This window comes from Anolis carolinensis, chromosome 5 (genome assembly GCF_035594765.1).
Source record: "Anolis carolinensis isolate JA03-04 chromosome 5, rAnoCar3.1.pri, whole genome shotgun sequence".
Taxonomy (NCBI): domain Eukaryota; kingdom Metazoa; phylum Chordata; class Lepidosauria; order Squamata; family Dactyloidae; genus Anolis; species Anolis carolinensis.
Genome location: NC_085845.1, coordinates 5053416 through 5108829, shown reverse-complemented (window position 1 = coordinate 5108829; position 55414 = coordinate 5053416). Strand labels below are relative to the sequence as shown.

Here is a 55414-nt window from a genome sequence, read left to right as displayed (position 1 = left end):
AGTCCAGGAAAACAATGTCCAATATGTGATATTAGAGTCCAAAGTTATAATCCAATAACCGAAACACACACTTTGCCAAGCAAAGTGTGGGGAAATGACAGGGCCCTTTAGTCCAATGGAGCTTGACAACAAGGCTGGAAGCAAACTCGATTCTTGGCAAACAAGGCTTGATACGTGGCAACAAGAGGCAAGAAGCAAGAACGAGGTCCGTGGCAAGATCCGGGGACAAGGCAGGCTTGGAACTAGAACAAGGTCCGTGGCAAGGTCCGGGGAACAGGGAACTGGAGTAGCGTAGTCCACACACGATCTCACTCCCGAAGCTGACGAATTGACTCCGCAAGGATTTCCTTGCGGGTAAACACCTATATAGGATCTTGTTTTCCCGCCAAGGAACACTTTCCCTGGGGAACAAGAAACGAAACCCATACTGTGTCCAGATGCATGACTCCTTAAGATTTCCCAAGGGAAACAGGCTTAATCAGCTAATTGTCTGGCAGCAATCCTGGCGCTTCTGCGATTCGCCTCCCTAGCGCCTCTATCTCGATTATAATTATCTCGGCGAGAAAATGGGGGAGATTTCTGCTCAAGGCTTGTTTGGCTGACTTCTTGTGGGCAAACATCTTGCAGGTGTAAGGGCTCCAATTCTGGCTGAAACGGTGGGAAACCCAAGTTTTCCTCTTCATCTGCCACAATAGTACCAGGAACGGGACTACATGGCCCATGAGTCATCACAGAAAGACAGTTGCATCTGTCAAGTAGGGAAATTTAGGTACGCTTTATGTGGGAGGCTAATTTAACTAATTTACAACATCATAAAACTGCCAGCAAAACATGAGGAATGGAATGAGGAAGTACAGCCACTACTGGACAGTGAAGCAACAGCTCCCCCTGTGGCCGGAATCGTGAAGCTGGAAAAAAATGTAAAATGCCTCTGTGTCTGTCTATATATGTTGTTTGTCTGTTGGCATTGAATGTTTGCCATATATGTGTTCATTGTAATCCGCCCTGAGTCCCCTTCAGGGTGAGAAAGAAGGGCGGAATATAAATACTGTAAATAAATAAATAAATAAATGCGATGGGATCCTGGGAGTTGTAGTTTGGCAAAGCACCAGTGCTCTGCCATGTAAAACTATAACTCCCAGGATTCCATAGCATTGAGCCATGGCAGCTAAAACAATCTCAGACTCTACAGTGTAGATGCACCCTCATTTTGCAATGCTAGACATTAAGAGAATTTCAATGGCAGGACTAACAACTTCACATTCTCTGGTTTGACTTTTGCAGATTTGGTTATTCAAGGATTGGAATAAAAAATCCTCTCTCCAGAACTGTCTAGGTCTGCATCTACACTGCCCTATAATCCAGTTTCAGAGTGCAGATTTGACTCCATAATATGAATCTACGGAGGCCCCTGGTAGTGCAGCGTGTTAAAGTGCTGAGCTCCTGAACTTACGGACCGAAAGGTTGGCAGTTCGAATCTAGGGAGCAGAGTGAGCTCCCACAGTTAGCCCCAGCTCCTGCCAACCTAGCAGTTTGAAATCATGTAAAGGTGAGTAGATCAATAGGTACTGCTCTGGCGGGAAGGTAACGGCACTCCATGCAGTCATGCCAATGGCCACATGACCTTGGAGGTGTCTAAGGACAACGCCGGCTCTTTGGCTTAGAAATGGAGGTGAGCACCAACCCCAGAGTCGGACACTAGACTTAACGTCAGGGGAAAGTCTTTACCTTTACCTTACATGAGTCTATACTGTCCTATAATCCAGTTTGATGGGAGTTTATTTGCATTCTGGAACTGGATTATATAGAAGGCAGATCCAGCTTTAAGTTTTCTATTATCACCAACGTATAAACAAGAGTCACAGGGAAGACCTAGAAATCCACGGAGAGTTGTTTGCTCAAGTTATAAATTATGACCTTTTAAAATGTTTCACTTTCATGGGGGTTCTGTGCCCATAACACCGATTTTGAGGCAATGGGTGTGTCTACACTGTAGAATTAATGCAGTTTGACACCAGTTTAGTTACCATGGCTCAATGTTATAAGATTCGGGAGTTGCAGTTGCTTGAAGAAGGATAAATATCTTGCCAAACAGCAACTCCAATAATCTCATTGCTTTTGAGCCAAGTGGTGCCGAACTGCATTCGTTCTGGTTTAGATGCACCCGAATTGCCATGGTTTTAGTGTCTCCCTTTGTGGTTTTATGAAAGAAATCTAGCGTTTCCTGCATTGAGTTTCAAAATATAATCGGACCTTAGTTAATTAATTACCAAAACAGCCATTTCATGTAGGCATCTATGTATTGGGACCATTTATTTCCAACCTTGAAGAAGACTCGTAGTGCAAAAACATCGCTTGTTAATACATTCATATAAAAAAGCCACAGGTAACAATGGTCAGAAAGAGGAACCTCAAAGGCACACCTTGAAAAATACAGCAGAAAATATTAATATTATTCCCTGGGACTCAAATCCCTTGCTGTTTCTCTTTTAATAATACTTAACTTGGGAGAGTTTTTTCGCCCAAGGAAAGGAAACAGACAGTAGTTTTTATTTTGGTAAATAGCTCTTCTCAGAAATGCCACCTGGTACAAAGAATTACAGAAAATAATCCTTGGCTAGAAAATCAAGGCACAACTATTGCTTTGAAGGCTTGCAGTAGAGTCTCGCTTATCCAACCTTCACTTATCCAACGTTCTGTATTATCCAACGCAGTTTGCCATTTAGTAGTCAATGTTTTTGTAGTCAGATTTTCAATACATTGCAAAGTTTGGGTGCTAAATTCGTAAATACAGTAATTATTACATAACGTTATCATATATAGAACCTCTTTTTCTGTTGTAAAACATATTTTGTTGCTTAATTTGCAAAATCATTATGTAATTTGACGTTTAATAAGCTTTTCCTTAATCCTTATTATCCAGCATTTTTGCTTATCCAACATTTTGCGGATCCGCTTATGTTGGATAAGCGAGACTCTACTGTACTTCATAACTGAAATTTTGCTCCTGTTATGAATGGTAATGTAAATATCTGATATGCAGAATGTATTTTTATTCACTGGGCCAAATTTGGCACAAATACCCAATACACCCAAATTTGAATACTGGTGAGGTTCAGCGGGGATTGATTTTGTCATTTGTGAGTTGTAGTTGATGGGATTTATAGTTCACCTGCAATCAATGAGCATTCTGAACTCCACCAATGATGAAATTGAACCAAATTTTGCACACAGAACTCCCATGACTGACAGAAAATACTGGAAGGGTTTGGTGGGCATTGACCTTGTGTTTGGGAGTTGTAGTTCACCTACATCCAGCCTTCTCTGCCAAACAGATTCCCAAGACCATCAGAAATATGTTTTTTAATGGTTTTTGGCAACCCCCATGTTGAGAAACACTGCCCTAGAAGATCTACTAGAGATTTAGGGCCCATCTACATCTACACTGCCTTATAAAATCCAGATTATCTGCTCTGAACTGGATTATATGACAGTGTAGACTCAGGTGCCTTCTACACTGCCATATAATCCAGATTATCAAAGCAGATAACCCACATTAAACTGGATTATATGAGTCTACGCTGCTATATAATCCAGCTCAAAGCGGATAATCTGGATTTTATATTGCAATGTAGAAGGGCCCTCATGTAATCCAGTTCAAAGCAGATAATGTGGATGATCTAATTTCATAATCTGGATTTTATATGGCAGTGTAGAAAGACCCTCATATAATTCAGTTCAAAGCAGATAATGTAGATGATCTACTTTGATAATCTGGATTTTATATGGCAGTGTAGAAAGACCCTCATATAATTCAGTTCAAAGCAGATAATGTAGATGATCTACTTTGATAATCTGGATTTTATATGGCAGTGTAGAAAGACCCTCATATAATTAAGTTCAAAGCAGATAATGTGGATGATCTGCTTTGATAATCTGGATTATATGGCAGTGTAGAAAGCATCTGAGTCTACATTGCATATAATTCAGTTCAAAGCAGATTATGTGGATTGTCTGCTTTGATAATTTGGATTATATGGCAGTGTATAGGCATCTGTTTTATAGGGAATTTGTTAGGTCCCCCAGGGCAATTTATGTGGGAAATGTAACAGAATTTATGGAGAACTGAGCAAAGTCCTAAAAAGGCCATTTTCCACCAAACTGTGGATTCAAAAAACCATGGATATGGGTTTTGCAGTCGTGGGAATCTTACATAAATTATTTGCAACAGGATCTGACCATGAGTTGGAGCATTCTCCTAAAATCTGGGATTATAGGAGACCTTTTTGCCCCAAATATTATTTTTCAAAAAGGAGTTTTTGTAGGAAACCAGATGGGAGTCCCTTCCTTGGTTCCTAAACCCGGGAAACATAAGGACCCCCAAAGAGTTGGGCTCCAAACCCAAAGCGTGGTCCCATCAACAACGGCACGTCCTGCAAATCCAGCTGCAGGTCAAGGTTCGTGTTCAGGGTTTTTCTCCCCGATATTCAGGGGTGTAAACATTGAAAGCCATCAAAGTCACGGCTAATGAGAAGTGGGGAATTCTCCATTAAGATTTTCTTGAACCTCGGGTCTTTCTGGAGCCTTTCCGGTGCTTCTTGTTGGGGACGTTCTTCTGGGACGGTTGGCAATTAACAAGGAACCGTTTCCGGGGTTCCCGGGGAGACCCGTATGGTGACAAAAAAGGTCCAGGAGGAGGAAGAGGAGGAGGAGGAGGAAGGAAGCTTTGATGCATTTCTGTGGGGAAGCAAGAGAGAAAAGGGTCAGAAATGCAAGAAAATCTATAGGTTAAGATCTGTGTGGAAGCTGGAGTCAGATGATGTGCTTATGGTGGAACATCCCTATCATATAGAACCAGGCATGGGCCAACTTGGGCCCTCCAGGTGTTTTGGACTTCAACTCCCACCATTCCTAACAGCCGGTAGGCTGTTAGGAATGGTGGGAGTTGGAGTCCAAAACACCTGGAGGGCCCAAGTTGGCCCATGCCTGGTACAAACCCATTTATGTATGTATGTATAGCCTGGAGTTACACTTAAAAATGTACCTGTTTCAACTTACATACAAACTTACATACAAAAATGTACCTGTTTCAACTTTAGAACAAACCTACACAACCTTCCTTGGTCGTAACTTGGGAACCTGTGGACAACAAGTTAAACATGAGCCAACAATGTGATGCGGCAGCTAAAAAAACCAATGTGATTTTTTAAGAAGGCTGAGAGGAGACATGATGAAGACAACGTATCAAGAAGTGAGGGGAAGTCATAGGGAGGAGGGAGTAAGGATTTTATGACTGCCTGTATATAATAAACTCCATCCCATTTGAATCACAGTCAGGGCTCCCTATCCACTGGTTTTCCATCCACATATTTATCCATCCACGGCTTGAAATATTTTTTTAAAAATCCAAAAAGCAAACCTGGATGCTGCCATTTTATATAAGGAAGGCTATTTTACTACACCACTGAACACAATGGGATTTGAGCATCCATGGATTTTGGAATCCATGGGGTAGGGGATATAATAATAATAATAATAATAATAATAATAATAATAATAATAATAATAAAAAAATTCCCCACTGTCTTGTAACACTCTTTGAAAAATGTTTGGAAACTTTAACCAGTAGAAAGAGTTGCAGTCAGGCTGTTCATTTTAGCTGACTCCAGGGAACACACAACTCTCTCAAAGGAGCAGCCCAGCCGGCGGCTAGTTTGTTATTTCCGAGCACAATAATTCAAAATGCTATTTTCACCTATAAAGAGCTTTATCTGAACAGCCAAAGAGTCTCCTTTGGAAGATAAGAAGCAGGATAGAAATACAAATAAATAAATAAATAAATAAATAAATAAATATTATAAATAATAATAATAATAATAACAACAACATTGGGTGCCGTGCCAAAAGCTCTCAGCTGGCATTTGAAAACAACAGACATTGACAAAATTACGATCTGCCAACTGCAAAAGGCCACCCGACTGGGATCTGCATGCATCATCCAAAAATACATCACACGGTCCTAGACACTTGGGAAGTGTTCGACTTGTGATTTTGTGATACGAAATCCAGCATATCTATCTTGTTTGCTGTGTCATAATGAAATAAAATAATAATAATATGCTTGGGAAGTGTTCGACTTGTGATTTTGTGATACGAAATCCAGCATATCTATCTTGTTTGCTGTGTCATAATAAAATAAAATAATAATAATATGCTTGGGAAGTGTTCGACTTGTGATTTTGTGATACGAAATCCAGCATATCTATCTTGTTTGCTGTGTCATACAATGTCGTTGTGTCAATAATAAGAGTAATAATAATAATCAAACTCTATTATTATTATTATTATTATTATTATTATTATTATTATTATTATTATTATATTCCTGGGATCCCACAGCATCGAGCTTTCAAAGTGGCTTCAACCTGCATTATTATTTTTATTCCTGGAATTATTAATCCTGGGATAATGATGACGACGACGATGATTATTATACTGTACTCCCGCTTCCAAATCTGCTCATGTTTTGATATATTCAGAGGATGTGCTCTAATAGGAGAAGGCAATATTAACAATAACCACGTGATAGAATTTAATAAGGGTTGGAAGTGACCCTTATTAACCTAACCTAACCTCCTTCTGCTATGCAGGAACACACAATCTAAGCCCTCCTGACAGATGGCCATCCAGCCTCTATTGGAAAACTTTCCCAGAAGGTTTCACACCAGATGCCCAGGCAGCATATCACACTTTGTTTTTGCGGGACATCCTGCAGCACATTTTGCTATAGATTTTCAATGAATATCTCATCATAAAGTCTCAACCAATTCAACAGAGTTTGTGCTAGCTAAAAAAAAAAAACAAAGTTTCTGGAGTATAACAACTACAGTAGAGTCTCACTTATCCAACATTCTGGATTATCCAACGCAGTTTGCCTCCCTCTCTGATCCACAGCTTTTTCTCTAGGCAGCAAGGATCGAACTTTTTATAGATTTAATTTCCAACAATGTTACTACTGTAAATTCATTTTATGCAATTCTATCTTTATTTCTATTCAATTTGTTAGTAGCCAATGTTTTTAGTCAATGTTTTCACTACATTGCGATGTTTTGGTGCTTAATTCATAAATACAGTAATTACTACATAACGTCACCGTGTACTGAACTGCTTTTTCTGTCGATATGTTGTAAAACATGATGTTTTGGTGCTTAATTTTTTAAATCATAACCTAATTTGATGTTTAATAGGCTTTTCCTTAATCCCTTCTTATTATCCCTTCTTATTTTCGCTTATCCAAGGTTCTGCCAGCTCGTTTATGTTGGATAAGTGAGACTCTACTGTACTTTCAAAGTAAACACCGCACAATTAAACAGGAAACAAGACTTTCAAAACAGAAACTGTTTCATATGTCGTTACAGTGTTTTTCTCTATGCTTACTGGGTTGGTGTGTGTGTGTGTTTTTTTTATAGCACTTTTGACTTCCTTCATGTTTACAAGTCTCACTCAGTGCACGTTTGCCCAGTTCATTTCATGATTTTATCGCTTCGCTTTAACTTGTGTTTTACCAATGATTGTGACTTTATTTTATGTCTTTTTAATTTTCATTTGCTTGCTTTTCGGTATTTGATATTATTGTATGTTCATTTTGTATTTGTAAGCCGCCCCGAGTCCCCCTTGGGGAGATGGAGGTGGGGTATAAAAATAAAATTATTATTATTATTTTACTATGGCACAGCAAACAAGATAGATATGCTGGATTTCGTATCACAAAATCACAAGTCGAACATTTCCCAAGTGTCTAGAACTGTGTGATATATTATTATTATTATTATTATTATTACAGTAGAGTCTCACTTATCCAACACTCGCTTATCCAACGTTCTGGATTATCCAACGCATTTTTGTAGTCAATGTTTTAAAAAAATCTTGATATTTTGGTGCTAAATTCGTAAATACAGTAATTACTACATAGCATTACTGCGTATTGAACTACTTTTTCTGTCAAATTTGTTGTATAACATGATGTTTTGGTGCTTAATTTGTAAAATCATAATGTAATTTGATGTTTAATAGGCTTTTCCTTAATGTCTCCTTATTATCCAACATATTCGCTTATCCAACATTCTGCCGGCCCGTTTATGTTGGATAAGTGAGACTCTACTGTATTATTATTATTATTATTATTGTATGACACAGCAAACAAGATAGATATGCTGGGTTTCGTATCACAAAATCACAAGTCGAACACTTCCCAAGTGTCTAGGACTGTGTGATGTATTATTATTATTATTATTTTATTATTATGACACAACAAACAAGATAGATATGCTGGGTTTCGTATCACAAAATCACAAGTCGAACACTTCCCAAGTGTCTAGGACTGTGTGATGTATTATTATTATTATTATTATTATTATTATGACACAGCAAACAAGATAGATATGCTGGGTTTCGTATCACAAAATCACAAGTCGAACACTTCCCAAGTGTCCAGGACTGTGTGATGTATTATTATTATTATTATTATTATTATTATTATTATTATTATTATTATGACACAGCAAACAACATAGATATGCTGGGTTTCGTATCACAAAATCACAAGTCGAACACTTCCCAAGTGTCTAGGACTGTGTGATGTATTATTATTATTATTATTATTATTATGACACAGCAAATAACATAGATATGCTGGGTTTCGTATCATAAAATCACAAGTCGAACACTTCCCAAGTGTCTAGGACTGTGTGATGTATTATTATTGTTATTATTATTATTATTATTATTATTATTATTATTATTATTATTATGACACAGCAAACAACATAGATATGCTGGGTTTCGTATCACAAAATCAAAAGTCGAACACTTCCCAAGTGTCTAGGACTGTGTGATGTATTATTATTATTATTATTATTATTATTATTACACAGCAAACAAGATAGATATGCTGGATTTCGTATCACAAAATCACAAGTCGAACACTTCCCAAGTGTCTAGGACTGTGTGATGTATTATTATTATTATTTTATTATGACATAGCAAACAAGATAGACATGCTGGATTTCGTTTCACAAAATCACAAATCAAATACTTCCCAAGTGTCTAGGACTGTGTGATTTATTATTATTATTATTATTATTATTATTATTATTATTTTATTATGACACAGCAAACAAGATAGATATGCTGGATTTCGTTTCACAAAATCAGAAGTCGAACACTTCCCAAGTGTCTAGGACTGTGTGATGTATTTTCGGATGATGCGTGCAGATCCCAGTAGTTGTTATAATAATTATTATTATTATTATTTTCACTGCCTTATGCTTCTCACATTTCCTGCTAAACCTTTCTCCGACACCTTCCCTAGATCACGTAACCTTTTGCAAAACATGCTTTACCCTTTTCAGCAAGAACCCACCTGCCATGTTGGGTGGTCCTCTCTGTGGGTCTCCATAGCCTTCTGGGCACCAACCATTTGGCGGGATGTAATTCTCTAATTGGGGCAGAGGTCTGCGATGGGGCAAGTGATCGCGTTCATAATCCCCCAGGTTCTCTTCGTGGAAGCCAACATCCTCCTGGAAGCTGGGGTCATTGCCGGGTCTGAGTTGTCCGGGGTGTTGCAAGAGGTGTCCGTTCCGGCACGGAGGCTCGCTCAGGAATCTGTAAAAGAAGTTCCCGTTGAGCGGGAAGCCGGAGTCATTGCCGGGACTGGGCCAACTGCAACGGGGTTGTGGATCATAATGCTGCTCTCCCGTGAAGGCATAGCTGTTATTGTGGTGGAAACCATCATGAGGATGACGTTGATGACCCTGAAGATAAGGACGATCTCCATCAAACCCATGACCGTAGCTGTCGTTGTGTCCTAAACTGGAGCCGTTGCCAGAACTGTGCCACTCAGGATGCCGTTGAGGACCCGGCCCTTCTGCAAATTGATGGCCGTAGCTTCCATTGAGGCTGGAACCGGAGCCATTGCCAAAATTGGTCCAATTGGGATGGCGTTGAGGACCCTGCGGGCATGGATGCTCTTCCAAAAACTCATGGCCGTAGCTGTCGTTGTGTCCTAAACTGGAGCCGTTGCCAGAACTGTGCCACTCAGGATGCCGTTGAAGACCCGGCCCTTCTGCAAATTGATGGCCGTAGCTTCCATTGAGGCTGGAACCGGAGCCATTGCCAAAATTGGTCCAATTGGGATGGCGTTGAGGACCCTGCGGGCATGGATGCTCTTCCAAAAACTCATGGCCGTAGCTGCTGTTGTGGCCGAAACCAGAGTCATCGCCAAGACTGTTCCAGTTGGGGTGGGCCTGATTTCCTTGCCAACCTGCTACAAGCCCATTATTGTAGTTGCCATTCCGTTGGAAATTGGGATTGTTGCCAGGGTTGGGCCAGTCAAATTGACTCTGCGGCTCCTGTCGGTATCCAGTGTTTGCATATTGGTCTTCCTGACCGGGACACCACTGTCCATAGCCATTCACAGACCCATTACTGTAGTTCATAGTATCCGGGTGGAAGTGGCCACGGTTGCCACGATGGACCGGAGCAGGAGGATAGCCCTTGGGCGTAGAGGTCAAGATCTTCTGCCTGGGAGCGTTCACGCTGTCCATATTCCTCTCCGGCCCTGTTCAATGTCAGGACAAGAAAAAAAGAAAATTGGAAATGCAGCCAAATAAGTGGGACTTTTTCAACCATTTGTGGCTGACCTGTCCAAAGGCAAAGGAATGTTTTATTCTTGTTTTACATTGTATTACTGTTTTTATCTTTTATATTGGGAACTGTATTTACATTGTTGTTTATTTCGTCAAATGTTGTGCGGGCCTTTGCCCCATGTAAGCCGCCCCGAGTCTCCATGGGAAGATGGTGGCGGGGTATAAATAAAGCTTTATTTATTTATTTATTTATTTATTTATTTATTTATTTATTTATTTATTCTGGATAAAAATATATAGAGACATGGAAGAGTAAAATCCCACAGAAACCAGAATTTTTCTTATTGGGACTGATTAGACATACAAATCATTAAACTGTAATAATCTGGCCTGCATAAATAGGAATCTAGTGCCTAGATCCAGGGAAGTCAAGTGACCATATCATATTCCGCCTTGGTCAGACCACACCTGAAATTACATTGTGTGCAATTCTAAACACACAGTGTTGCTTTGATATTATTACTGTTGTGTAAACCTTTGTTTTAACTTCTGTTTTATCATCTTCTTGTGTTTTAAACTGTGTATATTGTTAATGTATTTGCACTGTTACTTTTGCACTGTTAATGTATTTGCACTGTTACAGTACATTGTGAGCCACCCCGAGTCCCCAAGGGGAGATGGTGGTGGGGTATAAATAAATAAATTATTATTATTATTATTATTATTATTATTATTATTATTATTATTATTATTATTGTTGTTGCGATTGAAGGGAGATGTTGACTCTGAGCTGGAATGTGTCCAGAGGAGGGTGATTAAAAGGATCAAGGGTCTGGAGAACAAGCCCTATGAGGAGCAGCTGAAAGAGCTGGGCATGTTTAGCCTGCAGAAGAGAAGGCTGAGAGGAGACATGATGGCCATGTACAAATATGTGAGGGGAAGTCATAGGGAGGAGGGAACAAGCTTGTTTTCTGCTGCCCTGGAGACTAGGACGCGGAATAATAGCTTCAAACTACAGGAAAGGAGATTCCACCTGAACATTAAGAAGAACTTCCTCACTGTGAGAGCTGTTCAGCAGTGGAACTCTCTGCCTTGGAGTGTGGTGGAGGCTCCTTATTTGGAGGCCGGATGGCCATCTGTCAGGGATGCTTTGAATACGCTTTTCCTGCTTCTTGCCAGGGGGTTGGACTGGATGGTCCATAAGGTCTCTTCCAACTCTAGGAGTCTGTGATTCTGGACTATAAGCAGAGCTGTTCAACAGTGGAACTCCCTGCCTTGGAAATGTTTAAACAGAGGCTGGTTGTATTGCACCAAATTGCTATGTGTGTGTGTGTAAAGAAATCCTTGCAAAGTTGCCTGCAAAAAGATCTCTGCAAAAGGGAGCTCTTTTGCAGAGGCAAGCCATACCTCAAACAATGTATCGGTTTGATGGCAGATGGCTGGGTTTGTCAGTTGGGAATCTGGGCTTGCAGGGAGAGCACAGAAAAGACAGGCTCTCTAGCTACAGTCAAGTAGCTGTTTTGAATATGCTATGCTGGGTATATAGAATGCTTATTGATTAGTTATTGATCCTATGCAACTACAAGGACATTGTACGATTGCTGAACTTTTTTTATCTAACTTCAACTCAACAAGTTAAGTTTCTTTGTTCTTTCAATTCCTCTGCCTGGTCTGAGTCTTTTGCACATGGTGTTAACTGGACACTGCTGGTTCCGCTATACACAGCTGCTAACAGGATGGCCATCTGTCAAGGATGCTTTGATAGTGCTCTTCCTGAATGGCCCATGTGGTCTCCTCCAACTCTATTATTCTATGATTTTATGATGCGGAGAATCTTTTATCGTTGCTCTTTCCACCCATTTGCCCGTCACCCTCCATCCACTCACCGGGTTGAGGTCTCCGCCTCTCCAGTTGGACCCCCCAGGCTCCGGCCATGTGGGTCAGCAGCAATTTTGTCACGCAACGGTGGACCCAGCTGCTCCAATGGACCCCGTCGCTGTGGTGGTGGTCCTCAAGGAACCGGACAGCGTAGTGAAGGTCCAGGACGTCAAAGCGGTAGCAAAGGGCCAGGCTGGCGCTGTAGAAGTTGGCCTCAATCACATCCCTCGGCGTCGATTGTTTTGAATCCTATGGATAAGGAAACAGAAGTGATAAGAGCTTCAGGTTCTACAATTCCCTAGAGTTGGAGGAGACTCCAAAGGCCATCTAGTCCAACCCCATTCTGCCAGCTAGCAAGGCACAATCAAAGCACTCCTGACAGATGACCATCCAGCCACCGCTTAAAAAAGACACCAGAGAAGGAGATTCCAAGGCAGTAGCATATTTCACTGCTGAATGGCTCTTATAACACTATGCAGCATGACTTCCCACCAAAACATAAAAGCTTCATCCTGCACATTATTATTATTATAATATTGATAATTAAATTAATGATAATAATATTGATATTAATAATATTCAACATGACTTCCCACTACAAGAAAAAAGCTTCATCCTATATATTATTATTATATCAATAATTAAATTAATAATAATATTGATATTACAGTAGAGTCTCACTTATCCAACATTCTGGATTAGCCAACGCATTTTTGTAGTCAATGTTTTTAAAAAAATCTTGATATTTTGGTGCTAAATTCGTAAATACAGTAATTACTACATAGCATTACTGCGTATTGAACTACTTTTTCTGCCAAATTTGTTGTCTAACATGATGTTTTGGTGCTTAATTTGTAAAATCATAATGTAATTTGATGTTTAATAGGCTTTTCCTTAATGTCTCCTTATTATCCAACATATTCGCTTATCCAACATTCTGCCGGCCCGTTTATGTTGGATAAGTGATACTCTACTGTATTGATATTAATATGCAACATAACTTCCCACTACAAGATAAAAGCTTCATCCTGCACATTATTATTATATTGATAATTAAATTAATAATAATAATATTAATAATATGCAACAAGACTTCCCACTACAACATAAAAGCTTCATCCTGCACATTATTATAATATTAATAATTAAATTAATGATAATATTGATATTAATAATATGTAACATGACTTCCCACTATAAGAAAAAAGCTTCATCCTATATATTATTATTATATCGATAATTAAATTAATAATAATATTGATATTAATAATATGCAACATGACTTCCCACTACAAGATAAAAGCTTCATCCTACATATTATTATTATTATTATATTGATAATTAAATTAATGATCATAATATTGATATTAATATGCAACATGACTTCCCACTACAAGATAAGTTTCATCCTGCACATTATTATTATATCAATAATTAAATTAATGATAATAATATTGATGTTAATAATATGCAGCATGACTTCCCACTACAAGATAAAAGCTTCATCCTACATATTATTATTATTATTATTATTATCGATAATTAAATTAATGATAATAATATTGATATTAATATGCAACATGACTTCCCACTACAAGATAAAAGCTTCATCCTGCACATTATTATTATTATATCAATAATTAAATTAATGATAATAATATTGATATTAATAATATGCAACATGACTTCCCACTACAAGATAAAAGCTTCATCCTGCACATTATTATTATTATATTGAGAATTAAATTAATGATGATAATATTGATATTAATAACAATACTGATGATTCACTATGTAATACTATTTTTGTTCCTGGGTTATAAATGTCATTGGATGACAATAATATGCAAAGCCCTCCTGCAAAAAGCAAATAATATGGATGAAAATAGTTATTAATAGGAGCAATAACAATAATGATAATATTAATGATAACAGGAATATTGATTATTACACTATGTAACACATGTTTTGTTCCTGGGTTATAAAGGTAATTTCCTAATTGATTCTATCATTAAAACATGGGAAAAGTTGATTAAACTGCAAAATCTTTGTTTTTGCAGGAGGGACATCCTGCTATAGCATATTATAAATTGGGTTATTTTTATATTTGTGTATGATGTTTAGTTGAGTAAGTATTGTATTTGTATTGGTTTCAAACTTTGTATGCTGCTTTGAGTCCCACCCATGGAAGAAAAGCGGGATAGAAATGAATGAATAAATAAATAAATAAATAATTTAGAGTCTCAACCAATTCAACCTAATTTGTAGCAGTCATAAAAACAACAAATTTTCTGGAGTATAACAACTATTTTTTAAAGTAATGGCCACATATTTAAAAGTTTCAAACCAGGGTCAGGAAAAAAATTCAGAATTTTGTTGTTTTTCTGAATGTTTAGGTAGAAATCTCTTCTGCATTTCGAATCATTTTCTCCATTATGTTCCAGTTGTGGTGACAGCAGAAAACAAGCTTGCCCCTTTCCTCAATGTGAAATCTTTGTTGGGGGTTTAATTTCAAAAAGGAAAAAAAATAATCCAAAATAGTAAAGCAGCAACAACAGCCATTGAAGCAGATCGGCTGACCAGGAGCTTCTAAGGCCAGCAGTAGAGCAGCTCAGCTTCAACAATTCAGGAGCAGAGTCAAGTTTAAAAAGTATAAAGAACTACATATTTAGATAGGAAAGTTAACTGGTCCTAGCTATCTAACTAGGTAACTCACAGCAGACATCTTGTCTCTCCATGCTCACAGGAACAAAATGTAGGACTCAGTGCTTGCCATGTGCTCAGAAAAAGATATGTGACAGGAGGAGGGAACAGCGTGATAATCAGACAGAGAGGCCAATGGGAGGAGGGCTTTCCCTGCCAACTAACCCATCCGTCTCTCTAAGTCCTTGATGAGGACTACAACCTTGTGCAGGATGTGGCTGAGTTTGAACAATCTTTCCAAATGTTAAAATGTGGCTCTCATGCCCCATCTCAGCCTCTATTCTCTACATCATACACAAACTCCAAGCAGCTCCCAAAGCACCTCCGCACAGGTTTAGCTTCCACACCTTGGACCACGTGGGTCCCTTATCTCTGGGCATCTTTCCATCTTGTCCACCTCCTTCTTGAATTTTGGTGCCCAGGGAAAAAGATCTGACAAAAGCAGAAGAGCGTGGGCTCCTTTATATGCACAGAACCTGAACATTGATGATGAAAGGGGATTTGGGTTTATGCAGGCTGACCAAAGCAATGCTGAAGAGCGAAATCTCGAAGGCTCTGATGCTGGAAATGTTGAAGGTTCTGACTCTGAATTGTCTGAGAGGCCGCAGGGTAGCAAGGAAACAGAAACTAATGATAAGGGTGACCTTTCACAGGATTTAGAACATTAACAAGTTCCAGGTGTTTCTGGCAGCGAGTCAAAGGAATCTTCCTTAGATAGAGATACAAGGTTAAAGTTAAAGGTTCATTGCCCCAGACGTTCCCTTAGAATAGCTGACAAACGTGTGGGAATTCAAGGGCAGAGAAATGCTTTCTTGGCTTGTAAACATGGGTAAATACAGGAGAAACAGAGAGAGATTTCAAATGAAGCAACGTTGATTTTTGGAAGCACATCTCCTGCCTTGTCTAAGCTTATGGAAAAGGATTCTCGTTCATGCCTAGAAACTGTTTTGGATTTTACTCTGAAGTACATGGTGCCTTATTTTTCAGGATTAATTTCCTATATCAGAGACTTGGATTTATACTCTGCCAATTGCTTTTATCTCTGGTTTATAGCCGTTTTTGACTGACTGCCTTTGCATTTGAAATATTGCTTTTTATTGACTGCCATTGCATTTGGATGTTTGCTTTCTTTACTGCTTTTTATTCAGACTTTACGATTTTTTATCAATAAACTGTTTAAACCTAGTCTGCTGTGGTGGAGTGTGTGTAAAGAGCAAGGTGAACCAACGCTGAGGTGCAACAAACATCCTCAAGACTTTTGCTCATAAAACAAAAGTCTGTGCACATCGAATCATCAGGAACCCAAAGGCTGTAAAGCTCAGGGTTGTTGTGTGTTTTCGGGGCTGTATGGCTATATTCCAGAAGTATTCTGTCGTGATGTTTCACCCACATCTACGACAGGCATACTTAGAGGGCGAAACGTCAGGAGAGAATGCTTCTGGAACATGGCCATACAGCCCCGAAAACACACAACAACCCTGTGATTCCGGCCATGAAAGCCTTCGACAACACAATGTATGCTCAACTTGTCCTCCTGAATTCAGAAAGCTCTCCATCCCCAACTGAGCTCCCAAGAGGAAGAAAGGAGGAAAAGCAATGCATGGAAAGAAAACACCCATAAATCTTGTACTAAAAGAGTTTGCCTCCCCCAATTCTTCTAATATTTGAGATCTTTAGTACCCAGGAATCAAAGATTTGTCTCTTTTGTAATAAGTCTACAATACTTAAGAGAGTCGCCGACCAGCCAGCAAAGCTCGGACCCTTTCTTACTTGGAAGATGGGCCCGTGGGCGTTCCTAATGGGCATCGCTGTGTTCCAGATGATGAGGCAGCCGGGAGGCAAGATGTCACTCAGCCGCTCAAAGAGCTTTCCCAGGTTCTGCCGGTATTCTAGGAGGGCCTTCCGGATAGGATCAGCAGCAGCACGGTCATGGTATCTGTAGGGAAAGAAGAAGGTGGAAAAGGTTAGATAGAAATGGCTGTTGCACCTCTTGGCTACGTAGGCACCTCAAAACCACACTGGAGCCCCAGAATATAAGCAAACAAGTTGTTTATTGAAGGTTATATGCAAGCAAAAGCAAAATAAAGTTCAGAGTCAATAAAACAGCTTCAAATCCACAAAAGCAAGGTACATACTTGAAATTCAGGAAGCAAGTCTATAAAAGTCACTCAAAGAGCACAGTCCAAAACTGGATATCAAAGTAAGTCCCAAGACATATCAAGAATAGTCCAAACAGGATTATTTCCAAGGCATGAATCAAGGATAACCACAAGAAAACAAGACTAGAGTGCAGGATTAGCTCCAAGATAGGTATAAAATCAATGATGAAACACAAGGCAAGGGTCTTGACAGGAATAAAAACCAAACAGCAAAATCACAGGAATGTCCAACTGGATTCACAGGCCAAAGCAAGGCTGTAACTTGCAACAAGATACATGGCTGCAGGAATGCACGGGAACACAGAGCAAAGATCCTTCTTTCTTGAATAAGCAAAGTTACCTCCACTGGTTGTGGGAAAAAAAGCAAAGCATTTTAAGGGAAATCCAAGGTCTTTCTTCCATGAGAAAATTGCTCATTAGATTGCTTCAAAAGCAAACTCCTGCTTCTTTGCAAACATTCTTGTTCCCTCCTTTGGTGAGTTATTGCTGCCTTCCTGTCAAACCCATTATCCTCCTCCAAACTAGAATGTCCAACTGACACCTGGAGATCTGACTTTGACTGCAGGGAGGAACGTGGTTCACAATGCCTGCTTGCAACCATTCGGACTCTAGACCCAGAATCCACTGGGACAAACTCTGGCTGCTTCTCAGGCCCAAACCCAGAATCCTCTGACAAAGTAGGTGCAGGAACAATCACTGGCTGAATGGGCCCAATCCCAGGTTCCCGATGGGCTACAACAATGGCAAAGCATAGAAAAAAATGCTGTTTGATGAACATGTGGAATATTGATAGCACCTGGGTAATGACTGTGAATGTTATGGTGCAATATCTAAGAGAAAGTACAGTAGAGTCTCACTTATCCAACACTTGCTTATCCAACGTTCTGGATTATCCAACGCATTTTTGTAGTCACATGTTTTCAATATATTGTGATATTTTGGTGCTAAATTCATAAATACAGTAATTACTACATAGCATTACTGCGTATTGAACTACTTTTTCTGCCAAATTTGTTGTCTAACATGATGTTTTGGTGCTTCATTTGTAAAATCATAACCTAATTTGATGTTTAACAGGCTTTTCCTTAATTCCTCCTTATTATCCAACATATTCGCTTATCCAACGTTCTGCCGGCCCGTTTATGTTGGATAAGTGAGACTCTACTGTAGTAATGGCTTAGTTGCAACCATATGAGGTGTATTGCAAAGGGGTTGCACCAGAGTCCCTTACTGATGAACTATCAGCAGGTGGCTATAAAAGGGGGATGAAAAAAATCCATCTTTTTCTCTCCTGTATAACTCAGTGTGAGTATCTGCCTATGCTGTATATGACTATATGATGATTCTGATTGTTTGCAAGTACAAGGATAGTATATATAACAACTGAGAAGATGCAAGCCAGATATTTTGGATGAAAACCTGAATCTGTGAGTTTACTAGGCAATGTGTAAATAAAGTCAGATGCTGGCAGTTGAAGCATGTTTTTGCTGTGAAAGGGTTCTGCTGAATTTTGCTTGCTTCTGGGACACTTGGTATCCATCTTGCAACCATTCAGGGAGGTTGTGCTTTATTTATTTATTTATTTACAGTATGTATATTCCGCCCTTCTCACCCCGAAGGGGACTCAGGGCGGATTACAATGAACACATATATGGCAAACATTCAGTGCCAACAGACAAACAACATTCAGTTTTAGACAGACACAGAGGCATTTTTAACATCTTTCCAGCTTCACGATTCCGGCCACAGGGGGAGCTGTTGCTTCACCGTCCATTGGTGGCTGTTCTTCCTCATTCTTTTCCTCGTGAGCAGTTTTATGGTGTGTAGATTAGTTAAATTAACCTCCCGCATAAAGCGTACCTAAATTTTCCCTACTTGACAGATGCAACTGTCTTTCGGGGCTGCTAGGTCAACAGCAAGCCGGGGCTATTTTTGGAAACAATAAATCATTTCACGTACCATTCTGGAGTTTGTGTTTCTCACAAAGAAGCTGGCAAAATGTGGGCTAGACAATGCTCCTGTGAGATGGATTGCTAAATGGTTTAGTGGCCGAACCCAAAGGGTGCTTCTCTCCAATGGGTCCTCTTCTTCATCCTGGAAAGAAGTGACCATTCCTGGGCCTTTCGGGGCTATTCGACCTCTTTATCCCTCATTTGGATGATGGAATAGATGCTAATCTGGTCAATTTTGCAGATGGGACCAAACTGGGAGGGATGGCTAATGCCTCAGAGGACAGATGGATTTCTATGGGTAGAATTGTATGGCAATTAAAGTGATGTCAAGATGCATGAGCTCCCTCTGTCAGCTTCAGCTCCCCATGTGGATGGTAAAACATCAAAACATCCAGGCAACGTCCCCCGGGCAACATCCTTGCAGATGGCCAATTCTCTCACACCAGAAATAACTTGCAGTTTCTCAAGTCTCTCCTGACACAAAAAAATTCATTCTATAGCATAGATTCACCCAAGGATGCCAAATGGAAATGCGCATTACATTTAATGGCACACTAAATTAGAGTAAATATGGCATATCCCTCTCGCTCAGTATCCCGCTATCCTTACTTGTTGAGGTCCCAGAGGCAGGAATTCATGATGAGGACGTCCGGAACCAGCCCCACCTTGAAGTCATTCAAGATGCTCTCCATGTAATTCGAAAAGACCCGAGTGATGAAGTAGAAGCGCACCAGGTGGTGCTCGGTCCGATACTGGCGCACCTCGCAGAAAGTGTCCTTGTTGTGCAGCCCTTTAAATTCCACCCGCCGGTCGTTGGCAAAGGACTCCTCGCCCTGCAAGGAGAGTCAGCGTCACTCACAAACGGAATGAACCTGAGACGTCTGCCAGAAACAACACAGACATGAGACTTTCTCAGAGAGACCCCCAAAGGCCATCCAATCCAACCCCCTTCTGCCAGGCAGGAAAAGTACAATCAAAGCACCTCTGACAGATGGCCATCCAGCCTCTGCTTAAAAGCCTCCAAAAAAGGAGCTTCCACTGGTCTCCCACATAAATCTTTCCCACTCTTCTGTCCTGTTTTGTCTTTCAAGAACAGCCTTAAAACATTGTGGTAAGTAAATGAAAACTGCTTTACTTCAGCAAAACATAAAGTACAGCAGACTCAGTGGAATAATGCAGAAGGAAGCAAGGAAGTCTTAGGGTAAACACAGTTCTTAGTCTCTGTTGAATTCCCAAATCAAATAGTAGTCTTACTTCAGACAAAGAAACAGCAATAAATCCTTAGGAGCAGTTTCCCAGATGCAGACTCGAAGCAGGTACAAGGGGAGTGAAGAGTCAGTTTGTTACCAGCAAGAGCTGGCTGCACCTGCTTCTGCTTTATAGCCCTGAGTCCCCTCACAGCTACTAGGGCAGTTCCTAATTACTCAGCTGCATTTCTGGAAGCTATTCTAGCTGAATGACATCTCTGCTCTGTTTCCTTTCGCCTTTCCTGAAATGTGGGTGCTTGCAAAATCTCCTCCTCAGATTCCAACTCACCCTCAGATTCATGAACACTTTCCTGCTCCCCTTCCTCTTCTGAAGAAGAGGAATCCCTAACATCTTCTTTCTTTGCTTTCTCTTCCTTCCCTTCTTTTTCTTTCTTCCCTCTCTTGTGCCTTCCTTCTTCCCTTCCTTCCTTCCTTTTCTTCCTCTCCTCATACCTTTTCCCCTTTCCTTTCCTCCTGCTTCTCATTCCCTCCCTACTCTCTTCTTTCCTTTCACTCATTTTAAATCTTTCCTTCCTTCCTTTCTTCCCCTTGTACATATGAGTGTGTGAGCTGGAAGGCTGGAGAAAGAAGAAAAGCAAATGGAAAAACTGAAGACATGATGGCATGGAGACTTTTTGGCAATCGAAGCGGGGAACAGTTGATTCTTAAAATTAACTCTGCAACATGATGGATTGGAGACAGCAGAAGATACCTCCTTACTGGTACAAACAAAATGATGGATTAAGTTGGGAACAACAACTGATACCTCACAATAGGTGCAATACGGCGTACCTAGTGCCAAGGTAGGGGAGGAACTGTCTGCTACTGTTACGGACTAAGAACCGAAAGGAATGTGGAAAAAATCGGACAGAAACCATGGACTGAGATACACCTGAAAATGATATAATTTTTTTTTCATGTCAGGAGCAACCAGAGTTGCTTCTGGAGTGAGAGAATTGGCCATCTACAAGGACATTGCCCAGGGGACGCCCGGATGTTTTTGATGTTTTTACCATCCTTGTGGGAGGCTTCTCTCATGTCCCCGCATGGACCTGGAGCTGATAGAGGGAGCTCATCCACGCTCTCCCCAGGTGGGATTCGAACCTGGCAGCCTTCAGGTCAGCAACCCAACCTTCAAGTCACAAGGCTTTTATCCCCTAGGCCACTAGAGGCTCCAATGATATAAATAGGGGGACCTTTCAGGGACAATTTCACCCTAGATGTTCTTTTTTTCCTCCAGAATGAACATCCCATCTATGATCCCAGGGTTCCCTAATTTGCATGACCCCGCCCACTGCCTCTCCCTTAACCCTTTCCTATGGCACACAGTTAACAGAGGAATTGATCAGCAACTGAACAAGAGGTTTGGGGAGAATTCATCATGATTTACAGGAGTTGTACTTGACCTACACACAGAGACCACTGTGAACCCAACCAACAATGGACTGGGACCAAACTTGCCATGGATAATGGGACTTGCAGTACCTTCACTGATACTGTGAACCCCACCAACAATGGACTGGGACCAAACTTGCCATGGACAATGGCACTTGCAGTACTTTCACTGATACTGTGAACCCCACCAACAATGGACTGGGACCAAACTTGCCATGGATAATGGCACTTGCAGTACTTTCACTGATACTGTGAACCCCACCAACAATGGACTGGGACCAAACTTGCCATGGATAATGGCACTTGCAGTACTTTCACTGATACTGTGAACCCCACCAACAATGGACTGGGACCAAACTTGCCATGGATAATGGCACTTGCAGTACTTTCACTGATACTGTGAACCCCACCAACAATGGACTGGGACCAAACTTGCCATGGATAATGGCACTTGCAGTACTTTCACTGATACTGTGAACCCCACCAACAATGGACTGGGACCAAACTTGCCATGGATAATGGCACTTGCAGTACTTTCACTGATACTGTGAACCCCACCAACAATGGACTGGGACCAAACTTGCCATGGATAATGGCACTTGCAGTACTTTCACTGATACTGTGAACCCCACCAACAATGGATCTGGACCAAACTTGCCATGGATAATGGGACTTGCAGTACTTTCACTGATACTGTGAACCCCACCAACAATGGATCTGGACCAAACTTGCCATGGATAATGGGACTTGCAGTACTTTCACTGATACTGTGAACCCAACCAACAATGGATCTGGACCAAACTTGCCATGGATAATAGGACTTGCAGTACTTTCACTGATACTGTGAACCCCACCAACAATGGACTGGGACCAAACTTGCCATGGATAATGGGACTTGCAGTACTTTCACTGATACTGTGAACCCCACCAACAATGGACTGGGACCAAACTTGGCGCAGAGAAGCTGCATGATCCACTGAACATACTACAGGGGTTGGTGGGAATGGACTTTGATTTTGAGAGTTGTAGTTCATCTGCATCCACAAAGCACTGTACCTAGCTGACGTCAGATCTGGACCAAACTTGGCACACAGACCCAGCATGGTCAACTGTGCATATGAAGGGGTCACTGAACCAGAGTGACTCCATTTTAGAATGTATGAAATCTGCTTGAAACCAGAGATCAGTCTCTCTTCTAGGAATAAAGATAAAAATTGCAACTTGCTGTCTTGTGACAAGATAGCATGTGTCCTGTATGTTTAGCAAGAATGTGGTTAGCCGCTTCTGAGAAATGTATGAAATACATGTACCTTTGCCTAACCTGTTGAAATGTTCTACAGTTCGTGGTGAGCTACATCCTGAAGTTGTGTACAGGTCAGGATGTGCCTGCCCACCACCACAAACTGGGCTGGTGGTTTTTCCAGTAAACCCAGTCCAGAATGAGGAACTAGAAATGTGATAAACAAGTAGGGTATATAAGACCCCAAGCAGATTCGTTCGGGGCAGACAATTTTTGCCAGCTTCACCGCCGTGTCGCTGCTGTCTGTCGGTAGCTACCTAAAATAAAGGTGTTTGTCCTCAACTTTATTGGTCTCCGAGTGGTGCTCATAGCGGCTTGGCAAACCCGGGGTTTCATGTGATTGGGGTACTCCCAAATCACCCCTTTCACATACAGGCCTGCTTTGGGGGTGATTGATTTCAGGTCTGGGAGTTGTAGTTCACCCTTATCCACAGAGCCCTGGACCCAGCTGACGACGGTTCTGTACCAAACTTGGCACACAGACCCAACATGGCCAACTACGAATACTGGCAGGGTTTGTGGACGATTGCCCTGGGAATCTGGGAGTTGTAGTTCACCCTTATCCAGACAGCACTGAACCCAGCCAACGACAGATCTGGACCAGACTTCAGTGATATGACCTAACATCCCAAAACAAACAATGCCTTCTTCTCATAACCCAGGCACCACCAGGTCCCCAAGCTAGTGCTTGCTTAGGATGTACAACATTGACTACAAAAATGCGTTGGATAATCCAGAACGTTGGATAAGCGAGACTCTACTGTACTTGATTTCCAACACTGCTTTCACCAATTCAAGGGAGGAAAACAAAGCCAGCCCACCTTCCCCTGCAGCTGTGGAAGCATGAGCGTCTCTTCTGTCTGCAAGAACTTGATGAAATCCTTATAAATCGTTCGGTAATCTAGAAAAGAGAAGAAAGAAAGAAAGAAAGAAAGAAGAATAAGGACAAGTAGGAATGCAGTAAGAGACACCCCTGCTAATAGGGAAAGCAACAAGAGAACCATCACATTGATTGTTTCTGTGGCTTGGAAAAAAAATGTCCTGTATTAAGGACTACAAATCTCAGAATCCCCCACCCAAGGCAGTCAATGGCAATACTGGGGGATTCTGGGCATTATAGTGTCTATCTTCTGGTTAAATCAGGGGCTGTTGGGAACCAAGCGTGAGGAACAATGGGATCTGCAATCAGCCACATTGGCAGAACACCAAATTGGCAAGAGCTGTATTTTTTAATACTGTTAGTATTTAATTCGATTTTAACCTTTATATGTTTTGGGGGTTTTTTCCATTGTATATAGGTTTTACTGTAAGACACTATGAGTTTTTTTTTGGAGTGAAAAAGCGGAGTAATAATAATAACAATAGCAATAGGACCAGAACCATTGTGAGTAGTCAACCTAGGGAACTCACTGTAATGAGATGATTTCATGATGATGATGATGATGATGATGATGATAATAATAATAATAGGAGGACTAAGCCATTGTGAATAGTCAACCTAGGGAACTCACTGCAATGCAATGATTTCATGATGACGATGATAATAATAGAAGGACTGAGCCATTGTGAGTAGTCAACTTTGAGAACTCACTGCTACATGATTTCATAATAATGATAATGATAATAATAGGATTGAGCCACTGTGAGTAGTCAACTTTGAGAACTCACTGCTACAAGGTGATTTCATGACAATGATAATGATAATAATAATAATAATAGGACTGAGCCATTGTGAGTAGTTAACCTAGGGAACTCACTGCTGCAAGATGATTTCATAGTAATAATAATAATAAGAATAATAATAGGATTGAGCCATTGTGAGTAGTTAACCTAGGGAACTCACTGCCACAAGATTTCGTAGTAGTAGTAGTAGTAATAATAGTAGTTGTAATGACAATAATAACAACAACAACAACAACAATAGGACTGGGCTATTGTGAGTAGTTTACTTATGGAACTACTGCTACAAAATGATTTAATAATAATAATAGGATTGAGCCATTGTGAGTAGTTAACGTAAGGAACTCACTGCTGCAAGATGATTTCATAGTAATAATAATAGGATTGAGCCAATGTGGGTAGTTAACCTTGGGAACTCACTGCCACAAAATTTCCTAGTAGTAGTAGTAGTAGTAATAATAATAATAATAATAATAATAATAGGACTGGGCTATTGTGAATAGTTTATTTATGGAACTACTGCTAGAAAATGATTTCATAATAATAATGATAACAATAATAATAGGATTGAGCCATGGTTAGAAATTAACCTATGGAACCCACTGCTAAAAGATGATGATGTCACCATCATAATCATCACCACTATAACAGGAGTAGTTAACCCATGGAACTCACTGCCACAAGATGATATAATAATAATAATAATAATAATAGGACTGAGTCACTGTGAGTAGTTAACCCATGGAACTCACTGCCACAAGATGATATAATAATAATAATAATAATAATAATAATAATAATAATAATAATAATAGGACTGAGTCATTGTGAGTAGTTAACAGAGGGAACTTTCTGCTATAATATGATTTATTCATAATAATAATAATAATAATAATAATAATCTCCTCAGCTGCTGTTAAGAAAATTGCACAGACAGACTACAAACAGAGGCAGAACTATGTGGCCCAAATGATTCATTGGAACTTATGCCTCAAGTACCACCTCCCAGCAGCAAAGAACTGGTGGGATCACAAACCTGCAAAAGTATTGGAAAATGAGCACGCAAAGATACTGTGGGACTTCCGAATCCAGACTGAAAAAGTTCTGGAACACAACACACCAGACATCACAGTTGTGGAAAAGAAAAGGGGTTGGATCATTGATGTCGCCATCCCAGGTGACAGTCGCATTGACGAAAAACAACAGGAAAAACTCAGCCGCTCTCAGGACCTCAAGATTGAACTGCAAAGACTCTGGCAGAAACCAGTGTAGGTGGTCCCGGTGGTGATGGGCACATTGGGTGCCGTGTCAAAAGATCTCAGCCGGCATTTGGAAACAATAGACATCGACAAAATTACGATCTGCCAACTGCAAAAGGCCACCCGACTGGGATCTGCGTGCATCATCCAAAAATACATCACACAGTCCTAGACACTTGGGAAGTGTTCGACTTGTGATTTTGTGAAACGAAATCCAGCATGTCTATCTTGTTTGCTGTGTCATACAATAAAATAATAGGACAATTAAATTATATTGGAAGTGTGAAACACACCAAATTTTAGGGTAGGGCTTATACTGCTAGGGCTCACTTTCCAGTCAGGTCTTATTTCCAGGGAAATGTGGGAAAAAGGAAATGTCGGTAACGGAGCTACTCACTGGAGTCCCCCAAAATCACCACGAACTTGTTGGAAAGCAGCTGCTGGGCTTCCTCCGAAGAGAAGTCGTGGATGTCTCCCAAAGGGAGAGTTGCGGCACCGGAGCTCATGGTGCTGCCAGCCAAGTCCAACTAGAGCTCTCCTCCTCCTCCTCCTCCTGCAAAAAAGAAAGAAAGAAAGAAAGAAAGAAAGAAAGAAAGAAAGAAAGAAAGAAAGAAAGAAAGAGGAAGAAAAGGGGGACAGGTGAGCCCTTTAGTTTTCTATTTGCACCCAAAAAAAGCTTGAAGGCCATATGGAGGTTTCTAAGCAAAGACTGGATGGCCATCTGTTGAGAAGGCTTTGATTGTGCCTTCCTTCCTGGCAGAAGGGGGTTGGATTAGATGACCCTTGGGGGTCCCTTCCAACTCTATTCTGTAAACTTACTACAGTTGACTCTATTGATCAATCAAGATTGGTAGATACCAGATAAATGTACCGTATATGCTTGAGTATAAGCCGACCCGAATATAAACCGAGGCACCTAAATTTTCCACAAAAAAACTGGGAAAACATTTACTCCAGTATAAGCCGAGGGTGGTAAATTTCAGAAATAAAAATAGATAACAGTAGAGTCTCACTTATCCAAGCCTCGCTTATCCAAGCTTCTGGATTATCCAAGCCATTTTTGTAGTCAATGTTTTCAATACATCGTGATATTTTGGTGCTAAATTCGTAAATACAGTAATTACAACATAACATTACTGCGTATTGAACTACTTTTTCTGTCAAATTTGTTGTATAACATGATGTTTTGGTGCTTAATTTGTAAAATCGTAACCTAATTTGATGTTTAATAGGCTTTTCCTTAATCCCTCCTTATTATCCAAGATATTCATTTATCCAAGCTTCTTCCGGCCTGTTTAGATTGAATAAGTGAGACTCTACTGTACCAATAAAATTACCTTAATTGAGGCATCACTAGGTTAATTTTTTTTGAATATTTACATAAAGATCAAATTCAAGATAAGACTGTCCAACTGATTAAATCATTATTCTCATCTTCTTCAATGTACATGTGCTTATGTATCCTTTTAATAATAATAGAGTAAAATAATACATGTAATAATAATAATAATAATTACAGAAAAGAATACATGTAGTAATAAATAGAGTAAAATAATAGATATAATAATAATAAGATCAGAGTGAAATAATAAATGTATTAATAATAATAAAAATAGAGTAAGATAAATGTAATAGTAGCAACAATAATAGAGAAAAATAATAAATGTACCATATATTCTCGAGTATAAGCTGACCCAAATATAAGCCAACCAGGACCCTCACCCGAGTATAAGCCGAGGGGGGCTTTTTCAGTCTTAAAAAAAGGGCTGAAAAACTAGGCTTATACTCGAGTATATACAGTAGTTTCCGATTGTTGAGTGTTTTCCGGCTTGTGTGGCCACAATCCAGAAGCATTCTGTCCTGATGTTTCGCCCGCATCTATGGCAGGCTGTTAGGAATTGTGGGAGTTGGAGTCCAAAACACCTGGAGGGCCAAAGTTGGCCCATGCCTGATCTACACTGTAGAGTTAATGCAGTTTGACGATACTTTTAACTGTCAGAGTATTTGCAGCGCAGCAGTAGTTGGATGGAAGCAGTGAAGCGCAGAACGAAGAGACACTCGGAAAGTTGGTAAAATTATTTACAAAGTTTTACTGTATGTAGCAATAATCAACACAAACAGACTTGCAGACGACAGATGAACACAGGACTGTTCTGTTCTCCAACAGAACTTGACTCGAACTCTAGGCAGACAGAACTCAACTGAACAGAACTCAACTGATACAATCGTTATGCACAAACACTTGTGTCTGGATGCTCCTTAGTTCCAGCCACACATAGAGGTCATCATAGCTTCTTGGCAATTAACTCTTTCCATACTATGACACATTCTGGATGATGCAATCAGTTGCAATATAAGCATGGCACAAACTGAATTTAAACACTGTCAATATACAAATCCCACATTAACATTAACGTCTAGGGTTCAATATTATGGAATCTTAGGAGCTGTAGTTTTGCATGCTCTTTGCATTCTCTGTCCAAGGATGCGGACTACAGCTCCCAGGGTTCCACAGCATTGCACCATAGAAGTTAAAGCAGTGCCAAACTGCATCAACTCTACAGTGTAGATCAGGGGTCCCCAAACTAAGGCCCGGGGGCCGGATGCGGCCCTCCAAGGTCATTTACCTGGCCCCTGCCCTCAGTTTTATAATATAATATTTTTATATCGTTTTAATAATATAATATATTGTATATACATATAATATTGATAATAATACCATATAATAATATTAATTATATGTTATATATTACATATAATATTACAGTATAGTGGTACAGTTCAATATAGTAATATATAATGCTAATATTGTGCTATGCTAATAATATAATATATTGTACTAGCTGTGCCCGGCCACACGTTGCTGTGGCGAAGTATGGTGGTATGGGAAATAAAGTCTTGAGGAATTGGTGGTAATTAAGGTAAAGGTTTTACCTTACATTAAGTCCATTATAAATGGTTTATTTAGCTGTGTGGACGGGCCTTGAGTCTACACTGCCATATAATCCAGTTCAAATCAGATAATCTGTATTTTATAGGCAGTGTGGAAGAGGCCTAAGTGAGGCCTAACTCTGCCTGTCCCCTGGGCTGAGTGGGTTGCTAGGAGACCAAGTGGGCGGAGCTTAGCATTCTAACTGGCAGCAATTGGATAAAAACAATTCTTCCCCTCCCTCTAATTAGGACTTTATTTTTGTTTTCTTTTTGCTGTATGAACGTAGCGGCATGGATGAGGGGTTGTGCTGCCAAGTTTAGTGTTTCTGGGATGTGTAGTTTTGTTGTTTTGTCCTAGGACGAAATTTCATTACCCTTTTATATATATAGATGTACATACAGCTGCTCCGAGTCCCCTTCAGGGTGAGAAGGGCGGGATATAAATGTAATAAATAAATGTAGTAAATGAATAAATAAATAATTTTAGACTTAGGCTCACCCAAAGTCTGAAATGACTTGAAGGCACACAACAACAACAATCCTAATTCACTTGACTATCTCATTGGCCAGAAGCAGGCCCACACTTCCCATTGAAATCCTGATAGGTTTATGCTGGTTACAATTGTTTTCATTTTTAAATATTGTATTGTTCTTTCATTGTTGTTGTTGTTTTGCACTACAAATAAGACATGTGCAGTGTGCATAGGAATTTGTTGTTTTTCTTTCCCCAAATGATAATTCGGCCCCTCCACAGCCTGAAGGATTGTGGACCGGCCCTCTGCTTTAAAAGTTTGAGGACCCCTGGTGTAGATGCACCCGATGAAAACTTTGGGGTGCTTTGAATGCGATTTCCTGCTTCTTGGCAGAATGGGGTCGGACTGGATGGCCCATGGAGTCTTCCAACTCTACGATTCTATGATTCTACCCTGTTTCCCCTAAAATAAAACATCCCCAGAAAATGAGACCTAGTAGAGGTTTTGCTGAATTGCTAAATATAAGGCCTCCCCCGAAAGTAAGACCTAGCAAAGTTTTTGTTTGGAAGCATGTCCAATAAACAGAACACCAAAGCATGCAGGACTGGTAAATGTACATAGAAGTAGAGTCTCACTTATCCAAGCCTCGCTTATCCAAGGTTCTGGATTATCCAAGCCATTTTTGTAGTCAATGTTTTCAATTTACTGTGATATTTTGGTGCTAAATTCATGATTACAGTAATTAGAACATAACCTCATTGCGTATTGAACTACTTTTTCTGTCAAATTTGTTGTATAACATGATGTTTTGGTGCTTAATTTGTAAAATCATTACCTAATTTGATGTTTAATAGGCTTTTCCTTAATCCCTCCTTATTATCCAAGATATTTGCTTATCCAAGCTTCAACCGGCCCGTTTAGCTTGGATAAGTGAGACTCTACTGTACCATAGATTGTTGAACATGGAAATAATGGTAGTAACAAGAAATTTTTGATAGGATTCAGTTTGTCTGGTTATGCTGGTTTGTGATGACAACTACTGCACAGTATATAATAAATGTTAAAAAAAATTTGTTCAACAATAAATGTGAATTCTTCTTCATGGAAAAATAAGACATCCCCTGAAAATAAGACCTAGCGCATCTTTGGAAGCAAAAATTAATATAAGACACTGTCTTATTTTCAGGGAAACACGGTATGAAAACGTACCTCTGAGTTGATCCGGTTTTGCACCATAAAAGTGGATTTCTCAGGAGGATGCCTTGCCAAAGGGAGCCTTAAAAGTCTTTGGAGTAGAAAACCTAGGTACCTCCGCATCCGGCTGTTTTCTTTGATTGTTTTACGGCTTCTTCTCGGGGCATTTTGGCTGACCGACTGACCGTTCAGGTCAAAGGCTGGGAGGGAGATTTATTGGGAGGTGGGAGGATGCGCTTCCCCGTTCCAAGGCACCAAGGAGGAATGCGGCTTTTCTTTGATAAGAAAAGGCTCAGAAGGAAAGTCTGCAATTCAGACAGAGAGAAGGGAGGAGAGGGGAGGATGAGAAGAAGAAAGAGAGACAGACGGAGAGAAAGAAAGAAGGAGAAAGAAAACAAGAAAGAGAGAGAGATGTGGTCAAGGTTTTGTTCACGACATCAGTTCATACGAAGCCAATTTTAATTGGAGTGATCATTCTGGCTTACAAAAACTAACGGTGCAAATTTTCTTTTGATCTATACAGGCTGAGTATCCCATATTCATAACGCTTGCGATTTTGGAATAAAGTAGAGTCTCATTTATACAACATTCACTTATCCAACGTTCTGGATTATCCAATGCAGTCCGCCTTTTAGTAGTCAGTGTTTTTCTAGTCAATGTTTTCAATACATTGTGATATTTTGGTGCTAAATTCGTAAATACAGTACAGTAGAGTCTCACTTATCCAACATAAACGGGCCGGCAGAATGTTGGATAAGCAAATATGTTGGATAATAAGGAGGGATTAAGGAAAAGCCTATTAAATATTAAATTACATTATGATTTTACAAATTAAGCACCAAAACATCATGTTTTACAACAAATTAACAGAAAAAGCAGTTCGATACACAGTAATGTTATGTTGTAATTACTGTATTTACGAATTTAGCACCAAAATATCACAATGTAATGAAAACATTGACTACAAAAACACTGACTACTAAAAGGAAGACTGTGTTGGATAAGCAAAGGTTGGATAAGTGAGACAACTGTATTAGTACTATTATTATGTTTATTTATACCTTGCTTTTTCCCTCAAAGTGGCTTTTCAATAAAATTTATAATCAACAAATATACAAACATTGAATCAGGATTAAATATACTTGGTATTTTTAAAAAATTCAGTTTAAAATCCATAAAAACATATTCAGAACTAAAAACCACAACCAATATCTATGTCTTTGGGAATTTGGAACAGAGATGTCAAAGTTACTTTCAGCCCTGTCTAAATGGGTGTCCAAACCAGCCTGGGCAAATATGGTTTGATTTTGGCCCATGGAAAGAATAAGTCAATTCCCTGCAACTTTTCAGCCAATTTGCATCTTAGAGACAGAAACCTTTGAATCCTCCCCAATTATACCAATCAGGTGCTGAGATGCTGCAAAGAGGAAACAAATTAGATTATGCTTTTACAAATGAAGCACCAAAACATCATGTTAGACAACACATTTGACAGAAAAAGTAGTTCAATACGCAGTAATACTACGTAATAATTACTGTATTTACGAATTTAGCACCAAAATATCACGATGCATTGAAAACATTGACTACAAAAATGCATTGGATAATCCAGAACGTTGGATAAGCGAGTCTTTGATAAGTGAGACTCTACTGTAATTACTACATAGCATTACTGCGTATTGAATTAGAGTAGAGTCTCACTTATCTAAGACTCACTTATCCAAGCTTCTGGATTATCCAATGCATTTTTGTAGTCAATGTTGCCAATATATCATGATATTTTGGTGCTAAATTCGTAAATACAGTAATTACAGCATAACATTACTGCGTATTGAACTACTTTTTCTGTCAAATTTGTTGTCTAACACGATGTTTTGGTGATTAATTTGTAAAATCATAACCCAATTTGATGTTTAATAGGCTTTTCCTTAATCCGTCCTTATTATCCAAGCTATTTGCTTATCCAAGGTTCTGCCGGCCCGTTTAGCTTGGATAAGGGAGACTCTACTGTAGATTTAAATAGTAATAAAAAACAACAGCAAGGCTACATTCAATCCTGACATTGCTCCAAAAGTATTTGAGGCTGATACAGACTTGCAAATGCATTTAAATAGTAATAAACAATAACAACACCTCCCAAACAGAGGATGCCTCCAGGCAACAGAGGACAGGCTACCTCTATGCAGATACTCTCACTGATTGCAGCTTCATGGCGACACAATGCTATTCAAACTTGCTAATTACAACATTCACACTTGCAATCAGGGTTCTTCTCCCACCCTGGATATTATTCCACAGGTTTGTGTGTGTTTGTATGTACATATGTATGTATGTGTGTGTGTATGTGTGTGTGTGTGTGTGTGTATATATAAGGTAAAGGTATTCCCCTGATGTTAAGTCCAGTCGTGACCGACTCTGGGGGTTGGTGCTCATCTCCATTTGTAAGCTGAAGAGCCGGCGTTGTCCGTAGACACCTCCAAGGTCATGTGGCCGGCATGACTGCATGGAGCGCCATTACCTTCCCACCGGAGTGGTACCTATTGATTTACTCACATTTGCATATTTTCGAACTGCTAGGTTGGCAGAAGCTGGGGCTAACAGCGGGCACTCACTCTGCTCCCCAGATTCGAACCTTTCAACCTTTTGATCCACAGGTTCAGCAGCTCAGCGCTTTAACACACTGTGCCACCGGGGCCCCCATATATATATATATACACACACACACATACACACACACACACATACATACACACACACACTCCACTTGCTTGACTCACATCAGATCCTCTGAAGATGCCATTAGCCACAGATGCAGGCAAAACATCAGGAGATCATCATAGACATGAGCCATCCAGTCCAACCCCATTCTGCCCAGAAGCAGGAAAATCACCTTCAAAGCACCCCCGAAAGATGATCATCCAGGCTCTGCTTAAAAGCCTTCGAAGAAGGAGTCTCTACCACACCCTGTGGCAGAGAGTTCCACAGCTGAACAGCCCTTCTCACAGTGAGGAAGTTCTTCCTCATGTTCAGTTCGAATCTCCTTTCCTATAGTTTGAAGCCATTGTTCCACCCAAGAAGCTTGCTCCTTCCTCCCTATAACTTCCCCATACTTCTTGATGCATGGCTCTTATCATGTCTCCTCTCATCCTTCTCTTCTGCAGGCTAAACATGCCCAGGTCTTTGAGCCGCTCCTCATAGGGCTTATTCTCCAGACCATTGATCCTTTGAGTCACCCTCCTCTGGACACATTCCAGCTTAGAATCAACATCTTTCTTCAATTGCAGAGCCCAGAATTGGACACAGTGTGATTCCAGGTGTGGCATGACAGGTAAAGTGGTCTGATCAAGGCAGACTTCCCTGGATCTAGAGCAGGGGTCCCCAAACTAAGGCCCGGGGTCCGGATGCGGCCCTCCGAGGTCATTTCCCTGGCCCCCGCCCTCAGTTTTATAATATATTGTATCTACATATAATATTGATAATAATATTATAATGTAATACAATATAACACTAATAATAATATCATATAATAAAATTAATTATATATTCTATATTACATATAAAATTACTAATAATATTACAGTATAGTGGTATAGTTCAATATAGTAATATATAATGCTAATATTGTGCTATGCTAATAATATAATATATTGTATCTATACATATAAAAGAGTGATGGCATCAGGGCAGTGGACAAAACAACAAAAGTACAAGCCCCCCAACCTCGAAATTTGACAACACAACCCATCATCCATGCCTCCAGGTTGATACAACAAAAAGAAAAGAAAAATAAAGTCCTAATTAGAGGGAGAGCAATAATTTTTTTATCCAATTGCTGCCAGTTTAGAGGGCTAATCTCTGCCCACTTGGTTGCCTAGCAACCAGCCAAGGGACAGCCAGGCTTCAGTGAGGGGACAGGCTGATTTAGGCCTCACTTAGGCTTCTTCCACAGATTATCTGATTTTAACTGGATTATATGGCAGTGTAGACTCAAGGCCCTTCTACACAGCTCTATAACCCATTTATAATCTTACATTATCTGCTTTGCACTGGATTATCTTGACTCCACACTGCCATATAATCCACTTCAGTGGGCATTTTATACAGCTGTGAAGAAGGGGCCTCAGATAATCCAGTTCTAAGCAGATAATTTAAGATTATCAATATACAGTAGAGTCTCACTTATCCAACATAAACAGGCCGGCAGGATAAGTGAATATGTTGGATAATAAGAAGGGATTCAGGAAAAGCCGATTAAACATCAAATTAGGTAATCGTTTTACAAATTAAGCACCAAAACATCATGTTATACAACAAATTTGACAGAAAAAGTAGTTCCATGCGCAGTAATGCTATGTAGTAATTACAGTAGAGTCTCACTTATCCAACACTCGCTTATCCAATGTTCTGGATTATCCAATGCATTTTGTAGTCAATGTTTTCAATATATTGTGATATTTTGGTGCTAAATTCATAAATACAGTAATTACTACATAGCATTACTGTGTATTGAACTACTTTTTCTGCCAAATTTGTTGTCTAAGATGATATTTTGGTGCTTCATTTGTAAAATCATAACCTAATTTGATGTTTAATAGGCTTATCCTTAATGCCTCCTTATTATCCAACATATTCGCTTATCCAATATTCTGCCAGCCTGTTTATGTTGGATAAGTGAGACTCTACTGTACTGTATTTACAAATTTACCACTACAATATCACAATGAATTTAAAACACTGACTACAAAAACATTGATTATGAAAAGGCAGACTGCGTTGGATAATCCAGAACATTATATACGTGAATGTTGGATAAGTGAGATTCTACTTTAATATGAAATAATTACTGGGATAGAATAATGCAGAACAATATAATCTCTAAAACCAGGACAGTAAATAAACAGGGGAATTCCACACAGGAAACAATCAGGGCCAGCTAACACCTCCCAACAAAGTATTCCCATCATCAAAGTCTGGCAAATCCTCTGTTTTCTCAGGGCCACAGACAGTAGAAGCACATAAAATATCGCAAACAACACCACTCTGAAAACAAGGGAATTCCAGACAGGAAAGAATCAGGGCCAGCTAACACCTCCCAACAAAAAATTCACTCAGGGAGGAAGCAGCCAGGCTTTAAAGCTGCAAGGCCATTACATCCTAATCATTTTTCCTAATTGCAGCATTCATACTTGCCTCCAACAGACAAAAAAAACCAATCAGAAATATTGTATATTCACAACCTTTAGGAAATAATATCCCCTGATGGCGCAGCGTGTTAAAGCGCTGAGCTGCTGAACTTCTGGACCGAAAGGCTGCAGGTTTGAATTGGGGGAGCGGAGAGCCCCCACTGTTAGCCCCAGCTTCTGCCAACCCAGAAGTTCAAAAACATGCAAATGTGAGTGCATCAATAGGTACTGCTCTGGCGGGAAGGTAACGCCGCTCTATGCAGTCATCCCACATGACCTTGGAGGAGTCTATGGACAACGCTGGCTCTTCGGCTTAGAAATGGAGACGAGCACCAACACTCTGAGTCAGACATGACTGGACTTAATGTCAGGGGAAAACCTTTACCCTTTACCTTAACTACCACCAGTTCCTCAATACTTTATTTCCCATACCACCATATTTTGCCACAGCAACGCGTGGCCGGGCACAGCTAGTATACATATAATTTGTAAGCCACCCTGAGTCCCCTTTGGGGTGAGAAGGGTGTGATACAAATGTAGTAAATAAATGCAGTAAATAAATAATAAATAAATTTTAGACTTAAGCTCACCCAAAGTCTGAAATGACTTGAAGGCACACAACAACAACAACAACAACAACCCTAATTAACTTGACTATCTCATTGGCCAGAAGCAGGACCACACTTCCCATTAAAATCCTGATAAATGTATGTTGGTTAAAATTGTTTTTATTTTTAAATATTGTATTGTTCTTTCATTGTTCTTGTTGTTGTTGTTTTTGCACTACAAATAAGACATGTGAAGTTTGCATCGGAATTTGTTTGTATTTTTTTCAAATGATAATCCAGCTCCTCAACAGTCTGAAGGATTGTGGATCGGCCCTCGGCTTAAAAAGTTTGAGGACCCCTGATCTAGACACTAGACTCCTATTTACGCAGGCCAAAATTCCATTGGCTTTTTTCGCTGCCGCATCACATTGTCGGCTCATGTTTACCTTGTTGTCCACAAGGACTTCCAAAATCTTTTTCACACGTCCTGCTGTCGAGCCAGGCATCGTTGGCCCATTTTGTATTTTTGCATTTCATGTTTTCTGACAAAGTGGAGTCTCTTGCATTTGTCCCTGTTGAACTTCATTTTGTTATGCTGCTGGAACATGGCCATACAGCCCAAAAAACTCACAGCAACCCAGTATACAGTAATTCTGTATATTGCTATTACCAACAAAGCTAGCACAGAGAGCGAGCATTTTTCTATGTCCTTATCTTGTTCAAGGAAAAAGAAAGTGGATGCCTTCCAAAATTTTAGCTCTTTTCCCTGACCTTTAGCTCTAATCTTAAAACTCCAGCAAAAGTAGGTTTGCCTCGCTGGGCTTCCTGTTCGAAAGTAAACTAACAGGGGGAAAATGTGATCAAATATTACAGAGCCACCTTGAGTCTCTATATCGGAAGGAAGATGAGATAATGAAAATCAAATAAATACCTAACCATTAAAATTATTGATGCGAACACCCTACAACAAAAGATTTAGTGTTTTGGGTTTTCACTGTATTTATGTATTGTTTTTAGTATTGTTCACTGCTTTGAGTCTCTTTTACGAGAGAAAATGCAGATGATGATGACTATTATAGGTATTATTATTATTATTATTATTATTATTATTAGTTGTAGTATGTTTATTTATACCATGCTTTTTCTCTCAACTAGGGGACTCAAAGCCTTGTAAAACTACAACTCCCATATAATAACAACAACAACCGCAACAATTTATTTTCTCTTTTATGAGAAAATGCAGATGATGATGACTATTGTGGGCATTCTTCTTATTATTATCAGTTGTAGTATGTTTATTTATACCATGCTTTTTCTCTCAACAAGGACTCAAAGCCTTGTAAAACTACAACTCCCAAATAATAATAACAACAACAACAACAACAACAACAATTTATTTTCTCTTTTATGAGAAAATGCAGATGATGATGACTATTGTGGGCATTCTTATTATTATTATTAGTTGTAGTATGTTTATTTATACCATGCTTTTTTCTCTCAACAAGGAGACTCAAAGCCTTGTAAAACTACAACTCCCATATAATGATAATAATAATAACAACAATAATTTATTTTCTCTTTTAAGAGAAAATGCAGATGATGATGACTATTACGGGCATTATTATTATTATTATTATTATTATTATTAATTGTAGTATGCTTATTTATACCATGCTTTTTCCTCTCAACAAGGAGACTCAAAGCCTTGTAAAACTGCAACTCCCATACAATTATTATTATTATTATTATTATTATTATTATTATTATTATTATTATTATGTATTAACCCTAATACATCACACAGTCCTAGACACTTGGGAAGTGTTCGACTTGTGATTTTGTGATACGAAATCCAGCATATCTATCTTGTTTGCTGTGTCATAATAAAATAATAAAAATTTATTTTTAAGAGAAAATGCAGATGATGACTATTATGGGCATTATTATTATTATTATTATTATTAGTTGTATTATGTTTATTTATACTATGCTTTTTTCTCTCAACAAGTAGACAAAAGGCCTTCTAAAACTACAACTCCCATATAATAATAATAATAATTTATTTGTAACCCCGGGGATTCAAAATATGATTATTATTGCTGTTGTTGCTATTATTATTAGTTGTAGTATGCTTATTTATACCATGCTTTTTCTCTCAACAAGGAGACTCAAAGCCTTGTAAAACTAAAACTCCCATATAATAATAATAATTTATTTGTAACCCCAGGGGGACTCAATAATATGATTATTATTGCTGTTGTTGTTGATATTATTATTAGTTGCAGTATGCATATTTATATCATGCTTTTTTCTCTCAACAAGAAGACGCAAAGCCTTGCAAAACTACAACTCCCATATAATAATAATAATAATAATAATAATAATAATAATAATAGCACTTTATTTGTAACCCCAGGGGAACTCAGCAATATGATTATTATTGCTATTGTTATGTTTTACATGCCTTTTCCACCCAGAAACCTATCTTACAGGCTTCACAGGGGAATGAATCCCAAGGAAAGATGTACAAAATTGAAGCTGCAAATTAAGGAAGAAGGGATGGAGCCAACAAAGGGAAGGGCAAAACCTTTTTTTATCAACTCTTAAAAACAAATGAAAGATTATCTCTGTCTAACAGACAAATGTGAGAAAGCTTTGGTGTGAGAAGATGGATAAGATGGTGTGAATAGTAGTGCCAAAAGGTCAGGAAAAAAAGCAGCATTGCAGACTTGGGAGGAACCCCAAAGGTCATCTAGTCCAGCCCCTGCCCATTCCAAGAGAGATTATTTACTTATCAAAGCAGAAAGTATGGAGCTACAGAAAGTTACTTTTATATAGGTCATTTGCATAAAACAAAGGCTTTGCTACCTTATATTTATAAGTTTTAGGTTCACGAAGAGAGGAAAGTAACAAATAAAATTATTATTATTATTATTATTATTATTATTATTTGAAAAAAATTCTGTTCCTGGTTTGAAAGTGTTATCCCTTGTTTGATTGTGCGGTGCTTACTTAGAAAGTAGTTGTTCTACTCCGTAAACTTTGTTTTTGTGGCACAAACTATGTTGAATCGGTTGAGACTCGATGATGAGACATTCATTGGAAAACTGGAGCAAAATGTGCTGCAGGATGTCCGGCAAAAACAAAGTTTTGGCAGTTAAACAAACTTTTCCCACTTTTTTTTAATGGAACCAATTAGGAGATGACATTTATAAGCCAGGAACAAAAAATGTGTTACATAGTGTTGTTATTGCTATTTTATTGCATTTTTGAGCTACAGTAGTCTCTCACTTATCCAAGCCTCGCTTATCCAAGCTTCTGGATTATCCAAACCATTTTTGTAGTCAATGATTTTAATATATCATGATATTTTGGTGCTAAATTAGTAAATACAATAATTACAACATAGCATTACTGCGTATTGAACTACTTTTTCTGTCAAATTTGTTGCGTAACATGATGTTTTGGTGCTTAATTTGTAAAATCATAACCTAATTTTATGTATAATAGGCTTTTCCTTAATCCCTCCTTATTATCCAAGATATTCGCTTATCCAAGCTTCTGCCGGCCCATTTAGCTTGGATAAGTGAGACTACTGTACTTCAATTCTCATTTAAGAAAAGGAAGCAGGGTAAGAATAATAATAGATTAGCCTCCAACATTCACAATTTCAGATTGTGGAATATGTTAAATTTTGAAATTCTGGATAACCTTACAAGGATCTCCCAAACAATGAATCCTTAGAGGAGGTTTGGAGGGTTGCCAGAGCTGTAGCCGAAAAAGTAACTTATTTATAGTCTAGTCAAGGTAACTATGCCAAAGTTACCTATCTTGAGGCAGGTAAAGGTGAAAGTTTTCTCCTGACATTAAGTCAAGTCGTGTCCGACTCTGGGGGTTGGTGCTCATCTTCATTTCTAAGTTGAAGAGCCGGCGTTGTCCGCAGGCACCTCCAAGATCATGTGGCCGGCATGACTGCATGGAGCACCGTTACCTTCCCACCGGAGCAGTACCTATTGATCTACTCACATTTGCATGTTTTTGAACTACTGTACTAGGTTGACAGAAGCTGGGGCTAACAGTGGGAGCTCACTCCACTTCCCGGATTCGAACCGCCGACCTTTCGGTCAGCAAGTTCAGCAGATCAGCAGTTTAACCCCACAACCAAGGTTTCTTTGCAGATAACACTGACTTATCAGTTAGCCTTTCCTTATCTTTTCTAGGCAGATTCAGTACTGGTGCCTTTAGGGTTTTATAGCCTTCTTTGTAGAAATTTCCTTTGTAGAAATTTCCGCTTCCTCCCCATTTCAACACTCACATCCTCCTTGCCTTTGGAAATGCGAACTGGTCTACAGAGAAGTGACTACAGAGAAGTGCAAATACCTTAATATCCTGAATGCATCGGATGCGCTCTGATCTGGGATGCTAAGCAGGGTCAGCCTTGGTTAGCATTTGGATGGGAGACCACCAACAAATACTAGGTTGATGCACGTTTTCAAGTATTTATAAGTCACTCTCTCTCAGCCTCAGAGGAAGGCAAAGGCAATCCCCGCTGAACACATCTTGCCAATCCAATTCGTACAATTATAAATGAGAATGTGCTGATGCTTACCCTGGGTTAGATCAGAAGAGGATCTGCCATGTTGCAAAGTCTCCAAGCTTTGCCTTTCCAGAAACTCAAAAAAAACCCAAAACAAAACAAAACAAAACAGACGTTGCACTTTTGAAAACTCCAAAATAAACAGATTTTGCACTTCCCAAAACTCCAAAATAACCCTACTTTGCACTTTCAGAACTTCGAAGACAAGTAGACATTGCGGTTTTGAAAACTCCAAAATATCTATGCTTTGCATGCAAACTCCAAAATAATCCTACTTTGCACAGCTAGAAATTCCAATAAATACCTAAATATTGCACTTTCAGAAATTCCAAAACAACCGGACTTCGAAGTTCCAAATTTAGAAATTCCAAAATAACTAAATATTGCACTTTCAGAAATTCCAAAACAACCGGACTTTGAACTTCCAAATTTAGAAATTCCAAAATAACTAAATATTGCACTTTCAGAAATTCCAAAACAACCGGACTTTGAACTTCTAGAAATTCCAAAATAACTAGATGTTGCACTTTTGAAAACTCTAAAATAGCCAGACTTTGAATTTAAAAGAAACACTAAACTAACCAAAGATTGCATTTTCAAAAGCTCCAAGACTGAAAGTCAAGCCTTGCGTCCAATTGCCGTAAAGCAGTGGTTCCCAACCTTTGGTCCTCCAAGCTTTTTGGACTTCAACTCCCAGAAATCCCAGTCAATTTGCCAGCTGATAGGAATTGTGGGAGCTGAAGTCCAAAACTGGATGGCCAAAGGTTGGGAACCACTGCGGAAAGCCACGCTGACTAAAACAAAGTAAACACTGTATTTCTTTCATTTTTTTGGACTAGTTTCCAAAGTCCCCCAGCCAGTAAAGGGATGCTGGGAAGTGTAGTCCTCCAAAAACAATGTTTCTTGGGAAGAGCAAAGCCTCCGAACCGGTACTTTTATGAGAAAACAATGCTGTGCTTCAAAAGAAGACAATGTTGTGTCTTGGACCTCTCCTACACATTCTGCTATCGATGCAGCAAGTTCGAAAAAGCCTTTCAAAAAGAGAAATTAGGCACAATTGCAATGAAGGAAAAAGAACCATTTAACATTTACCTATGGAAGGATTCAAAGCTTTCATGCACGTTTTAAGCAGCAGCACCTTGGTTTGTTTTCTCAGAGAAGAATGCCAAATCGGTATCTGCTGCAAAGATGGCCAAACCAGTCCTTGGTGGCAGAAAGAAATTTCTGCAACAAAAACAGAACAAAAAATGGAGACCTCACTGCTGGCGAATATCAACAGTTCCGGTGTCAAAATGACAGGAAGAAAGAACGAAAGAAATCAGAAGTTTTTGGTTTCCATTTCCTGAAGTGCAGAGCTGGAAGCCAAAAGATAAGAGGGGCACCCAAAAGAGGGGATATGCAAATCAGGAGGTGGGGTTATGCAAAACAGGATGGAGGCACCTGCAAATTATGGTGGGTTTTGGAGTCCAAGCCCGAGACTCAAAAAAATTTTGGTGCAGATTCTGGGCATGTTTTGGGGATTCTGGGAGGTGTTGTCCCCAAAAGCAACATGTCCAAGTTCTCCCATTGTTGCATGAGAAAACCAGCCCTGGGTCCTTGGGATGTCTAGTTTACCTGGGCCAGGTCACTGCTCACTAAAGTCTCCTTTTTTTCTCTTTTTCTCTCTCTGGCACCTGCTGGAGCACTAACCCAATGAAAGGCAAAGAGCACTCCTTAGATGCCTTGCCATCATCTTCCTCTGAAGATCTATCTTGTTAAAGGTACTTTGGAAAACTATGTCTCTCAGGTATATAATTTGCCCCAAACACCCCATTTTTTTTTCCTATGTGTTCCTATTTTGCCTATATGTTGTGTTAACCTAATGTTTTATACTGCTGAGATCCCCATTCCTTCCCTTTGGGGAAACCTTGTTCCTGAACCCAAAGATGTCTTGCATCCCACACAATTGCATAGCCTGGGGAAAAGAAACTAAGCTGGGAACTTCCTCATCAAGTTCCCAGTTTCACCTATTTTTTGGACTTTACCTGGACATTGCAACACAATACAGTAGAGTCTCACTTTTCCAACATAAACGGGCCGACAGAACGTTGGATAAGCGAATATGTTGGATACTAAGGAGTGATTAAGGAAGAGCCTATTAAACATCAAATTAGGTTATGATTTTACAAATTAAGCACCAAAACATCATGTTATACAACAAATTTGACAGAAAAAGTAGTTCAATACGCAGTAATGCTATGTAGTAATTACTGCATTTACGAATTTAGCACCAAAATATCACGATGTATTGAAAACATTGATTACAAAAATGTGTTGGTAATCCAGAACGTTGGATAAGTGAGACTCCACTGTACTTCTATTCAGGGGGAAATCACCTCTCTCTGACCTCTGGGGAAGAACCAATTTCACCACCCTGCGCCTTTGACCACTCGCACTGGAAGGAAATCAGCATTTCTACAGCCAAACCCATCCTCTGTCATTTTTTCATGATTGTATTAATATATGATGTTTTGTTTCTCTGGGGTCTGGAATCGCCAGCCCACCCCTATTAAGGGGCCATGCCATGTTCATCTCATAAGACAATAGCATTCTTGAGTAGGGCCAGAAGGTGCCCTCAATCACTTTGTTATTTTTCCTGTTCAGTAAGAGGAACCTCATTCATCGACACTTAATCATCCCTTGTCCCAGCCCACGCTGGCCAGTGAGCCAAGCCCCTCTCTAGGACTGGTCTGAATTAGAGGCTTGGCTGCAGCCTATGTATGAAAAGGGCTATGAAACTGTATTCTGTATGCTATCTACTTTGTGAATGAATCACTAGCTAGCATCTTATCTGCAGATAATAAAATCTTCCTTGGCTGAAAATCACCTTCTCTCCTTGCTTGCGGGCTAATTTCAATTGGGCCTGATCTGTATGCTCGCCACAGCAGGGACTCACTCAAAATGGGCAGCTCAGGCGGATCCCTTGTCTGGGTTTCTGCCAACAGGCTTCTCCCTGGTCTCACTGCCAGGGGTTGCCTCCTCAAATGGGGCCAACACCATCAAACCCACAAACAAGAACATGGATCATAAAACCAGTTTGATATGTATTCTGGTTCCTGTACCAGGAAAACAAAACAAAACCAGCCAAGGCTGATGGGAGTTGTATTCCAACAACATCTTGACACTGTTCCAGAAAAAGATAAAATTAAAATATTGGGTTCAGCAGTCTATTCCTTAGTCACAAAAACTCTTACAGACTGAATTTTTGACTGCACCAGAAACAGCTGATGGGAATTGTAGTTCACAATCAACATTTTCAAAATTACATGATTTCTCTTCTCTATGGCCAATATCAGGAAAAACGCAACACTATAAATACAGTAAGCCTACCATATTTGTAAGGATTCGTTTCCAGGACCCACTGCAGAACCCAAAACATAGATGATCACTCCTTATAGTCAATGGCAGCAAAGTGAATTTACTGTGTCCACATTAATAATATGGCAGCAATTATTTAATAATTAACCACTTAACTATTAAATATAATAATTATTTAATAATATGATCCACACTCAATGGATCGATATGCTGGATTTCATATCAGAAAACCACAAGTCGAACACTTCCCAAGTGTCTAGGACTGTGTGATGTATTTTCGGATGATGCGAGCAGATCCCAGTCGGGTGGCCTTTTGCAGTTGGCAGATCGTAATTTTGTCAATGTCTATTGTTTCCAAATGCCGGATGAGATCTTTTGGCACGGCACCCAATGCGCCGATCATAATAATAATAATAAAGAATACACACAAAGGGTCGGAAAAATTCTCAAAAGCAAGCTCAATGGAGGCAACACCATCAAGGCCATAAACACCTGGGCCATACCTGTCATAAGATATACTGCTGGCATCATAAATTGGACACAGATGGAACTGGACAATTTGGACAGAAAAACAAGAAAACTCATGACCATTCATCATTCTCTGCACCCTCGCAGTGATGTTGACCGGCTATATCTGCCTAGAAGATCAGGGGGCAGAGGACTCTTGCAAGTAAAACAAGCAGTCAAAGAAGAAGAACATGCCCTGGCAGAAGATGTCAAGCAAAGTGAAGAACCTGCTTTGATTGAAGTCAAAAATCAGAAACTCCTCAAAGCACAGCAGACAAAGAATCAGTACAAGAAAACCACACTACAAACTAGAGCTGACAGTTGGCACAACAAAACATTGCATGGAAAGTTCCTTGACAACATTGAAGGAAAAGCTGATAAGGAGAAGACCTGGCTCTGGCTCACGAATGGGACCCTGAAGAAGGAGACAGAAGGCCTGATCCTTGCAGCCCAGGAGCAAGCCATCAGAACAAATACAATCAAGGCCAAGATCGAAAAATCAGCTGATGACCCAAAATGCAGACTGTGCAAGGAAACTGACGAAACCATCGATCATCTCCTCAGCTGCTGTAAGAAAATCACACAGACAGACTACAAACAGAGGCACAACTCTGTGGCCCAAATGATTCATTGGAACTTATGCCTCAAGTACCACCTCCCAGCAGCAAAGAACTGGTGGGATCACAAACCTGCAAAAGTATTGGAAAATGAGCACGCAAAGATACTGTGGGACTTCCGAATCCAGACTGACAAAGTTCTGGAACACAACACACCAGACACCACAGTTGTGGAGAAGAAAAAGGTTTGGATCATTGATGTTGCCATCCCAGGTGACAGTCGCATTGACGAAAAACAACAGGAAAAACTCAGTCACTATCAGGACCTCAAGATCGAACTGCAAAGACTCTGGCAGAAACCAGTGCAGGTGGTCCCGGTGGTGATGGGCACACTGGGTGCCGTGCCAAAAGATCTCAGCCGGCATTTGGAAACCATAGACATTGACAAAATCACGATCTGCCAACTGCAAAAGGCCACCCTGCTGGGATCTGCACGCATCATCCGAAAATACATCACACAGTCCTAGACACTTGGGAAGTGTTCGACTTGTGATTTTGTGAAATCCAGCATATCTATCTTGTTTGCTGTGTCATAATAAAATAACAATAATAATAATAATGTTTATTATTATTATGTTGATTTATATCCTTTTTCTCTCCACAAGGACTATCTTTCCCAGCATCCCCAATATAGCTGCATTTGGGGGGAAACCAACAAAGATAAGATTTTCTGTGTATTGTTTACGCTTTACAGTAACCCTGTTAATGTCATAGGATTTTCTTAGGCAAAAAATAGCCAGAGGTGGTTTTGACAGGGGTGGGATTTATCACAAAATACTATATGTTCTGCACCTGGAAAAAGATATGAGCAAATCAGCAAAAACCTCTCCTGTATTATTTTAATCCTATTTAAGTAAGCAGGCTATTAACACCAACTTCTTAGTCTAGCCAGGGAATCCCATCATTCTTCACCACTGAACTGTCAAGAAGAGTTGCATCCCAACATTTAGGGAGGACAATTATGTGCTAGACAGGCATGGGCCAACTTGGGCCCTCCGAGTGTTTTGGACTTCAACTCCCACAATTCCTAACAGCCGGTAGGCTGTTAGGAATTGTGGGAGTTGAAGTCCAAAACACCCGGAGGGCCCAAGTTGGCCCATGCCTATCCAGACTTAACTTGCTATATTGCAACTCCCATCAACCTCATTAATGAGCAAGACAAGAATCTCATCTACACTGTAAAATTAATGCAGTTTGAAACCATTTTACTGCTATTACTTAATGCAATGGAATCCTGGTATGGTACAAGCTCTTTTTTGCAGAGAAGGCCAAAGACCTTGTCAAACTCTTACTTGCAGAATTACAAAGCACTGAGCCGTGGTGGTCAAACTGAATTAATTCAACAGTGTAGATGCACCTTAAGACTTTTGAGGGACAGTTATGAAAGAACTAGACAAGATCCTGAAATGGATTAGGTAGAAAGCAGCCAGACTTTGTAGCACCGGGACTATTCATTGCTATTCAAGCTGGACAACTAAGTATTCCACAAGGTAGAAAGCAGCCAGGCTTGCAAGCAGCAAGGCTATTCAGTGCTAATTAACCTGGCAAACCAAGATTTCCCCTAGATAGAAAGCCCCCAGGCTTTGAAGCCACGAGGCCACTCCATCCCATTCAACTGACCTAGTAGGATGCCCTATGTAGAAAGCAGCCAGGCTTTTAAGCTGCAAGACTATTAAGTGCAATGCAACCTGGCCAAACAAGGATTCCCTACAAAGGAAGTAGCCAAGCTTCAAAGTGGCTCTTTGATTGAGGGTGCAACTTCAGCTTGCCAATCAAGGATTCCAATAGTTATAACACAGCCAGGCATTGAAGCTGCAAGGCTATTCAGTGCAATTCAACCAGACCAACAAAGGATTAACCTTGGTAGAAGGCAGCCAGGCTTTAAAGCTGTGATACTACTCTGTACTATTGAAGCTGACCAACCAAAGATTCCCCTAGGCAGCAAGCAGCCAGGCTTTGAAGCAGTGAGGCTATTTGTTGCAATTCTAACAGCCCAAAAAAAACATTTCCCTAGAACGCAAGTACCCAGCCTTCCAAGCAGCAAGCCGATTCCGTTGTATTCCAGCTCACCAAATAAGGATTCCCATAAGAAGAAAACGGCCAGACTTTGAGGCTGCAAAGCTATTCACTGCTATTCTACTTGCCCAAAAAATGATTCCCATAAGCCACAGCAACGCATGGCCGGGCACAGCTAGTGTCATTATCGAGGTGAAGGATACCCCCAAAGGCCATCTAGTCCAACCCCATTTATTCTGCTATGTAGTGAAAGCACACATCAAAGCACCCCCGACAGATGACCAGGAAGTTCTTCCTAATATACAGGTGGAATCTCCTTTCCTGTCATTTGAACCCATGGCCCCATTGAGTCCTTGCCTCTTTATGACATCCTTTCAAATATGTAAACTACAGCTTTCATGTCCCCATCTCTCATCCTTCTCTTCTGCAAATCCATTGCATTTCTTATTTCTATGTGAAAGATCGGAAGCCAATCAACACATTGGAAGTATGGCGCTGTGTTGAGTGTTCTGCAAATGGCATGCCCTAGTGTTAAGAAACACAAATAAATGGGTCCAAAAGCAAATCGAGCCTGAATTTTTCTTGGACCAAATCATAAGATAGGACTCAATAGAAAAAGTATAAGGTGTATATGTATATACACATTATATCTATGAATATAGGTAAAGGTCTCCCCTGACGTTAAGTCCAGTCGTATCCGACTCTGGTGCCATTTCTAAGCCAAAGAGCCGGAGTTGTCCGTAGACACCCCCAAGGTCATGTGGCCGGCATGACTGCATGGAGTGCCATTACCTTCTCGCCAGAGCAGTACCTATTGATCTATTCACATTTGCATGTTTTCGAACTGCTAGGTTCGCAGAAGCTGGAGCTAACTGTGGGTGCTCACTCTGCTCCCCACATTCGAACCTGCGACCTTGCGGTCTGCAAGTTCAGCAGCTCAGTGCTTTAACACGCTGCACCACTGGGGGCTCAATCTATGACTCTCTCTCTATATATATATATATATACAGTAGAGTCTCACTTATCCAACATAAACGGGCCGGCAGAACGTTGGATAAGTGAATATGTTGGATAATAAGGAGAGATTAAGGAAAAGCCTATTAAACATCAAATTAGGTTATGATTTTACAAATTAAGCATCAAAACATCATGTTATACAACAATTTTGACAGAAAACGTAGTTCAATAGGCAGTAATGCTATGTTGTAATTACTGTATTTATGAATTTAGCACCAAAATACCATGATGTATTGAAAACATTGACTACAAAAATGCGTTGGATAATCCAGAACTTTGGATAAGCGAGGCTTGGATAAGTGAGACTCTACTGTATGTATGTATGTGTGTGTGTGTGTGTGTGTGTGTATATATATATATATATACACACACACACACTGTACATAATATATTATTATATTATAAAAGTTATAATAAAAAGTTATATGTTATATGAATATGTTTTTGATGAATTTTCACTCAATTTTTTTTATTACCGTTTGTGTTTAATTCTGTTTCAGTGTTTGTATATTTTAAATTGTATACTAATGCTTTTGTGTCAAGCCACTTTGAGTCCCCTTTGGGGAGATAAAACGGGATATAAATAAATATAATAATGATAATGATAATGATAATAATAATAATAATAATAATAATAATAATAATAATAATAATTGGGTATAAGGTGTATAGAACCTTGTAAATGATATATACCAATAGGTATTTGATTTAATATAATATAATCCGGATATCCATTTATAACTTGATTTAAAGGACCATTGCGAGGCATTTGGAAAAGAGAAAAGCCATATTCCAGGTGGAGCATTCAAGGTGCCTTGAAGATGCCACATTTATCGAGTTAAGTCAAAATCTTAACAGTTAACAAAGCAGACAACAAACTTTATATGTTGTGAATTGAGACAACAGCCGACCACATTGGGCATGCCCAGGCCTGGTCTTTTGAGACCAAGGACATAGGAACAGTGCCAAAACTTTCCCCCAATTAGGCCACTAAATATCACTAAAATTCTGCCTACAGTGTGGGATGAATCCAGTTTGGCCCCACTTCCTTTCACGGCCATGGCACCATGCATTGGGGATCCTGGGAGATGTAGTTTTGCAAGGACTGGAATTGTAGTTTAGGGAAAGTTTCACCACTATTTTGGCAGAGAAGGCGAAAGATTTTGTGAAACTACAACTCCCATAATCCTGCGGCACTGAGCCACGTTTAAGTGCCATGGCTCCATGCATTGGGAATCCTGGGAGATGTAGTTTTGCAAGGACTGGAATTGTAGTTTAGGGAAAGTTTCACCACTATTTTGGCAGAGAAGGCTAAACACCTTGTGAAACTACAACTCCCACAATCCTGCAGCACTGATCCACTTTTAAGTGCCATGGCTCCATGTATTGGGGATCCTGGAAGATGTAGTTTTGCAAGGACTGGAATTGTAGTTTAGGGAAAGTTTCACCACTATTTTGGCAGAGAAGGCTAAACACCTTGTGAAACTACAACTCCCACAATCCTGCAGCACTGAGCCACTTTTAAGTGCCATGGCTCCATGCATTGGGGATCCTGGGAGATGTAGTTTTGCAAGGACTGGAATTGTAGTTTAGGGAAAGTTTCACCACTATTTTGGCAGAGAAGGCGAAAGATTTTGTGAAACTACAACTCCCATAATCCTGCGGCACTGAGCCACGTTTCAGTGCCATGGCTCCATGCATTGGGGATCCTGGGAGATGTAGTTTTGCAAGGACTGGAATTGTAGTTTAGGGAAAGTTTCACCACTATTTTGGCAGAGAAGGTGAAAGATTTTGTGAAACTACAACTCCCATAATCCTGCGGCACTGAGCCACGTTTCAGTGCCATGGCTCCATGCATTGGGGATCCTGGGAGACGTAGTATTGCAAGGACTGGAGTTGTAGTTTAGGGGAAGTTTAATCACTCTTTCGGTAGAGAAGGCTAAAGACCTTGTGAAACTACAACATCCCCAATCCTGTAGCACTGAGCCACTTAAGTGCCATGGCTCCATGCATTGGGGATCCTGGGAGATATAGTTTTGCAAGGATTGGAGTTATAGTTTAGCGAAAGTTTCACCACTATTTTGCTAGAGAAGGCTAAAGACCTCGTGAAACTATAACTCCCATAATCCTGCAGCACTGAGCCACTTTTAAGTGCCATGGCTCCATGCATTGGGGATCATGGGAGACGTAGTATTGCAAGGACTGGAGTTGTAGTTTAGGGGAAGTTTAATCACTCTTTTGGCAGAGAAGGCTAAAGACCTTGTGAAACTACAACATCCCCAATCCTGTAGCACTGAGCCACTTAAGTGCCATGGCTCCATGCATTGGGGATACTGGGAGTTGTAGTTTTGCAAGGACTTCTCAGCAGAAGGGTATAAATGCCTCCCCAAACTATGAAGTCCTGGGATTTGTAGTTTAGGGGAAGTTTCACCACTCTTTTGGCAGAGAAGGCAAAATACCTTGCAAAACTACAACTCCCACTACTCTATAGCACCAAACCACTTTTAAGTGCCATGGCTCAATGTGGTGGAATCATGGGAGTTGTAGTTTAACAAGGTCTACAGCTTGTAAAACTGCCCAAGGCGTTCCTGCCCTTACCAAACTACATCTCCCAGGAATCTCATTGCATAGAAAGCAAGTGGGTGTCAAACTGCATTCGAGCTACAGTGTAGATGCAAACCAATGAGTTTCCTCTCGTGGAGAACCCTTAAAATTTAAATGATCTTCATGAAACTACAAATCCCAGGCATCCAAAGTGGCAACACAGAAATTGTAACTGGGAAAGAGATGCCTCTGGTTTGGAATGAGCTCAATTACCTTATTGCAATGGGCTCAATGGAGAACCCTTAAAATTTAAATGATCTTCATGAAACTACAAATCCCAGGCATCCAAAGTGGCAACACAGAAATTGTAACTGGGAAAGAGATGCCTCTGGTTTGGAAGGAGCTCAATTACCTTATTGCAATGGGCTCAATGGAGAAGCCTTAAAATTTAAAGGACCCTCATGAAACTACAAATCCCAGGCATCCAAAGTGGCAACACAGAAATTGTAACTGGGAAAGAGATGCCTCTGGTTTGGAAGGAGCTCAATTACCTTATTGCAATGGGCTCAATGGAGAACCCTTAAAATTTAAATGATCTTCATGAAACTACAAATCCCAGGCATCCAAAGTGGCAACACAGAAATTGTAACTGGGAAAGAGATGCCTCTGGTTTGGAATGAGTTCAATTACCTTATTGCAATGGGCTTAATGGAGAACCCTTAAAATTTAAAGGACCCTCATGAAACTACAAATCCCAGGCATCCAAAGTGGCAACACAGAAATTGTAACTGGGAAAGAGATGCCTCTGGTTTGGAATGAGTTCAATTACCTTATTGCAATGGGCTCAATGGAGAACCCTTAAAATTTAAAGGACCCTCATGAAACTACAAATCCCAGGCATCCAAAGTGGCAACACAGAAATTGTAACTGGGAAAGAGATGCCTCTGGTTTGGAAGGAGCTCAATTACCTTATTGCAATGGGCTCAATGGAGAACCCTTAAAATTTAAAGGACCCTCATGAAACTACAAATCCCAGGCATCCAAAGTGGCAACACAGAAATTGTAACTGGGAAAGAGATGCCTCTGGTTTGGAAGGAGCTCAATTACCTTATTGCAATGGGCTCAATGGAGAACCCTTAAAATTTAAAGGACCCTCATGAAACTACAAATCCCAGGCATCCAAAGTGGCAACATAGAAATTGTAACTGGGAAAGAAATGCCTTCGATTTGGAATGAGCTCAATTATCTCATTGCAATGGGCTCAATCATGATCTTACTTTGCAATTAAGGGCTTTTCAAAGCGGAGAAGTTTAACAGTAAAGAGGCAGAGGCTGTGGCCAGAGACCTTATCAGAAAACTACAACTCCCAGGATTCCACAGGGTGGATCCATGGCAGTTAAATTGGCGCCAAGCAAGGTAGGCAATGCAATCCTAAAATAGTCCCTTTCCCCTTAAAAGAAAAGATGCAAAGCTCTGGCAAAAAAAGGGTCTCTTGTGTACCTTGGAACGGGCAGGATTCGAACCCAGGACCTTCTTCTTTTCCTTCGCCTGGCCGCTCTCCCCACTTTAAGGGAGTTTGGAGGGAAAAGGAAACCAGGCTCTCCTCTCATTGGCTGGCCCAGCTGCCACTCCAAGCTAGTTACAACGATCCCTAATCCGATTGGTCGCAGAGGAGGCTGGGGGCGTGGCTTGGGTCCAGTCCCGGGAAAAGAAACTCAAAACTTTTCAAAAAAGTGGGTAGGGAGGAGATGGTATCTATGTCGTTGTTTTTGCTGCTGTTTGCTTTACTCTGCAGTTTATCATCATCAACATCATTAATATTATTATTAATACCATCTCCATCAATGTGGTTGTTTGCATATTGCAGGCGCGCTCATATTTTTTTATTATTATTATTGACATTAATAATAATAATAATAATAATAATAATAATAATAATAAAAATATGGTAGCAAAAAATATGGTTGCAAGGTAGGCTATGCAATCCTAAAATAATCCATTTTCCCTTAAAAGAAAAGATGCAAAGCCCTGGCAAAAAGGGTCTCTTGTGTACCTTGGGAGGATTCGAACTCAGGACCTTCTCCTTTATTATTATTATTATTATTATTATTATTATTATTATTATTATTATTATTATTATTATGTGGTGGGATTGTAAACATGTAAAAGGTTTTTGGGGATTGGTTGTAAGGGAAATAGAAAAATATTACGAATATAAAAATTAGAAGGAATCCAGTGGAAATATTACTTTTAATTTAAAAAAAAAGAAAATGAGAAAGATAAGAGGGAAAAATTAATTTAAAAGAATTAATAGATATTTATTTATTATGTATTTATTTATGACATTTATACCCCGCCCTTCTCACCCGAGGGGACTCAGGGCAGCTTACAAAAATTGGCAAAATCATCATGATTAATATTATTATTAATACCATCTCCATCAATGTGGTTGTTGTTTGCATTTTGCATTTTGTAAATAATAATGTACATATTATTATGTGGTGGGATTGTAAACATGTAAAAGGTTTTTGGGAATTGGTTATAAAGGAAATAGAAAATATTATGAATATAAAAATTAGAAGGAATCCAGTGGAAATATTACTTTTAATTAAAAAAAAAGAGGATGAGAAAGATAACAGGGAAAAATTAATTTAAAAGAATTAATATATATTTATTTATTATGTATTTATTTACAACATTTATACAACATTCTCACCCGAGGGGAATCAGGGCGGCTTACAAAAATTTGCAAAATCATCATGATTAATATTATTATTAATACCATCTCCATCAATGTGGTTGTTGTTTGCATTTTGCAGGCACACTCCTATTTACATTTTATTATTATTATGTGGTGGGATTGTAAACATGTAAAAAGTTTTTGGGAATTGGTTTATTTATGACATTTATACCCCGCCCTTCTCACCCGAGGGGACTCAGGGCGGCTTACAAACATTGGCAAAATTTAATGCCCAAGATGCAATCATAAAAGCAAAACCATATCAAGAGATCCATTAATAACATTGTTAAAATACATTATAAAAACCTTAAAAACGTAGATATAATTAATTATCTAGATACGCAGCTAGATAACTAATTACAGCAGCTAGATTACTAATTGCAAAATATTGGAAAGGAGAAATGAAAATACAAATTAATGAATGGTAAAAAGAAGTTTGGAGAATGGCACTGAATGACAAGCTAACATCAAATTTAAAAGTCAAGAAGGGATTGTGGGGAAAAAATTACTTCAAAGGTATTTGGAGAAAAATTCTAGAAAAATTATTGGAAAAAGAAGACGGGAATTTACCTCCAAATGAAGAATTGAACTTTTGGTGGGACTTCAGAAGAAATGGCTCTGGAAAAGGGGAGCACAGGGGTGAATGTAAATAATAGGGGAAAATGTATAGAATATGTATATTTAACTGTAAATTTTTTTCAAATAATAATAATTAAAAAATTAAAAAATAAATAATAATAATAATAATTATTATTATTATAACACTATGTAACAAAATTTGAAACTTTTTTCTGTTCCTGGTTTGCAAATGTTATTTCCTATTTACTTGTGCGGTCTTTACTTTGAAAGTAGTTGTCTTGTTCCAGAAACTTCCTTTGTGTGGCTCCTATAATTGAATTGGTTGAAATACTATTTGGAAATATTGAATTGGAAAACTAGAGCAAAATGTGCTGCTGCAGGATGTCCCTCCCCCAAGAACAAAGTTTTTGTAGTTTAATCAACTTTTCCCATGTTTTTTATGATTAAAACCAATTAGGAAATGATCTTTATGACCCAGAAACAAAAACTCTGTTGCATAGTGCATGTTATTGTTTTGTATTTGATATTTCTGTGAGCCGCCCCGAGTCCCCTCCGGGGGAGATGGTGGCGGGATACAAATAAACTTATTATTATTATTATTATTATTATTATTATTATTATTATTATTGTAATCATCAATATTATTAATATTATCAATATTATTGTTCTTATTAATAATAATCTTCATCCATATTATTTACTTTTTGCTGGAGCACTCAGAAAGCTTTGCATATTATTCTCATCATTATCATGGTCATCAAGATTGTTATTATCAACATCATCAATATTATTATCACCATCAATATTACCGTTATTATAAATCTCAGTATGATGACCAATATTATTGTTGTTATTTATATCCCAGCTTTTTCCCAGGAAGAAGTTTATTTGT

General features: G+C 39.5%; 1 protein-coding gene across 3 annotated transcripts; it reads right to left on the bottom strand.

Moving 5' to 3' along the window:
• Positions 1-2281: 2281 nt before the first annotated feature.
• LOC100563893 (uncharacterized) lies at positions 2282-52774 on the bottom strand. 3 transcript variants are annotated; one of them, XM_008123181.3, is made up of 10 exons: positions 52704-52766; positions 42238-42369; positions 30833-31122; positions 26617-26772; positions 24102-24181; positions 19948-20171; positions 16998-17163; positions 12533-12773; positions 9422-10618; positions 2282-4737 (listed from the first exon to the last, which is right to left on the bottom strand). In XM_008123181.3, the coding sequence occupies exons 4-10, from the start codon at positions 26723-26725 to the stop codon at positions 4550-4552; spliced, it is 2205 nt and encodes a 734-aa protein (XP_008121388.2). In that variant the 5' UTR covers positions 26726-26772; positions 30833-31122; positions 42238-42369; positions 52704-52766; the 3' UTR covers positions 2282-4549. The 3 variants fall into 3 exon arrangements, with proteins under 3 accessions (XP_008121388.2, XP_008121387.2, XP_062837538.1); XM_008123180.3 differs by lacking the exon at positions 42238-42369 and having other exon boundaries at positions 52704-52774; XM_062981468.1 differs by lacking the exons at positions 42238-42369; positions 52704-52766 and adding an exon at positions 41158-41857.
• Positions 52775-55414: the final 2640 nt, after the last annotated feature.

Bases quoted from the DNA above. Each gene is read 5' to 3' on its own strand.
- LOC100563893 (XM_008123180.3), bottom strand. From the start codon at position 26,725: ATGAGCTCCGGTGCCGCAACTCTCCCTTTGGGAGACATCCACGACTTC. The intron at 24,182-26,616 runs GTGAGTAGCTCC...TCTCTTTTCTAG, and splicing joins GGTGATTTTGGGGGACTCCA to ATTACCGAACGATTTATAAG. The intron at 17,164-19,947 runs GTAAGGATAGCG...CTTTCCCTACAG, and splicing joins TGCCTCTGGGACCTCAACAA to ATACCATGACCGTGCTGCTG.